We start from the raw sequence: 71,404 nt of genomic DNA, 5'->3' as shown, positions 1-71,404 counted from the left end.
GTGGAAATACTGGATTCAGGGCGTAGGTTTAAGATCACATGGCCTGGTGACTGAATCAGTAATTCCGGGAAGCCGTCAGCATTTACAGTTCTGAATAGTGAAACGAATAACAATTATACACGAGAGCACCAACTTGTTGTCTGCGCTTTCTCTGCAACTGCCACGCTTTAACACTGCACTCTCGTATTTTCCCCGTTGCATTAACTGTTGCACGGCTGGATTGTACTCGTGTAGAATATGATTTCCATGGGGAGCAGCAACATTTTTCACCGCGTCTCGCTACACGTGACAACAGCAAGCTAATACCATCACACGCCAGTATAATAACGAGTCTGAAGAATAGTGTTTTATTGCCATTTGCCCCAGATGGAATAATGGAATTGTTACTTGCAGCAGCACAACAGAATATGTAAATATAGCACACTGTAAACAATATAATAACGAGAGAGAAAAAGTGTCAGTACACATACAAATACACACACATATCTATAGAGATAGATCATTTATGTATATATATATACACTCACACACGCACACATGCCTACACACAAAAAAACAACCAACAACAACAAACAAACAATAATAGTGCAAACAATATTAATTTTGCCGATCCATTTCCCCACATAGATACTGCCTGACCCGCTGAGTTACTCCAGCACTTTGTGTTTCAATCAAGATTCCCGACTCTGCTGTTCCTTTCGCACCCAACGCCAGCAGGTACGCCTCTCGTCTGATCCTAACATCCAGCTTTGTATCTAAGAACTGTTGCAAAAGACTGTGGTCCAAATAAGCTTCTTTTTTTTTAACACTCCCTTGGACGATTTGAGCAATTGCAAATGGAAGGAGGTGTAACCGAGTTTTTAAGTTTCGTAATTACAATTGGTGCGGGTGAAAAGGTTGCTGCCTCACAGTGCCAGAGACCCGGGTTCGACCCTGACCTCGGGTGCTGTCTGTCCGGCGTTTGTACCTTCTCCGTCACTTCGTGGTGATCAAAGATCATAGAATCAAAAATCATACTCCAGTATCTTTGTTGGTGGTGATAGTTGTTTTTCCGGCTGCTCAGTTTTCTTCCTACATTCCAAAGACGTGCAGCATTTTCTAGGTTAATTGAATTCTGCGCATTGTCCCTGATATTGTAGGATAGAATCGTGTGATGGTGATTGCTGGCCGGTCTGCAACTGCCACGCTTTAACACTGCACTCTGGTATTTTCTGAAGGCCGAAGGGCCTATTCACTATAGGCCGAAGGGCCTATTTCCATGCTGTATCTCTGAACTAAACTAATTCTGGATTTGAGCGGAAATCCAGTAATCCAATTCTGGCTTAAGTCTTCCCTCCACCACCTCCAGTTTAAATTCCATTTGGAATATTTTGTGAGGACCAAGAAACCAACCTACTAGGAATAATTATTTAATATTCACATGATACCATATATAACCATATAACAATTACAGCACGGAAACAGGCCATCTCGGCCCTACATCCAGGCCAAAGGCTCCCAACCTGGGGTAGTTTTAACTCTAGGGGGTAAATTTTGCCCACCCAGAGGGTACATTTCGGCTACCCAGGGGGTACATTTGTAGATTCTGAAACATATATAACATATAACAATTACAGCACGGAAACAGGCCATCTCGGCCCTACAAGTCCGTGCCGAACAAATTTTTTTTTTCCCCTTAGTCCCACCTGCCTGCACTCATACCATAACCCTCCATTCCCTTCTCATCCATATGCCTATCCAATTTATTTTTAAATGATACCAATGAACCTGCCTCCACCACTTCCACTGGAAGCTCATTTCACACCGCTACCACTCTCTGAGTAAAGAAGTTCCCCCTCATATTACCCCTAAACCTCTGTCCCTTAATTCTGAAGTCATGTCCTCTTGTTTGAATCTTCCCTATTCTCAAAGGGAAAAGCTTGTCCACATCAACTCTGTCTATCCCTCTCATCATTTTAAAGACCTCTATCAAGTCCCCCCTTAACCTTCTGCGCTCCAGAGAATAAAGACCTAACTTATTCAACCTATCTCTGTAACTTAGTTGTTGAAACCCAGGCAACATTCTAGTAAATCTCCTCTGTACTCTCTCTATTTTTTGTTTTATAAAATTGCAGCAATTGATATTGGCGTCTTAAGCAAAACACAAAAATGCTGGATAAACTCAGTGTGGTTGGGCAGCATCTGTGGAGAGAATCGACAAGCGACTTAATATATTTCAGAGTTTTTTTATTGTCATATATCTCCCGATATGGAACATGTATTTTAGCAGTCTGAGGAAGGGTCCCGACCTCAATTTCCCTCCACAAATTCCAGCATTCGCAGTTCCTTGTACAAATGCTGAGTTCCTCCAGTACATTGTTTTGCTCAAGATTACAGCACCTGCAGTTCGTTGTGCCTTATGACTCTTGGTGAGACCACACCTGGAGTATTGCGTACAGTTTTGGTCTCCAAATCTGAGGAAGGACATTATTGCCATAGAGGGAGCGCAGAGACGGTTCACCAGATTGATTCCTGGGATGTCAGGACTGTCTTATGAAGAAAGACTGGATAGACTTGGTTTATACTCTCTGGAATTTAGAAGATTGAGGGGGGATCTTATAGAAACTTACAAAATTCTTAAGGGGTTGGACAGGCTAGATGCAGGAGATTGTTCCCGATGTTAGGGAAGTCCAGGACAAGGGGTCACAGCTTAAGGATAAAGGGGAAATCCTTTAAAACCGAGATGAGAAGAACTTTTTTTTCACACAGAGAGTGGTGAATCTCTGGAACTCTCTGCCACAGAAGGTAGTTGAGGCCAGTTCATTGGCTATATTTAAGAGGGAGTTAGAAGTGGCCCTTGTGGCTAAGGGGATCAGGGGGTATGGAGAGAAGGCAGGTACGGGACACTGAGTTGGATGATCAGCCATGATCATATTGAATGGCGGTGCAGGCTCGAAGGGCCGAATGGCCTACTCCTGCACCTAATTTCTATGTTTCTATGTTTCTATGTTTGTCATATTTCGGCCTGCAACTCCTTCAAGTATTCCTTGCCTCCCCTCTCTCTTCACCCCCCCCCCCCTCTCTCCCAGTTATCCGACGAGTCTGATTGTCCTCTTTTACATGTTTATCTCTGTTTAAATCTTTGTTGCCTTCTCCGAGCTAACAATGATCTATTCCACAGTTTCCTTGAACTTCATCCCCATTATCTCGTTTTCACGCCTTACACGTCCTTATCTTCTTCCGAGGAGGGAAGGAGGGAGAGAGGGGAGGGAAGGAGGGAGAGAGGGAGGGAGGAAGGAAGAAGGAGAGGAGGGAAGGGGGTAAGGAGGGAGGGAAGGAAGGAAGGAAGAAGGAGATGAGGGAAGAAGGGAAGGAGGGAGGAGGGAAGGAAGGAAAGAGGGAGGGAAGGAGGGAGGGAAGGAAAGAGGGAGGGAAGGAGGAGGAAGGAAGGAGGGAGAGGGGGGAAGGAGGGAAGGAAGGAGGGAGGGGGGAGGGAGGGGAAGGAAGGAGGGAGGGAAGGGGGAAGGAGGGAGGGAGGAAGGGGGGAAGGAGGGAGGGAGGGAGGCGGAGGAGGGAGGGAGGGGAGGTGGGGAGGGAGGGAAGGAAAGAGGGAGGATGGAGGGAGGGAAGGAGGGGGAGGAGGGGAAGGGAGAAGGAGGGAAGGAATTGAATTGGTTACATGCTATTAGCCACATATATATCTCTACAAGGAGGAGGAGAAGAAGAAAGAGGGGAGGAGAATGAGGAGGAGAGAGGTGAATGGGGAGATAGGGAGGAGGCAGGTTCGATTTTATCATTTAAAATTAAATTGGATAGGTATATGGACGGGAAAGGAATGGAGGGTTATGGTCTGAGTGCAGGTAGATGGGACTGGGGGGAAATAAGTGTTCGGCACGGACTTGAAGGGCCGAGATGGCCTGTTTCCGTGCTGTAATTGTTATATGGTTATCTCTGTATCTCCCTCTCCCCTGACTCCGTCTGAGGAAGGGTCTCGTCTGAGGAAGGAAATCCCATCCGTTTCTTCTAAAAGAATATGTGTGTTATGATTGTGTTTATAATTTGTTTGGTTGTTTTGTTGTTTGTCTTTTGCACAAAAGTCCGCGAGCATTGCCACTTTCATTTCACTGCACATCTCGTATGTGTGTGTGACAAATAAACTTGACTTGACTTGACTTGACTTGACTATCCTGAGATGCTGAGTTAATCCAGCATTTTGTGTCTATCTTCGATTTAAACCAGATTTAAACTCGAATACAATAACAATGGCGAGGTAGATTTGTAGATAGACTGATCAGTAACCAGTCTGCAAGTTGCCGCGCCCTGTGGTGGCATTGACAGTGTGGGGGAAATCCAAAGTATCAGAGTCCATTGCCCGGGCAGATCTTGCTTCAAGCACACGCCCCCTCTCGCTTGCCGGATCGCAAACTCTACAGAGCTCTTTCACCCGGAGACTGGTGACAAGCCGCTGGTGATCTTTTTGCGATTGCCTCTGCTGGGGCTGATGGGCGGGACGCTTCCGTGCTATTGGTGCCTGGTCGCCGGGTTAGTGCCTTCATTCCGAAGCGGAGGCAGATAGTTGCAGGTTGTCTACCATCGGTACTCCAGCATCTGTAGCTCCTTTCTCAAACAGACCAGTCTGTCCTCTCGACATGATGCGCTCTCTCATCCTGCTCTCGCTGGGGCTGCTCTGCGCGGCGAGTAAGTATATTTTGGCGAAGATTGCAGAAATACAGTGGGTAAACTAATGCCCTTGCCCCGCCGTGCCCGCCCGCTGAAAGTGAAAGTGCTTCTTTTCCAGGATCCCCTCCCAGCTCATCCCAATCCCCCACGTCCCATCTCTCTAGCTAAAGCCTATTTACCGCCAGTCTGCCCTCTCGATACGATGGTTACACAAAAAAGCTGGAGAAACTCAGCGGGTGCAGATGCATCTATGGAGCGAAGGAAATGGGCAACGTTTCGGGCCGAGACCCTTCTTCGCTCCATAGATGCTGCTGCACCCGCTGAGTTTCTCCAGCTTTTTTGTGTAACCTTCGATTCTCCAGCATCTGCAGTTCCCTCTTAAACTCTCGAAACGATCATTTGCTCGAAAACGTCTTGCCCGAAAACGTCTCTCTCTGAAAGTGCTGCCCACCACCAGTCCTAATACCTCGTGCTGGTCAAAAAAATCCCCCCTTGTGTCCCATATCCGCTCCTCAAAATCCCTGAATTCCATATCATCCCCAAAAAAACTCTATTCCCCCTCCCCCCTCCCTCCGAAAACTTTCGAGGTCAACTAATATACTGTCAACTAATATACATCAAAAGACCCCCTCGCTAATACCCCATTCCTTCTTTCAAAAGAACCTTCCCTAATGCCCGAAGATAGACACAAAAAGCTGGAGTAACTCAGCGGGACAGGCAGCATCTATGGAGAGAAGGAATGGGTGACGAGACCCATCTTCATTCGACGCCAGACCTCGCTCTGGCTTCCCTAGTTCCCCATTCCCTCAAAACTAATGCCCTAAACACTCTGAAAGAAAGCCCCTCCCCACTAAACCTAGTCCCCCTTACCCCCTTTTGGAGGGCGCTCACTATTACCCCATAGCCTCTCTCAAAAAGAGCCCCCCTTATTAACCATTGTACCCCATATCCTTCCTCTGAAAGAGCATTCGCTAATACCCCACTCCCTTTCCCAAAAAGTCCTCCTAATTCCCTATATCCCCTCAAAAGAACCCCCTCCAAAGTTTGGTATCCTCTGTCTCAAAAAGAGCCCTCCCCATTTACCCGAATACTCCACAGCCTGTTGCACCAAAATAACTATCCTCATTAACCCTAACTCTTTATGGCCCTTCTATTGGAATGAGACCCCTCCCCAGCCCTTTTAACCCCGATGTCCCGTGTGTGTTCTCTCTTTTGCTTTGGAAGAAGTCCCCTGAAATGTCCCATGTACTGCGTGAAGTGCCGTCCACTCTTAGAAATAGCCCTTCCTCCCCTTGCTCCCATGTCCCTTCTCCCCTCCCCCATTTTGAAACATTGCTGAAAAACCTTTCCCATTACCCCGAATTCTCTCCTCAAAGAGCTGCCCATAAACCCCAACACTGTGTGCCCCCTCCCTCATTCTCTCTCTCTTCAATGCACCCCCACTCCACACCGGATTGGATACCATTCCCGAAGCTGGAGGGGATATTTGGAGAAAATGTGAACGGGGACTGCATTGGGATGATCGGCTTGTTGTGGTCGTGTTGTGATAGAACGTGTTCAAAGGGCTGAATGGCCTCTTGCTCCTCTATTTATTGTGTTCATTTAATTACCTCAGTGATCCTCCCCGCCCCCTCTATCAAGTACCTCCTCCCCATTACCTTCATGTGCTATATCCTCTCTTGGGGAAAGAACCCTTCCCCCAACCCCGTCAACTCTGATGCCTGATGTGCACCCATTTCACTTTCAGAAAGAACCCTCCCACTCTCTGTAATATCTCCCCGTCCCTTCTCTCTGCAAGAGGCACCCGTTAAAACTCCGAGCCCCTTTTCCAAAGAACCGCTCTCCTTTTAGTCCCTCTCTCTCTGTAAGTACTCCCCATTTCCCCTATGCCCCCTTTCCCTTCGAACGAGACCCCAACCCTATTGTCCACAATTCCCTGCGCCCTCCCTCCCTCTCTTTTTGCAAAGGGAGTCCCTCCATTTCCCTCTCTCTGAACGAGCCGCACCCCATTAGTTCCGCTTAAAAGAAAGAGCCTTCAATTATCGCTCCTTGCACACGCATTCCTAAACGTGTTGGAATGACTCAGCGGGTCAAGCAGCATTTGTGGAGGGAATGATTGTGCGCCATTTTGTGTCGAGTTTCTTCAGTCTGAACTGTCCCTGTGTCTCTGCTTTAGATCCACCACAGGAAACTAGAAAGGGTTAATTGACAACCATATTGTTAAGAATCTCAGACGAGATCACGGTGGCGCAGTGGTAGAGTGTTGCCACACAGCGAAACCCGGGTTCGGCACCAATTACGGATGCTGTCTGACCTGTGTGGGTTTTCTCTGAGATCTTTGGTTTCCTCCCACACTCCAAAGACATACAGGCTTGTAGCTTAATTGGCTTGGTAAATGTAACAAAAAAAATTGTTCCTAGAGCATGAAGGGATAGACGTTAATGTGTGGGGATCGCTGGTCGGTGCGGACACAGTGGGCTGAAGGGCCTGTTTCTCCATTATATTTCTTAACGAAACTAAATCACATGATAGAGCCCTGTTAGATTTTAGTGTCGTTCAAACTGAAACCAGCGTTTTCAATGGAAATAAACTAAGGGTCATAGAAACATAGAAACATAGAAATTAGGTGCAGGAGTAGGCCATTTGGCCCTTCGAGCCTGCACCGCCATTTAATATGATCATGGCTGATCATCCAACTCAGTATCCCGTACCTGCCTTCTCTCCATACCCTCTGATCCCCTTGGCCACAAGGGCCACATCTAACTCCCTCTTAAATATAGCCAATGAACTGGCCTCAACTACCCTCTGTGGCAGAGAGTTCCAGAGATTCATCACTCTCTGTGTGGAAAATGTTCTCCTCATCTCGGTTTTAAAGGATTTCCCCCTTATCCTTAAGCTGTGATCCCTTGTCTGGGTCCTGGGTCAAATTTGCTGGGGTTAATTGGGAAAATCTATTAAACGATATAAACATGGTTTATCGTTTATTGCTTTAAACATTTTAAAGAAATAAAATATTACATGCAACACATTATATTCCTTTAAGACGCAAGGACTTGACAGGAAAAGTAATCCAAACAAAGACTACAGGAGCAATAGTTGTACATTTAAAAGCTGATTAAAAGTTGTTAGGAAAAACACCATTAAAGCTGAAGAGAATTAAAAAATTAATGAAGAAAGATGATTGAGGTTTCAAGTTGTAGGGTATTTGTCCATTTGTGGGGCATTTATGAGTTGCTCTATCATCAGATGTTATCGTCCCTCACTGGGAAAGGTGCTGCCGAGCTAATATGGTGTTGGGTGTACTTTGGGGTGTTGTACCTTGAGAAGTTTGAACTGGTTGGTCAGGAGAGTGGAGGGAGGTACAGTGGCACAGCGGTAGAGTTGCTGTCCTACAATGCCAGGGACCCGGGTTCGATCCTGACTATGGGTGCTGTCTGCACAGTTTTTTTACATTCACCCTGTAACTGTGTGCATTATATCCGGGAGCTCCGGTTCCCTCCCACACTCCAAAGACCCACAGCTTTATAGGTTTATTGGCTTATGTAAATTGTCGCTAGTGTGCCAGATAGAACTGGTGTCCAGGTGATTGTTGGTCAGCATAGACTCAGTGAACCGAAGGGCCTGTTTCCATGCTGTAACTCTACACAAACTAAACTAAGATGACGTATCTCAACCAGAAACGTTGACTGTCCCACTTCCCTTCCACAAATCCCCTCTACCTGCGCTTGATCCATATCCATCCATTCCCTGCATATCAATGTGCCTATCTGAAAGCCTTTTAAACATTACCACTGTACCCGTCTCCACCACCACCTCTGGCAGAATGTTACCCATCACTCTCTGTGTAAAATAAAAAACTTGCCTCGCACATGTTCTTTAAAATGTGCCCATCTCACCTTTAAAGCTTTGCCCTCTTTAGTCTTTGACTTTTCCACACTGGGGAATGTTTTTGACAGGATTCCCAATCAGTGTAGAAGACTGGTTACACAAAAAAGCTGGAGAAACTCAGCGGGTGCAGCAGCATCTATGGAGCAAAGGAAATAGGCAACGTTTCGGGCCGAAACCCTTCTTCAGACTGATCGGGGGCGGGGGTGGGCGGGGACAAGAAAGGGAAAAGGAGGAGGAGCCCGAAGGCTGGGGGATGGGAGGAGACAGCAGGGGGGCTGAGGAGGGGGAGGAGACAGCAAGGGCTAACAAAATTGGGAGAATTCGATGTTCATGCCCCCGGGATGCAGACTCCCCAAACGGAATATGAGGTGCTGTTCCTCCAATTTCCGGTGCTGCTCGCTGTGGCCATGGAGGAGACCCAGGACAGAGAGGTCGGAGACGGAGTGGGAGGGGGAGTTGAAGTGCTGAGCCACCGGGAGGTCAGCTTGGTTATTGCGGACCGAGCGGAGGTGTTCGGCGAAACGATCGCCCAACCTCCGCTTGGTCTCACCGATATAGATCTGCTGACATCTAGAGCAGCGGACGCAATAGATGAGGTTGGAAGAGATGCAGGTAAACCTCTGTCGCACCTGGAACGACTGCTTGGGTCCTTGAACGGAGTCGAGGGGGGAGGTAAAGGGACAAGTGTTGCATCTCTTGCGGTTGCAAGGGAAAGTGCCCGGGGAGGGGGTGGTACGAGAGGGAAGGGAAGAATTGACAAGGGAGTTATGGAGGGAGCGGTCTTTGCGGAAGGCAGATATGGGGGGAGATGGGAAGATGTGGCGAGTGGTGGGGTCACGTTGGAGGTGGCGAAACTGACGGAGGATTACTGTTTGTATGTGACAGTGTAGGAGACTGTTGTTTGCACCAGATTCGAATATGTCCTCATTGTGGTCCTCCTGTGCATCCGCAGATCCAAGTCCGCCACAGGTCGTGGTGTACACCTACAAACCCATGGAAAAAGGTGAGACCAACACCCTCCTCTGCCATGCTAAAGAATTCAACCCACCGAACATCGAGCTGCAACTGTATGCGGATGGCAACCCCTTTTCTGACGCAAACCAAACTGATCTCAGCTTTGAGTCAAACTGGAAATTCAAATTGACCACGTTCATCGAATTAATTCCCAGGGAAGATGTGGAGTATTCCTGCCACGTGACACACATGGGTAGAACCAATATCTACAAACTGGGTGAGTAAAGCATAGATATAGATATAGATATGCCATTTATTGTCACTATACATGTACAGTGAAACTGAAAGCTGCTCGTACTCAGTGCATACATACAATTTAGCACACAAAACAAGAAACAGAAAAAACAAAAAACAGAAGGGAGGGGGGGGGGGGAATAGGTGCACAAATTCTACGGCGCTACATACATATATACATATATACAGATGGAAGTCCGTGTTGGGCGGTGTAGTCAGTGCATGTGTGAATTTGAATTTATAGTAGTTATAATTCTCGGAAAGCAACTATTCCTCAGTCTGTTTGTCCTGGATTTGATGCACCTATAGCGCCTTCCAGAGGGCAGCAGGTCGAACAGTCCAAACGCAGGATGGGAGCTGTCTTTGATGATCTTCTTTGCCCTGCTAAGGCAGCGGGAGGTGTAGATGTCCATCAGGGAGGGGAGAGGGCAACCAATGATCCTCTGCGCTGTCCTAGTTACCCTCTGAAGCCTCTCCCTGTCTGCCATGGTGCAGCTGCCATACCATGCTGTAATGCAGTATGTCAGCAGGCTCTCGATGGACGAGCGGTAGAAGGTCAGCAGCAGGTCAGTGTCCAGGTTGTGCTTTCTGAGGACCCTCAGGAAGTGCAGCCGCTGCTGAGCCTTCTTGATGACCGCTGTCGTGTTGTCCGTCCAGGAGATGTCAGCAGCGATATGGACGCCGAGAAACCGGAAGGTGTTGACCCTCTCCACACACTCGCCGTTGATGTGTAGGGGGGCTAAGTCGGTGCTGTGCCTCCTGAAGTCGACAATGAGCTCTTTTGTTTTCCTGGTGTTCAGAGCCAGATTGTTTTCTGAGCACCAGGTTGTCAACTTCAGGACTTCCTCTCTGTACCATTGGTTCCAAATCATATACAGTAAAGCTTTAATCCTACATGCTTGGCACTTTGGTGGTGCTGGACTAGGAGATATTAGAAGCTATTCCCGATTAAATCACCCAAGAAATTCAATTCACTCTTTGATTTGGACGTTACATGGCATGATATACTTTCCAGTGAAGCCAGTAAGTTCAATGACATGGACTTGAGGTGAGAACGGCAAGATTCAAACAAACCTTTTCACTGAGAGGGTGGTAGGTATATTGAATGATTGCCGGTTGAACCAGGTACTATAACAGCATTTTAAAGACACTTGGACGTGTACATGGATAGGAAAGGTTGAGAGGCACATGGACAAATAGTTCAGATAGGGCATCTTGGACGAGTCGGGCTGAAGGACCTGTTTCCCTGCTGTGTGACTCTGAGACCCAGTGAATACCAGAGAAGTCCCGGAATCAAGAACACTGCATGAGAATGCATCTAATTTCACTGACGGATGCTGAACCGTTCAATAGCAGATTATTGGTGCTTTGCTGCACATGAACACGCACTCTTTACCCCATTGTAGTACAGGCCCTTCAGCCCTAAACACAAGTTCCTCAGCAACTGGATCATCCTACCACAACCATAGAGCAGTGCTAATCTACTATAATACCTCATTCATGACTCTCGGATTATCCTCGACCAAACTTTGCTCTTGTTTACCTTGCACTAAATGTTATTCCCTTATCATGGATCAATACACTGTAAGTGGCTCGATTGTAATCATGTATTGTCTTTCTGCTTACTGGTTAGCATGCAACAAAACCTTTTCACTGTACCTCGGTACACGTGACAATAAACTAAACTGAAACCCTCCAACTGGACACCAAATATCAATGCTTAGTTAAATTCTACCTTTGAACATTACCAAGCATCCATTATTATATAAATCACCTGAATGTCTGGGTGAGATTCCTGCCTGATCCTCATTTCCGGGTATCCATTTTCTGTGGATGAATTTCCAAACACTTGAAAAAGCTAAATGTGGGTCTGTCTTTTGGTATAACATCATACTCACGCCATTTACAGTCCTGCACTAAACATGACTCTGTGGTTCTGAACCCAGATTGAATCACATGGACTGTAGGATGGAGATTCAGATAAAGGAAACAAAATAAGGAAGCTAATACTAAGGAAGTTGGTTTGGACAAAGGTAATGACAGACACAAAAACTTGGTTTAACTCAGCGGGTCAGGTAGCATCTCGGAGAAGAAGGATCATGTGATATTACGGGTTGAGACCCGTCTTCAGACTTGGTCACAGACTAATGATGTTTTTGTTCTCTCGTTCACTTACAGAATCCTTCTAAGCCTGCTGCACCACAGGTAAGCAAACTGACATGTCATATGGCTACTGATTAGAATATTCTAACCTCACATTCAGACTACTCACTTGTATTTCTTTGTTTTTGCAGGCATGAACATGGACATGATTTCTGAATGATTACACGCAAAGTTGATCATGTTTAAATTTAGTTTTTAATCAATTTGTAGTTTCAGGATAGAGGCATAATCACCTGCAAGATTGGCTTCAGATCCTTGGAATTGAAGCTACTGGCCCCTTGCTTTTTCCTTCGCGGTGTGATCAATAATGTAGCTTTTAACCGCTCGCTTGTTTGAAATGTAGTTTCCCCTCCCAACTTGTTGCGGAGAATTGGCCTACAAGAAAAAAACAGTCCTTTTCCTCTCTCCAGCATCCCATCCCACGACAACCCCCTCTTCCCCCCCCTCCCACTTCACAACCCTGCTTTGGAATTTGGATACCATTTGGCACATCCTACTTCTTGTCCTGTTTACTCAATCTCCACAAAGGAGGATTCGCTGTACTCCCATCTACACCTTGCAGTCAGAAGCCCAGATGCGATGCTTATTTTTGAGGCAGCAGCTCTACCAGCTGTGCCGTGCATAATCTCGTTATTTTTGTACCTGTAATAATCTTACTTTTGTTAAATAAAAAGTGGAGCTGTTTAAATGATCACAGCAATCAACCTCCATCAGTGAACCCACAAGTACATCCCCAGAAGGACATTGAGCTGAGAACTGTACGTCCAAAGTTATCTCTTCCTCCCATGGTCCACTTGCATGGTGCATCTGAAATTACAGTTATCAGTTACTCCCAACACTTTGTGCCTTTTGTCAACTAGTATCTAAAATTCCTTGTTTCCATCTTATTTTGTAATGCTTCTGGCCAGTCCTCCCTCCGCACCCTTTCTCACAGTTATATTCCTCCCTGGCTATTTGCATGGTTAAGTTCATATTCAGCTGTTGATTTAAATGATAGTTTTTAACAGATTTTCATTTTATGAACATCTAACTTCATTTTTACTGATTTTTGAAATAGAATTGTTGGATTTTAGGGGGGTTATTTTATCAATAATTGACTTGCAGTGTATAAGGATACATGCATAATAAAGTGTGATTAACCTTATCCGCTTGCGTTTTTCATTTGTGAAATTTGGGTACAAGCAACCAGTGTTGACATCAGTATTGGCACTACAACAACAACTTCCAATTATATGGTGCCTTCAACTTGTCGAGCAGGTACATAGAACAGTAAAGCACAGGTGTAGAAACATAGAAACATAGAAAATAGGTGCAGGAGTAGGCCATTCGGCCCTTCGAGCCTGCACCGCCATTCAATATGATCATGGCTGATCATACAACTCAGTATCCCATCCCTACCTTCTCTCCATACCCCCTGATCCCTTTAACCACAAGGACCACATCTAACTCCCTCAAATATAGCCAATGAACTGGCCTCAACTACCTTCTGTGGCAGAGGTTTCCACAGATTCACCACTCCCTGTGTAAAAAATGATTTTCTCATCTCGGTCCTAAAAGATTTCCCTCTTATCCTTAAACTGTGACCCCTTGTTCTGGACTTCCCCAACACCGGGAATAATCTTCCTGCATCTAGCCTGTCCAACCCCTTAAGAATTTTGTAAGTTTCTAGAAGATCCCCCCTCAATCTTCTAAATTCTAGCGAGTACAAGCCGAGTCTATCCAGTCAGTGTAGGAAGGAACGCTAGTATTCCCTCTCCATCCCTCCCCCTTCCCAGTTCTCTGACCAGTCTTTCTGTCTCCAAATGCATTTTATCTGTTTGCTTTGTTGTTACATTCTCCCAGCTAACATCTTCTACATTTTTCTAAACTTATTCTACATTTTCCTTGATCTGCATTCCCTTTAACCTATTTTTATACCTTTCACTTCCTTTATCTATGAACCTCCCTCTCACCTGACACCCCGCCATCCCGGGAATTAACCTTGTAAACCTATGCTGCACTCTCTCATAAACAAGAATGTCCTTCCTCAAATTAGGGGACCAAAACTGCACACAATACACCTGGAGTATTGTGTGCAGTTGTGGTCCCCTAATTTGAGGAAGGACATTATTGTTATTGAGGGAGTGCGGCATAGGTTTACAAGGTTAATTCCCGGGATGGTGGGACTGTCATATGCTCGGAGAATGTAGCAGCTGGGCTTGTGCACTCTGGAGTTTAGAAGGATGAGAGGATATCTCATTGAAACATATTATATTGTTAAGAGCTTGGACACACTAGAGGCAGGAAACATGTTCCCGATATTGGGGGAGTCCAGAACTAGGAGCCACAGTTTAAGAATTAGGAGTGAGCCTTTTAGAGGAAACTCTTTTTCTCACAGAGAATGGTGAGTCTGTGGAATTCTCTGCCTCAGAGGGCAGTGGAGGCAGGTTCCCTGGATGCTTTCAAGAGAGAGCTAGATAGGGCTCTTAAAAATAGCGGAGTCAGGGGATATGGGGAGAAGGCAGGAATGGGATTCTGATTAGGGATGATCAGCCATGATCACATTGAATGGCGGTTCTGGCTCGAAGGGCCAAATGTCCTATTCCTGCACCTATTGTCTATTGTCAGTCTGAAGAATGGTCTTGAACCGAAACGTCACCCATTCCTTCTCTCCAGAGATGCTGCCTGCCCCGCTGAGTTACTCCAGCTTTTTGTGTCTTATCAACAGTAAAGCACAGAAACAGGCCCACAATGTCTGTGCTGAATACGATGCCAAGACCAACTTTTATTTGCCTGCACATAACCCACACCCCTCACTTTCCTGCATATTGCTCAATGCCAAAGTCACTCTGGAGTGAGTTTGAAATTTGAGCAACAGTAGGCAATATTACCAGAACTCTGCATGGAGCCAGAACCAGGAGTCACAGTCTTAGAATAAAGGGGAGGTCATTTAAGACTGAGGTGAGAAAAAAACCTTTTCACCCAGAGTTGTGAATTTATGGAATTCCCTGCCACAGAGGGCAGTGGAGGCCAAACCACTGGATGGATTTAAGAGGGAGTTAGATAGAGCTCTAGGGGCTAGTAGAATCAAGGGATATGGGGAGAAGGCAGGCACAGGTTATGGATAGGGGATGATCAGCCATGATCACAATGAATGGCGGTGCTGGCTCGAAGGGCCAAATGGCCTCCTCCTGCACCTATTTTCTATGTTTCTATTACACAGGTGAGAGGTTCTGAGGAAAGGGAGATCTGAGATTTCCTTACGACAGAGAAGGCCATCAAATGACTTGGGTTTGATCCAGACCTTGTTACTTAGGTGGAGTTTGCACGATTTTCTTGTGACCATATGGTTCTTGATGGTTGGCCTGAATGTGATGGAACAAAGGGCCTGCTTCCATGCTGTATGACTACATAAGTGATCTGCCTGAGGCTGACAGGGGACTAACTCGGAGCCCTACAGCATTGACACAGGCCCTTCAGCCTTATGGTGCTGACTGTAACACATCCATCCACATGGACCTCATCATTTATTGTTCCCAAAATGTCATCAGCTCCCCCAAGATTCTCCCATTCAACCACACACAATTTACAGAAGCCAATTCACCCATTAACCTCACGTCTTTGGGATGTGGTAGGAAATAGGAGACCATATAACCATATAACATATAACCATATAACAATTACAGCACGGAAACAGGCCATCTCGGCCCTACAAGTCCATGCCGAACAAATTATTATTATTTTTTTTTTTTTCCCCTTAGTCCCACCTGCCTGCACTCATACCATAACCCTCCATTCCCTTCTCATCCATATGCCTATCCAATTTATTTTTAAATGATACCAATGAACCTGCCTCCACCACTTCCACTGGGAGCTCATTCCACACCGCCACCACTCTCTGCATAAAGAAGTTCCCCCTCATATTACCCCTAAACTTCTGTCCCTTAATTCTGAAGTCATGTCCTCTTGTTTGAATCTTCCCTATTCTCAAAGGGAAAAGCTTGTCCACATCAACTCTGTCTATCCCTCTCATCATTTAAAGACCTCTATCAGGTCCCCCCTTAACCTTCTGCGCTCCAGAGAATAAAGACCCAACTTATTCAACCTATCTCTGTAACTTAGTTGTTGAAACCCAGGCAACATTCTAGTAAATCTCCTCTGTACTCTCTCCATTTTGTTGACATCCTTCCTATAATTTGGCCACCAAAATTGTACACCATACTCCAGATTTGGTCTCACCAATGCCTTGTACAATTTTAACATTACATCCCAGCTTCTATACTCAAAAGACCCTGCACAAAATCCACGCAGTCACAAGGAGAATGTGTGAACTCCACATAGACAGCACCTGAGGTAGGGATTGATCCTGGATCACTAGAGGTTACCACTTGAACCAGATCACTGCAGCTGGTTTAGTTTGGAGAGAGCGCAGAAGCAGGCCCTTCGGTGGAACCTGAGACGCGCCAAATGGCAGCAGAAGGCTCCTGAGATGTGCTGCTGAGCCAAACGTCACTGCCGATGGGCCGCCGAGAGTGTGGAGGCCAGCCAGGATTAAGTGTGGAGAGTCTACGGAGCTGAGAACTAAAGGGACTCGGCTGGAGGGCGCCAAAAATTAATGGAGGACTCAGCAAGGGTATGCCGATGATGAAAGGGGGCCTGTTGAGGGGCTGCTTGTGGCCACGTGCAGCGGCAGGCCTTATTGTACGTTCTCCCTGTGACCTGCGTGGGTTTTCTCTGGGAGCTCTGGTTTCCTCCCACACTACAAAGTCGCACAGGTAAATTGTGTCCCTGTGTGTGTGGTGTGTGTGTGATAGTGTTAGTGTACGGGATGAACGTTGGATGGGACAAAGGGCCTGTTTCCGTGCTGTATCTCTAAAGTAAACTAAACTCAATGTAGCGGCAAATTTTCATATCTTTCAGGTAATTAGCACCCTAGCCACTATTTGGATGAGCATGGTCTTCTAAACGCATGCCAGCTCACTCACAGAGACCTTCAGAGCTTCTTCTCAGATATGACTTCAAAACACAGTCTTTTCACGAATAAATGCTTTATTGTTGCTGCAAAACAGTGAGATACATCCAATTTTCTTCCGACTCGTTACTGAAATCTTCTTCGAACTCCAGCTTATTACTTTAGACATTAGCAAACTCCTCGTGTCTCCGTAACACTGGCCAGATGTGGCATTTGGCCCGCATGATCTTACATGTTACAGCTTTTCCCACTGAGAGTAGGAAAGATTCAAACAAGGGGACATGACTTGAGAATTAAGGGACTGAAGTTTAGGGGTAACATGATTAGGGGAACTTCTTTACTCAGAGAGTGGTAGCTGTGTGGAATGAGCTTCCAGTGAAGGTGGTGGAGGCAGGTTCGTTTTTATCATTTAAAAATAAATTGGATAGTTATATGGATGGGAAGGGAATGGAGGGTTATGGTCTGAGCGCAGGTATCCTCATGGGACTAGGGGAGATTATGTGTTCGGCACGGACTAGAAGGGTCGAGATGGCCTGTTTCCGTGCTGTAATTGTTATATGGTTATATGGTTATATAGTTCAATAGTCCTTTATTGTCACGTGTACCATGAGGTACAGTGATATTTGATTTTACCATACACTCATATAAAAAAACAGGATACAAGATTACAGACAAATCAAACGTTTTTCCTTCTATTATTTATTATGTAAAATAATATGTGTGTTATGATTGTGTTTATAATTTGTTTGGTTGTTTTGTTGTTCCGCGAGCATTGCCACTTTCATTTCACTGCACATCTCATATGTGTATGTGACAAATAAACTTGACTTGACTTGACTTGACTTGACATAAACAGCCACTACAGCGGCGTGTAAGAATCTATAGGCACACAGCAAAAGCGGAGGCCCACAGCCATCAGTCTAATGTTTGGGCCACACACACGCTCTTCACCGTGATGTGACCAGTTGCACCGACCGCTGTCACTCTCTCTGCAGTCCCTGTCCGCTCAAACAGTCAGAAAGCCGTCCACACTCGCACCAGACCCCAGGGCGCGACATCACCACAAACTCCGAGACCACTGCGCTCACGGCAATCCCTCAGAGTCTCCACCAGCGCAGGCAACATCCATTTTGCTTTTGGTGACCTCACACTCCTCATTGGGATGCAAGGCAAATACTTTTTAACCTTCTGTCTCCCTTACCAGGGTAATTGTTACATCCATATAACAAACCATATAACAATTACAGCCGGAAACAGGCCATCTCGGCCCTACAAGTCCGTGCCAAACAACATTTTTTTCCCTTAGTCCCACCTGCCTGCACTCGTACCAATAACTCATAATTGATTCCACTATCACTCTAATCTTTGACATTTCCACCCTGGGAAAAAGGTTCTGACTGTCTACCTTATCTCAGCCTCTCATAATTGTATACACCTCCACCAGGCCCCCCTCAGCCTCTGACATTCCAGAGAACAATCTCTCCGTATAGCCAATGCCTTCTACTGCAGGCAGCATTCTGGTAAACCTCCTCTGCACTCTGTCCAAAGCTTCCACATCAGCCCAGTGATGGGGTGCCCAGAACTACACACAATACTCCAAACACAGCCTGACAAAAGTCCTGTGACTTCCTGACTCTTATTCTCAGTGCCCTGACCTAGGAAAGCAAGTCTAGCAGACGCATTCTTTACCTGCAATACTCATTAGTGTTCATCCTCACAACAGGCTTGACCTCACTCGAACCAGTCTGTCTGCTGGTGTTCTGCCCAAGTACCCAACTAATCAATGTCTTCCCATTTACTCAGACTGTCCTCCTCACCGTCAATCCTTCCTCCTTTACACTGTATCTAGGTACATGTGACAATAAAGTACGGCTGGGCAGCGCCAGAGACCTGGATTCTGTCTGTACAGAGTTTGTATGTTCTCCCCGAGACTGTGTGGGTTTTCACTGGGAACTCCGGTTTCCTCCCACATCCCAAAGACACACAGGTTTGTAGGTCTGAAGAAGGGTTTCGGCCCGAAACGTTGCCTATTTCCTTCGCTCCATAGATGCTGCTGCACCCGCTGAGTTTCTCCAGCTTTTTTGTGTACCTTCAGGTTTGTAGGTTAATTGGCTTGGTATCATTGTAAATTGTCGCGTGTGTGTGTAGGATAGTGCTAGTATATGGGGCGAATGCTGGTCGTCGTGGACTCGCTGGGCCGAAGGGCCTGTTTCCACGCTGTATCTCGAAACTAATCTCCCATAAGTAATTTTTGTGCATGGGAATAAGATACATTGCTAAGTGCCTACTTAGAAATTAGGGAAAACAAGACGATTTTCCCCCGTGTGAAAACAAGACTATTTTCGCCCAGTGTGAAAATGTCTGTTGTCACTGGAGTTTTGGCGTTACCATTTGAGCCACTGTACTGCAGCCGGTTTAGTTTAGTTAGTGATACTATAGCACAGCATCTCAGGTTCCTTCGGTGGAACCCGAGATGCGCCACGTGGCAGCAGAAGGCTCCTGAGATGTGTCACGGAGACAAACGTTCCTGCCGATGGGCCCCCGAGAGTGAGGAGGCCCACTCTTAATAATCTTATATGTTTCAATAAGATTGCCTCTCATCCTTCTAAATTCCAGTGTATACAAGCCCAGCCGCTCCATTCTATCAACATATGACAGACCCCGCCATCCCGGGAATTAACCTTGTGAACCTACACTGCACTCCCTCAATAGCAAGAATGTCCTTCATATCAAATTTGGAGACCAAACCTGCACACAATATTCCAGGTATAGTCTCATTGTACAACTGCAGCAGGACAGGACCTCTTTGCTCCTATACTCAACTCCTCTTGTTATGAAGGCCAACATGCCATTCGTTTTCTTCACTGCCTTCTGTACCTGCAACCAAGGCAGTTTGTAGTTTAAAGGTTATTAGGAGTTCATAGCACTCAATAGCCCACTGGTTGTTGGGAAGAAGCTATTCCTGAACCTGGATGTTACAGTTTTTAGATTTCTTTACCTTCTTGATGGCAGGAGGAAAATTGAAAGCCAGGCCAAGGTGGTATAGGTCCTTGATGATGCTGGCTGTCTTTGAGAGGCAGTGGTTCCTGTAGAGCACTTCAGTACCTGTAGTAGACATTTAGCTTAAAATCAGTCATTACAGTACCCATGATGGACTGGGCACTATCATTTTTTCTTCCTTGTTCATGGACATGCTGGGAAACGCAGGATCATGTGTGGGCGGAGGAGATAGGTTTATCTTGGCATCATATATGGAATGGTATGTTAGCTTTCATTGCAAAAGGATTTGAGTATAGGAGCAGAGAGGTTCTACTGCAGTTGTACAGGGTCTTGGTGAGACCACACCTGGAGTATTGCGTACAGTTTTGGTCTCCAAATCTGAGGAAGGACATTATTGCCATAGAGGGAGTGCAGAGACGGTTCACCAGACTGATTCCTGGGATGTCAGGACTGTCTTATGAAGAAAGACTGGATAGACTTGGTTTATACTCTCTAGAATTTAGAAGATTGAGAGGGTATCTTATAGAAACGTACAAAATTCTTAAGGGGTTGGACAGGCTAGATGCAGGAAGATTGCTCCCGATGTTAGGGAAGTCCAGGACAAGGGGTCACAGCTTAAGGATAACGGGGAAATCCTTTAAAACCGAGATGAGAAGAACTTTTTTCACACAGAGAGTGGTGAATCTCTGGAACTCTCTGCCACAGAGGGTAGTTGAGGCCAGTTCATTGGCTATATTTAAGAGGGAGTTAGATGTGGCCCTTGTGGCTAAGGGGATCAGGGGGTATGGAGAGCAGGCAGGTACGGGATACTGAGTTGGATGATCAGCCATGATCATATTGAATGGCGGTGCAGGCTCGAAGGGCCGAATGGCCTACTCCTGCACCTAATTTCTATGTTTCTATGTTTCTATATTCGATGTGGACAATGTGGGTCTAAGGGCCTGTTCCTGTGCTGTACACTTCTATGTAAAAGTCAGCAATGACCGAGATAGCCACACCCCATGGAAGAGAATTAAACGGGACTGCCAGAGAAAATGGAAAATTGTTTAATTGACAAGATACGTTTGCAAAAGAGGAAATGTTGTCAAAGCTAAGAAGGGCCTCGACCCGAAACGTCACCCATTCCTTCCATCCAGAGAGGCTGCCTGTTCCTCTGAGTTACTCCAGCATTTTGTGAGGTACTCCAGCATCCAAGCTATAAAATGTAGGTTCTGCACAGATTCAACTTGGGCTGAAAGATATCGTACACTTAAATATTTTGTAGCTTACAAATGCTGGATTCTCAAGTCAAGTCAAGTCATATTTTATTCGTCACTTGCACATAAAGTGCAAGTGAAATGAATTTGCTGAGTTCCTAGATGATGATTAACACATCATAAGCATCCTTTGGAGTGGGGTTCATTTTCAGACCTTCTCCCTCTCGTATGACACATTTGTTTCAGCCTCCAAGGCAACAAAAAGGTCACATCACTTCTGTCCTGTTCCTTCCTTATTTAAGGGTCTGGTGAAGGAAGGAGCATCATCAATTAATCAATTAGAATTTAGAAGATTGAGGGGGGATCTTATAGAAACTTACAAAATACTTAAGGGACAAGCTAAATACAGGAAGATTATTCCCGATGTTGGGGAAGTCCAGAACTAGGGGTCACAGTTTAAGGATAAGAGGGAAGTCTTTTAGGACCGAGATGAGAAAATCATTTTTTACACAGAGAGTGGTGAATCTGTAGAATTTTCTGCCACAGAAGGTAGTTGAGGCCACAGTTCATTGGCTATATTTAAGAGGGATTTGGATGTGGCCCTTGTGGCTAAAGGGATCAGGGGGTATTGAGAGAAGGCAGGAATGGCATACTGAGTTGGATGATCAGCCATGATCATATCGAATGGCGGTGCAGGTTCGAAGGGCCGAATGGCCTACTCCTGCACGTATTTTCTATGTTTTCTATGTCTATGTTTCTATCATCAGTGCATGCCTCACACTCACATAGAAAATAGATGCAGGAGTAGGCGATTCGGCCCTTCGAGTCAACACCGCCATTCAAAATGATCATGGCTGAGCATCCAAAATCAGCACCCCCGATTCCTGCTTTCCCCCCATATCCCTTGATTCCGTTAGCCCTATGAGTTAAATCTAACTCTCTCGTGAAAACATCCAGTGAATTGGCCTCCACTGCCTTCTGTGGCAGAGAATTCCAGAGTCACAACTCTCTGGGTGAAAATGTTTTTCCTCATCTTAGGCGTCAGTCCCCTTATTCTTAAACTGTGACCCCTGGTTCTGGACTCCCCCAACATTGGGAATTTATTTCCTGCATCTAGCCTGTCCAATCCCTTAAGAATTCTATATGTTTTTTTTTTCACACAGAGAGTGGTGAATCTCTGGAACTCTCTGCCACAGAGGGTAGTTGAGGCCAGTTCATTGGCTATATTTAAGAGGGAGTTAGATGTGGCCCTTGTGGCTAAGGGGATCAGGGGGTATGGAGAGAAGGCAGGTACGGGATACTGAGTTGGATGATCAGCCATGATCATATTAAATGGCGGTGCAGGCTCGAAGGGCCGAATGGCCTACTCCTGCACCTAATTTCTATGTTTCTATAAGATGACCTCTCATCCGTCTGAATTCCAGTGAATAAGAGCCCAGTCGACCCATTCTTTCATCATAAGTCCAGTCGACCCATACTTTCATCATCACCGATTGGATTACATGAATGAGTAGTCAGTCCCAATATAGTCCGCATGGATAAGATGGACTGAAGGGCCTATTTCCGTGCTGTACCTATGACTCTTGTGGATCTCCATTGGTTCTTTTGCCAATCTAAGTCCAATCTCCATTTTCTTGAAGACACAAGACTTTCTAACATAGAAACATAGAAAATAGGTGCAGGAGTAGGCCATTCGACCCTTCGAGCCTGCACCGCCATTCAATATGATCATGGCTGATCATCCAACTCAGTATCCTGTACCTGCCTTATCTCCATACCCCCTGATCCCTTTAGCCACAAGGGACACACATCTAACTCCCTCTTAAATATAGCCAATGAACTGCCCTCGACTACCTTCTGTGGCAGAGAGTTCCACAGATTCACCACTCTCTGTGTGAAAAATGTTTTTCTCATCTCGGTCCTAAAAGATTTCCCCTTTATCCTTAAACTGTGACCCCTTGTCCTGGACTTACCCAACATCGGGAACAATCTTCCTGCATCTAGCCTGGCCAACCCCTTAAGAATTTTGTAAGTTTCTATAAGATCCCCCCTCAGTCTTCTAAATTCTAGCGAGTACAAGCCGAGTCTAACCTCTCACCTCTCCTCATGGGTTCTGTTGTTACCTAACTTTCTTATTAGGTTCCAGTATGGGAGTCTTTGTGTTCCTGGTCATCACCTTCCAGCAACCGTCTCCAACTTCACCTTGCTCCATCTGCCTTTTCTTCCTCCTCTGTCTACCTCCATCCATCATCTACCTGCCTCTCAACGCCATGCCTCCCCATCCCCTACCTGTCTCCATGTGTCACGGAGAGATGCAGCAAGGAAACGGGCCATTCAGCCCATCAGGTCTGTGCTGACCAGCAACCATCCATCTACACTATTCCTTCGTTAATCCCATTTTTATTCTCTTCACGTTCCTATCAACTCCCACCCCCCCCCCCTCCCCCCCCCACATTCTACCACAAGGGGTGATCATTACAGGGATGTAATGCTATGGTGCTATATGCTGCTGGTAAGGCCGCATTTGGAATATTGTGAGCAATTTTGGGCAACACATTCATAACAAGAGGATTTCAGTATAGGAGTAAAGAGGTTCTACTGCAGTTGTATAGGTTCTGGTGAGACCACATCTAGAGTATTGTGTACAGTTTTGATCTCCTAATTTGAGGAAGGACATCCTTGTGATTGAGGCAGTGCAGCGTAGGTTCACGAGATTGATTCCTGGGATGTCGGGACTGTCATATGAGGAAAGATTGAAAAGACTAGGCTTGTATTCACTGGAGTTTAGAAGGAAGAGGGGGAATCTTATAGAAACATATAAAATTATAAAAGTACTGGACAAGCTAGATGCAGGAAAAATGTTCCCAATGTTGGGTGAGTCCAGAACCAGGGGGCCACAGTCTTAGAATAAAGGGGAGGTCATTTAAGACTGAGGTGAGAAAAAACGTTTTTACCCAGAGTTGTGAATTTATGGAATTCCCTGCCACAGAGGACAGTGGAGGCCAAATCACTGGATAGATTTAAGAGAGAGTTAGATAGAGCTCTAGGGGCTAGTGGAGTCAAGGGATATGGGGAGAAGGCAGGCACGGGTTATTGATAGGGGACGATCAGCCATAATCACAATGAATGGCGGTGCTGGCTCGAAGTGCCGAATGACCTCCTCCTGCACCTATTTTCTATGTTTCTATATCGGAGGATGGATGTGCTGGCTCTGGGGAGGGTTCAGAGGAGGTTTACAAGAATGATCACACGAATCAGTGGGTTAACCTATGATGAGCGTTTGTCGGCACTGGGCATGTATTCGCTGGAGTTTAGAAGAATGAGGGTGGGAGGACCTCATTGAAACATACAGAAGAGTGAAAGGCTTAGATATAGAGCGGATGTGGAGTGAATGTTTCCAATAGTGGGAGAGTCTAGGACTAGAGGTCATAGCCTCAGAATTAAAGGACGTTATTTTAGGAAGGGGATGAGGAGAAATTTCTTTAGTCAGTGAGTAGTGAATCTGTGGAATTTTTTGACACAGCATGCTGCAGAGGCCAAGTCAGTGGATATTTTTCAGGCAGAGATAGATTCTTGATTAGTACAGTGTCAGAGGCTATGGGGAAGGGCAGGAGAATCGGGTTAGGAGGGAGAGATAGATCAGCCATGATTAAATGGTGGAGCAGACTTGATAGACCAAATGGCCTAATACTACTCCTATCACTTATGACCTTATCTGGACAATTAACCTATCAATCAACACGTCTTTCAAATGTGAGAGGAAATGGGAGCTCTTTGTTTTCGCCAAAAAAGCACACCAATGCCTTTATTTCCTCAGAAAGCTGAGGAAATTCAGCAAGTCGCCAATGACATTTAACAATGTCTGGAGATGCACCATAGAACACATCTTATCAACTCCATCAACACTCCACGCTGCCTCGGGTAAGCAGCAAACATAATCGGCGTACGGGATCTCCAGGTTCCCATTCTCATTTCCATATTGACCTTTCTGTCCTGGGCCACCTCCATTGTCAGAATTAGGCCAAATGTAAATTAGAAACATAGAAGCATAGAAATTAGGTGCAGGAGTAGGCCATTCGGCCCTTCGAGCCTGCACCGCCATTCAATATGATCACGGCTGATCATCCAACTCAGTATCCCGTACCTGCCTTCTCTCCATACCCCCTGATCCCCTTAGCCAGAAGGGCCACATCTAACTCCCTCTTAAATATAGCCAATGAACTGGCCTCAACTACCCTCTGTGGCAGAGAGTTCCAGAGATTTACCACTCTCTGCGTGAAAAAAGTGGAAGAATGGCACCTCATATTTTGCTTGGGCAGCTTACAACTCAGCGGTATTAATATTGATTTCTCTAACTTCAAATAACCCTAGGATCCCCTCTCTCTCCATCTCTCCCCGACCCATGGTCATACTAGTTTCACTGTCATCCTGTTGAGTCTCCTGATGGTTATACTGTCTGTATAACTCGTTATCATCTATCCAACAGCCGGCAATGGACCATTGTGGGCTCCACCTTTCCTTGATTTTCATTGCTTTCTGCATATCTTCCATTAATTTGTCCTATGTACCGTTTATATCTCTTGTTTCCCTTCCCCTGATTCTGTCTGAAGATGGGTCTCGACCCGACATGTCACCCATTCCTTTTCTCCAGAGATGCTGCCTGACCCGCTGAGTTAATCCAACTTGTTGCGTTTGACTTCAACATAATCAAAGACTGCTCGCACCCGGGACATTCATTCGTCTCCCCCCTCCCGTCAGGCAGAAAGTAGAAAAGATTGAAAGTACATCTTAGTAAATTCAAGAACAGCTTCTTCTCCACTGCGATCATCCTTTAACTGACCTCTTATATACTGAGGATGAATTCCCAATCTTCTAATCTAGCTCATTGCACCCATTGCATTATGTTTTAATCTGTACTTTCGCTGCAGCTATAACATTATATTCTGTTAATATAACCATATAACCCTATAACAATTACAGCACGGAAACAGGCCATCTCGACCCTTCTAGTCCGTGCCGAACACATAATCTCCCCTAGTCCCATATACCTGCGCTCAGACCATAACCCTCCATTCCCTTCCCATCCATATAACTATCCAATTTATTTTTAAATGATAAAAAACGAACCTGCCTCCACCACCTTCACTGGAAGCTCATTCCACACAGCTACCACTCTCTGAGTAAAGAAGTTCCCCCTCATGTTACCCCCCTAAACTTCAGTCCCTTAATTCTCATGTCATGTCCCCTTGTTTGAATCTTCCCTACTCTCAGTGGGAAAAGCTTTTCCACGTCAACTCTGTCTATCCCTCTCATCATTTTAAAAAACCTCTATCAAGTCCCCCCTTAACCTTCTGCGCTCCAAAGAATAAAGCCCTAACTTGTTCAACCTTTCTCTGTAACTTAGTTGCTGTAACTTAGTTGCTGAAACCCAGGCAACATTCCAGTAAATGTCCTCTGTACTCTCTCTATTTTGTTGACATCCTTCCTATAATTAGGCGACCAAAATTGTACACCATACTCCAGAATTGGCCTCACCAATGCCTTGTACAATTTTAACATTACATCCCAACTTCTATACTCAGAAGGTGTTCTGTTTATTTTCTCTTTTGTCCAACCTGTTGTACTCATGTACAGTATGATTTGCCTGGATAGTATGCATTGTGTGTTGGTACACCAAACAATAATAAACCATTACATCCTCCATATTTGACTTTGGATTCCAGTTGCCATGTATTGCATTGACTGTTGCTTAGTGACTGAATTGTAATCTATTTGTGTTTCATGCACTGGGTTTAAATGCTCACAGTGTGGTGTACATTTACGGTAGCTTAGAGGCACCAACCTCACAAAGGTATGGTAGTTTTGCTGTTGTTTGGTGAGTTTTGATCTTGTGACATTTAGTTACTGATTGGCCTGGGTGTTTACTATGAGTTTATAACCTGAATGTTACTGAGGCGGTTTACATTTGAGGTAAATATTCATTTTCACTACCACAAATGCAACGGTATGCTGCCCGATCTGAGAGACACCAGCACATGGTAACTGACCCAAACTCCTTCCCTGGAAGCCACACTGCTTCCCCAGAAACCACACTGCTTTGAAGGCTGAAACTCTGACTGCAGTCTGTGCAACCACACTTCACACTCTATATAAACCGCTCACATCTAACCCTGGGCAAGCCATTGTTTTCTATTCCATCTCTACGCTCAAAACTAATTTCCGTTTTTATCATTTAAAAATAAATTGGATAGTTATATGGATGGGAAGGGAATGGAGGGTTATGGTCTGAGCGCAGGTATATGGGACTAGGGGAGATTATGTGTTCGGCACGGACTAGAAGGGTCGAGATGGCCTGTTTCCGTGCTGTAATTGTTATATGGTTATATGGTTATATATGGGGGGGCATATGTTTACACCTGAGATAGCTCTGGCTGGATGATAAAGAGTGGAAAAGCTTGTGTAGCTTTTGGTATGAACATTAATTTCTCTCATTTTAGGCATCCTCTATCACCCCCTCCCCCCTTCAAAGTCCAATGTCCGCAATGAGGTAGGTTATATTGACACGGTACCCGAGGAATTGTTCAGAAGTCTGATAACTTTAAGTCTGAGGGGAAGAAGCTGTCCCTGAGTCTGGTGCTATGTGCTTTCAAGCTTCTGTATCTTCTGCAGGTAGAAGAAGGATTGTCCGGGATCAAAAGGTTTTTGGTGATGCTAGCAGCTTTCACGAGACAGTGTGAAATGTCGTGGTCTGGGCTGCATCCACAACTCTCTGTAATTTCTTGCAGAGCTGTTCCCAAACCAAGCTGTGGTGCAACCTGATAGTATGCTTTTTCACCATGCATCTGTAGAAGTTTGTAAGAGTCATTGGAGACCTGCCAAATTTCCTTAGTCTCCTGAGAAAGTAATTTTTTTGCTGTTGTTTCAATATATTTAGTCCATGACAGATTGTGGTAATTTATAGATATAGATATGCCATTTATTGTCACTATACATGTACAGTGAAACTGAAAGCTGCTCGTACTCAGTGCATACATACAATTAGCACAAAAAACAAGAAACAGGAAAAAAAAAAAACAGAAGGGAGATGGGGGGGGGGGGGGAATGGGTGCACATGGTTCTGCAGTCATTGAAGGTAGGCATATACAGGTATACAGGCAGTAAAGTCCGTGTTGGGCGGTGTATGTTAGCTTTCATTGTGTGTGAATTTGATTTATAGTAGTTTATAATTCTACGCAGAAAGCAAGGGTATTGGTGAGTCTGTTTGTCCTGGATTTGATGCGTACTATAGCAGTCTCCAGATCTGAGGCAGGACATTATCGAACAGTAGAAACGCAGAGACGGTTCACCAGACTGATGATCTGGGATTTGCCCTGTCTTATGAAGGCAGACTGGGACTTGGTGTATACTGTCCATTAGGGAGAGGGGATCTTATAGGCAGCCAATGATCCTCTGCGCTGTCCTGGTTACCCTCTGAAGCCTCTCCCTGTCTGCCATGGTGCAGCTGCCGTACCATGCTGTAATGCAGTATGTCAGCAGGCTCTCGATGGACGAGCGGTAGAAGGTCAGCAGCAGGTTAGAGTATGCTGAGAAATTTGAAGCTCCTAATCATTTTCACTTCGCACCACTGTTGCAAATTGGGGCACATACTCCACCATGCTTCCTGAAGTCGATAACTTGCTGACATTCAGGGAAAGGATGTTATTCTGACACCTGAAACCAAGTTCTCTAACTCCTTCCTGTCCTCTGCCTCATCATTGATTGTGAATTGGCCCACCATAGTGGAGTCATCTGCAAACGTGTAGATGTAGTTGAAGCAATTTGTCCTCTCAGTTGTGAGTGTGTGGGGAATGTAGTCAGCGACTGAGAATGCAGCCTTGCACATCTTTCCTTACGTATCGAATTCCATAATCAATTTGGTGTCTCCACCTATCACTTCCAACCTCTGTCATTACCTCCACCCCTCCCTCCACCTGCCCATCTTTGCTCTCATAGAAACATAATTAGGTGCAGGAGTAGGCCATTCGACCCTTCAAGCCTGCACCGCCATTCAATATGATCATGGCTGATCATCCAACTCAGTATCCCGTACCTGCCTTCTCTCCATACCCCCAGATCCCCTTAGCCACATCTAACTCCCTCTTAAATATAGCCAATGAACTGGCCTCAACTACCCTCTGTGGCAGAGAGTTCCAGAGATTCACCACTCTCTGTGTGAAAAAAGTTCTTCTCATCTCGGTTTTAAAGGATTTCCCCTTTATCCTTAAGCTGTGACCCCTTGTCCTGGACTTCCCTAACATCGGGAACAATCTTCCTGCATCTAGCCTGTCCAACCCCTTAAGAATTTTGTAAGTTTCTATAAGATCCCCTCTCAATCTTCTAAATTCTAGAGAGTATAAACCAAGTCTATCCAGTCTTTCTTCATAAGACAGTCCTGACATCCCAGGAATCAGTCTGGTGAACCGTCTCTGCACTCCCTCTATGGCAATAATGTCCTTCCTCAGATTTGGAGACCAAAACTGTACGCAATACTCCAGGTGTGGTCTCACCTCATCTGATTCCACCTATCGCTTGCCAGCTCCAGTTAAACTACTCCATCACACTTCTTTATACTTGCTACCTCACTTCTACACGCCAAGTCGTGATGCAGAGTCACCACCCAAAAAGTTGACCGTCCCTCTGCCTCCACATATGCTGCCTGACCTGCCGCCTTCCTCCATCATCACGCTGTTTACTCCAGATCCCAGCATCTTTACTCTTGTCTCTCCACCATAACTACCAGAGGTTCCACTTGGTCACATAGTGGCATCGCTGGTAAATCCGTTACCTCACAGAGACCCTGGTTTGATGCCGAGACCAATGCTGTCTGTGTGGCGTTTGCCTGTTCTCCCTGTGACCACATAGATTTCCTCAGTTTTCTTTCAACATCACAAAAACGTGCAATTGGTAGGCAAACCGAACGCTGTAAATTGCCTGTAAATTGCCAGTCAGTGGTAGAATCTGGGGACAGTTCGTAAGAATGAGAGGAAAATATTACAATGGGATCAATTTAGCATTAGTGTAACATAGAAACATAGAAATTAGGTGCAGGAGTAGGCCATTCTGCCCTTCGAGCCTGCACCGCCATTCAATATGATCATGGCTGATCATCCAACTTAGTATCCCGTACCTGCCTTCTCTCCATACCCCCTGATCCCCTTAGCCACATCTAACTCCCTCTTAAATATAGCCAATGAACTGGCCTCAACTACCCTCTGTGGCAGAGAGTTCCTTCAATAATGACAGGTCTAAGTACTTTGTAATTTCTATATCTATTAGGGTGGCACAGTGGTGCAGTGGTAGAGTTGCTGCCTTACAGCACTTACAGCGGCAAAGACCTGGATTCGATCCCGACTACGGGTGCTGTCTGTACGGAGTTTGTACTTTCATAGAAACATAGAAATTAGGTGCAGGAGTAGGCCATTCGGCCCTTCGAGCCTGCACCGCCATTCAATATGATCATGGCTGATCATCCAACTCAGTATCTCGTACCTGCCTTCTCTCCATACCCCCTGATCCCCTTAGCCACAAGGGCCACATCTAACCCCCTCTTAAATATAGCCAATGAACTGGCCTCAACTACCCTCTGTGGCAGAGAGTTCCAGAGATTTACCACTCTCTGTGTGAAAAAAGTTCTCCTCATCTCGGTTTTAAAGGATTTTCCCCCTTATCCTTAAGCTGTGACCCCTTGTCCTGGACTTCCCCAACATCGGGAACAATCTTCCTGCATCTAGCCTGTCCAACCCCTTAAGAATTTTGTAAGTTTCTATAAGATCCCCTCTCAATCTTCTAAATTCTAGAGAGTATAAACCAAGTCTATCCAGTCTTTCTTCATAAGACAGTCCTGACATCCCAGGAATCAGTCTGGTGAACCGTCTCTGCACTCCCTCTATGGCAATAATGTCCTTCCTCAGATTTGGATGTGTAAAAGGGTGGTTGATGGTCAGCATGGCCTATGTGAGCTGAAGGGTCTGTTTCCGATGCTGTATCTCTCTGTGACTTCAAGTTAGGTTTGACGGGAGTGAAGGAGAGAGGGCCATATTTTGTGTATGTGTTGGAGGGAGAGGCAGCAGCAGAGTTTGTGTACCGATGATCCAGAGGTTGCTGATGCAACATATAGGGTTGGTGGACTCACCCATTCAATAATAAACAGCCCATTGATGTCCAATTTGTGTTCTAGATCAGATTAGAACCTCAGTCGAATAAAATTTCTCCATCACAAGATCAGTTTGGGGCGCTTGCTTTCACGCCCTTCATTTCCATTTGCAACTCCCAAGATAATTAAGTGGTCCAAACCTGCATATGGAAAAACGTGAGGAACATTCATGTACGACTCAAAGTAACTCCAGCGCTCCATCACAAGTGGCAAGAAACATTTTCACTTATCCAACAAGAGGAGTATTAACAATTTCTCTAAACATGCAATATACTCCATAGTATAGCTGCCTAAAACTTGACTTTAGTTCAAAGATATAGCATGGAAATATCCCATCGGCACACCCTGTTCACTCTGACGATCGATTACCAGTTCACGCTAGTTCGGGGGTGAATTTGCAATAGATTCTGAAGAAGGGTCCCAATCTGAAACATCATCTATCCATGTCCTCCAGAGATGCTGCCTGACCCATCGTGTTAGTCCAGCACTTTTAATTTTTTTCGTAAACCATCTGCAGTTCCTTGTGTCTGGGTGTTCTATGTTATCTATTTCTATGTTAACTATTGGGCTGAAAACCTGTAAGCAAGGGTCAACATCATCAGGAAATTTGCTATTCTATGCTATTCCATTTTCTCATCCACTACCCATACCATATAACCATATAACAATTACAGCACGGAAACAGGCCATCTCGACCCTTCTAGTCCGTGCCGAACACATAATCTCCCCTAGTCCCATATACCTGCGCTCAGACCATAACTCTCCATTCCCTTCCCATCCATATAACTATTCAATTTATTTTTAAATGATAAAAACAAACCTGCCTCCACCACCTTCACTGGAAGCTCATTCCACACAGCTACCACTCTCTGAGTAAAGAAGTTCCCCCTCATGTTACCCCTAAACTTCAGTCCCTTAATTCTCATGTCATGTCCCCTTGTTTGAATCTTCCCTACTCTCAGTGGGAAAAGCTTTTCCACGTCAACTCTGTCTATCCCTCTCATCATTTTAAAAACCTCTATCAAGTCCCCCCTTAACCTTCTGCGCTCCAAAGAATAAAGCCCTAACTTGTTCAACCTTTCTCTGTAACTTAGTTGCTGAAACCCAGGCAACATTCTAGTAAATCTCCTCTGTACTCTCTCTATTTTGTTGACATCCTTCCTATAATTAGGCGACCAAAATTGTACACCATACTCCAGAATTGGCCTCACCAATGCCTTGTACAATTTTAACATTACATCCCAACTTCTATACTCAATGCTCTGATTTATAAAGGCCAGCACACCAAAAGCTTTCTTTACCACCCTATCTACATGAGATTCCATTTTCAGGGAACTGTGCACAGTTATTCCCAGATCCCTCTGTTCACCTACATTCTTCAATTCCCTACCATTTACCATGTACGTCCTATTTTGATTTGTCCTGCCAAGATGTAGCACCTCACACTTATCAGCATTAAACTCCATCTGCCATCTTTCAGCCCACTCTTCCAACTGGCATAAATCTCTCTGTAGACTTTGAAACTCTACTTCATTACCCGCAACCCCACCTATCTTAGTATCATCTGCATACTTACTAATCCAATTTACCACACCATCATCCAGATCATTGATGTACATGACAAACAACAGTGGACCCAACACAGATCCCTGTGGCACCCCACTCGTCACTGGCCTCCAACCTGACAAACAACCATCCACCATTACTCTCTGGCATCTCCCATTCAGCCACTGTTGAATCCATCTTGCTACTCCACCATTAATACCCAACCATTGAACCTTCTTAACCAACCTTCCATGAGGAACCTTGTCAAAGGCCTTACTGAAGTCCATATACACAACATCCACTGCTTTACCCTCATCAATTTCCTGAGTAACATCTTCAAAAAATTCAAGAAGATTAGTTAAACATGACCTTCCAGGCACAAATCCATGTTGACTGTTCCTAATCAGACCCTGTTTATCCAGATGCTTATATATATTATGTTAGGGCAGGTTTACAGAGACCAATTAACTTACAAATCCTCATATCTTTGGGACGAGGGAGTAAATCAGTGTACCCAGGGGAATTTCCACACATTCACATGGAGAATGTGCAAACTCCACATTGACAGCACCCAAGATCAGAATCGAAACTGGGTCTTTGGCACTGTGAGGTAACGGCTGTACCAGCTCTGCCATTCTTCCCCCGCACAATTAAATCATGGAATAATCTCCACCCAACCATAGTTACCCAACCAGATGCATCTAAATTTAAAGTAGCTCTTTCTTCCCAATAACCCTTTCTGGCTTAAGCCCTCCTTTCACCACTTCCAGTTTGAATTCCATTTGGAATATTTTGGAGGACCAAGAAACCAAGCACGAAGAATTGTGCTGCCCTGTAATGATGTGTGTAGTTGGAAAGACATGATTGCACTGGAGAGAGTGCAGATGAGATTTACCAGGATGTCTATACATTTGTGACAGTGATATCCCCAATCCTCACAGTAGCAATGAAGATGTGATTGGAGCAAGATTCTTCAAGAACACAGAAATCATGTAGGTAGTAACTCAAGTAAGTAGCAATGCTGCATTTTTGGTGGCATACAGCAGCAACAAGCTACTCTTCAACATTTATGTGAGTGACATGCCAATTACCTCGTCCAAGAAGTTTGCATACGCAGATGACCTTGCCCTCGCCTACCAGGGAGCTGCCCTTGAGGATATCAGCAGAGTGCTAACCCAAGACTTGAAGGGGATGGAGGAATACATCACCTTCTGGCGACTTCGCCCCAACCCATCTAAGACAACTGTCACTGCCTTTCACCTCAGCAATCAGCTCGCCAATGCAAAGCTCCGAGTGTCTTTTTGTGGTAAGCCGGTGAAGAATGAAGAATTCCCCAAGTACCTCAGAGTCACCCTGGATCGCACCCTCACCTATCGTGAATACCTGAAGTGGGTGGCTGAAAACCTGAAAGCAAGGGTCAACATCATCAGGAAACTTGCAGATGTGGGAGGAAAACGGAACACCTGGAGGAAACGGGTCTAACTCTGATCTCTGGAGCTCTGTCGAGACCTGTCTTCAGACCAGGTGTCCATCCAAAATATCACCCGTTCCTTCCCTCCAGAAATGCTGCCCGTCCCACTGAGTTATTCCAGCATTTTGTGTCTATCTCACACAACCCTATGAGTTAGCTCCACCATGCATGATTATATTTGATCTTCTACCTCAGCGCCATTTTTCTAAACTACCCATTTGGAATGCAAGGTCATTCATTTCAATGCACTGTGGTATCGGGGGATGATGCCGGGTTCAGCAGTGACCACACTGTCACTCGCAGTTGGGTGAACTTACATGATATATTTTATTTACAGTGGTAAAAAAGTCCAGGACCGCAGATGGATGCTGTCCCTCACCATTAGAGCGCATGTACAACGATGCTGGCATATCTCGGTCTTGTCCCAACAGCTTACTGGTCAGAAGGAGGTGGCATGACGATCTCAGGCTTCTTCTTGCAGTTCACCCTTGCCTCATGAGGAGGCGCTGGCAGACTCAGGTTTCTTCCTGGCAGCTCAGCTATGAGCTTGAAGAGGCAACTCAGACGGACTCTGTAGTAAGTGTGTGTTCGTGGGCAGATAGAGGTTCTGATGTCTCAGCATTGCTCGGGCCACTTATCCTTTGCCTCAGTACAGGTGCTGAGTGTCTAGGATTTCTTCCCGGCAAACTAGTCTTCATCACATAGTTGCGCTCATGGTCTTGGGTTTGTCTCAGTACCTTGGGACAGAGGGTGCAAAGAGATCAAAAACATGTAAAATCATGAAGGGTGTAGACAGCTAGATATTAGCTGGGTAGAAGGGTGTAGACAGCTAGAATTAAGGGACAGAAGTTTAGGGGTAATATGAGGGGGAACTTCTTTACGCAGAGAGTGGTGGTGGTGTGGAATGAGCTCCCAGTGGAAGTGGTGGAGGCAGGTTCATTGGTATCATTTAAAAATAAATTGGATAGGCATATGGATGAGAAGGGAATGGAGGGTTATGGTATGAGTGCAGGCAGGTGGGACTAAGGGGAAAAAAAAAAATTTGTTCGGCATGGACTTGTAGGGCCGAGATGGCCTGTTTCCGTGCTGTAATTGTTATATGGTTATATAGAGAAACTGGTGGAAGGCAATAGAATGAGGGTTTAGTTTAGTTTATTGTTATTGTCACATGTAACGAGATACAGGGAAAAGCTTTTGTTTGTGTGCGATCCAGTCCAAAAAAAGTAGATCCAGGCACTCTCTGATTTATGCAAGTGTCATGATCCGAGAACCCTTACGTAAATTGGATTTTATGTAAGTCGGGTTCACCGTTGTGCTGAAGGGGAACTCACTGTGGCGCGCAGCCTTCTGGGTAAATACTGCCGCCATTGCCGGCTTGTGGTCTGTCTCGCCCTTGGGGCACTTCCTGCGGCGCGTGGCCTTCTGGGTAAGCACCACCACCATTGCTGGCTTGTTTCCGATGCAAACTTGAGTGATTGTGCAGTGTTGTGGAAATGACCATCTGCGATAATGACTAAGTACAGATTGGTTACATAAGAGCGATCTTATGCAAGTCATCCATTGTGTAAGTTGGTGAGTGTCTGTACATAAATACAATCAGACCGTCCACAGTGAAAAAGATAAAGGGTAAAGAGTACAACATTTAGTGTACTCAATTTAACCGGGCATATAACTTTTGGATAGTTATATGGATGGGAAGGGAATGGAGGGTTATGGTCTGAGCGCAGGTATATGGGACTAGGGGAGATTATGTGTTCGGCACGGACTAGAAGGGTCGAGATGGCCTGTTTCCATGCTGTAATTGTTATATGGTTATTATATGGTAAAGGTATAACATTGAATATAGACATCAGTCACTGAAAGTAAGCATGCAGGTACAGCAGGGAAAAACCCGGGAAGAAACTGTCCTTGAATCTGGAGGTTTTTGCGTTTTCAAACTTTGGTATCACCTGTCTGATGGAAGAGGGGAGAAGAGGGAGTGTCCGGGATGAGGCTGGTCCTTGATTATGCTGGTGGTCTTGCTGAGCAATATGGTGCAGATGGAGTCGATGGAAGGGAAGCTGGTTTGTGTGCTATATCCACACGTCTCTGCAATTTCTGGTATGTTGGATGGAACTGTTCCAAAAACAGGCCGCGAGGCATCTCAATAACATGCTTTCTGTGGCGCATCTGTACAAGTTGGTGAGGGTTCATAGAAACATAGAAAATAGGTGCAGGAGTAGGCCATTCGGCCCATCGAGCCTGCACCGCCATTCAAAATAATCACGGCTGATCATCCAACTCAGTATCCTGTAACTGCTTTCTCTCCGTACCCCCTGATCCCTTTAGACACAAGGGCCACATCTGACTCCCTCTTAAATATACCAAATGAACTGGCCTCAACAACCTTCTGTGGCAGAGAATTCCAGAGATTCACCACTCATCTCTGTTTTAAAAAGCCTTTTTCTCATCTCAGTCTCTGAAGATCTGTGTTATCCTTAAACTGTGACCCCTTGTTCTGGAAACCCCAACATTGGGCCGCAATCTTCCTGATTCTAGTTTGGTTAACCCCTTAAGAATTTTGGAGATTTCTGTGGAAACATCCCGCCTCAATCTTCCAAATTCTAGCGAGTACCTGCGATCTTTTCTTTGAGATCTCCGGTTTCCTCCCATACAAAGACGTGCAAGTTTGTAGGCTAATTGGCTTGATATAGTTGTAACATTTTCCCTAATGTATATAGGATAGCGCTAGTGTGTGGAGATCGCTGGTCGGCGTGGACTCAGTGGGCTAAAGGCCATGTTTCCACATCATATCTCCAAACTAAACTAAACCAAACTAAACAATGGGTGCATGGGGCCATGTACTAGTTTCCAGTACACAAAAGCATAGGGTGATACTCCAACACAATAGTCAGAGTTGTACAGCAAGGAAACAGGCTCTTTAAACAAAATTTGTCATGCCATGCCAACCAAGATGCCTTCTTGAGCATGTTCCGTTTGCTCACATCCATCTCATCCTTTCCTATCCATAATGAAGGAGTGTTGCACTTTTATATGCCCGGTTAAATTGAGGGCTCATTATGAAAGATTGTATTCCACTCCATGTGGGGCCTGTGGCAAGTTGGTGAAACATAGAAACATAGAAATAGGTGCAGGAGTAGGCCATTCGGCCCTTCGAGCCTGCACCGCCATTCAATATGATCATGGCTGATCATCCAACTCAGTATCCCGTACCTGCCTTCTCTCCGTACCCCCTGATCCCCTTAGCCACAAGGGCCACATCTAACTCCCTCTTAAATATACCCAATGAACTGGCCTCAACTACCCTCTGTGGCAGAGAGTTCCAGAGATTCACCACTCTCTGTGTGAAAAAAGTTCTTCTCATCTCAGTTTTAAAAGATTTCCCCTTTATCCTTAAGCTGTGACCCCTTGTTCTGGACTTCCCTAACATCGGGAACAATCTTCCTGCATCTAGCCTGTCCAACCCCTTAAGAATTTTGTAAGTTTCTATAAAATCCCCTCTCAATCTTCTAAATTCTAGAGAATATAAACCAAGTCTATCCAGTCTTTCTTCATGTGACAGTCCTGACATCCCAGGAATCAGTCTGGTGAACCGTCTCTGCACTCCCTCTATGGCAATAATGTCCTTCCTCAGATTTGGAGACCAAAACTTTACGCAATACTCCAGGTGTGGTCTCACCAAGACCCTGTACAACTGCAGTAGAACCTCTGCTCCTATACTCAAATCCTTTTGCAATGAAAGCTAACATACCATTCACTTTCTTTACTGCCTGCTGCACCTTCATGCCTACCTTCAATGACTGGTGTACCATGACACCCAGGTCTCGCTGCATCTCCCCCTTGCCCAATCGGCCACCATTTAGATAATAGTCTGCTTTCCCGCTTTTGCCACCAAAATGGATAACCTCACATTTATCCACATTTACTGCATTGCCAAACATTTGCCCCCAGTCACCCAGCCTATCCAAGTCACCCTGCAGTCTCCTAGGGAGCCACATCTAAACTGCCCCCCAGCTTAAGCTCATCTGCAAACTTGGGATATTGCCTTCAATTAGTCATCCAGATCATTAATATATATTGTCAGCAGCTGGGGTCCCAGTACTGAGCCTGGGGTACCCACTGTGCCTGCCTGCCATGTGTGAAAATGGGCCGTTTACTCCTACTCTTTGCTTCCTGTTTGCCAGCCAGTTCTCTATCCACATCAATACTGAACCCCCAATGCCTGTGCTTTAAGTTTGTATACTAATCTCTTATGTGGGACCTTGTCGAAAGCCTTCTGGAAGTGATACCAACCTCTGGTTCTCCCATATCTCACGCTACTAGTTCTCCTCGAAAACCACTATAAGATTCGTCAGACATGATTTACCTTTCATAAATCCATGCTGACTTTGTCCAATGATTTCACCACTTTCCAAATGTGCTGCTATCCCATCTTTAATAACTGACTCTAGCTTTCCCCACTACCGATGTAGACTAACTGGTCTGGAATTTGTGCTTTCTCCCTCCCTTCTTAAAAAGTGGAGTTACGTTTGCTACCCGCCAATCTTCAGGAACTACTCCAGAATCTAAAGAGTTTTGAGGCTAAAAAGTTTGTAGGCTAATTGGCTTGATATAGTTGTAAAATTTTCCCTAATGTATGTAGGATAGCGCTAGTGTGTGGAGATCGCTGGTCGGCGTGGACTCAGTGGGCTAAAGGCCATGTTTCCACATCATATCTCCAAACTAAACTAAACCAAACTAAACAATGGGTGCATGGGGCCATGTACTAGTTTCCAGTACACAAAAGCATAGGGTGATACTCCAACACAATAGTCAGAGTTGTACAGCAAGGAAACAGACTCTTTAAACAAAATTTGCCATGCCATGCCAACCAAGATGCCTTCTTGAGCATGTCCCGTTTGCTCTCATCCATCTCATCCTTTCCTATCCATAATGAAGGAGTGTTGCACTTTTATATGCCCGGTTAAATTGAGGGCTCATTATGAAAGATTGTATTCCACTCCATGTGGACCTGTGGCAATTTAGAAACATAGAAATTAGGTGCAGGAGTACGCCATTCGGCCCTTCGAGCCTGCACCACCATTCAATGTGATCATGGCTGATCATCCAACTCAGTATCCCGTACCTGCCTTCTCTCCATACCCTCTGCTCCCCTTAGCCACAAGGGCCACATCTAACTCCCTCTTAAATATAGCCAATAAACTGGCCTCGACTACCCTCTGCGGCAGAGAGTTCCAGAGATTCACCACTCTCTGTGTGAAAAAAGTTCTTCTCATCTCGGTTTTAAAGGATTTCCCCCTTATCCTTAAGCTGTGACCCCTTGTCCTGGACTTCCCCAACATCGGGAGCAATCTTCCTGCATCTAGCCTGTCCAACCCCTTAAGAATTTTGTAAGTTTCTATAAGATCCCCTCTCAATCTCCTAAATTCTAGAGAGTATAAACCAAGTCTATCCAGTCTTTCTTCATAAGACAGTCCTGACATCCCAGGAATCAGTCTGGCGAACCTTCTCTGCACTCCCTCTATGGCAATAATGTCCTTCCTCAGATTTGGAGACCAAAACTGTACGCAATACTCCAGGTGTGGTCTCACCAAGACCCTGTACAACTGCAGTAGAACCTCCCTGCTCCTATACTCAAAACAGTGGCAATTTACCCCTGGAGTTCCAGCCAACATCAACCCTCACACAGTATATCTGAGGAAACATATTATCTGATTATTGTATGCAAGACTGGCAAGTGTAAGAACCTTTAGCAAAATAGCTGCTGGGTTTATATTTATATTTATAAACCCAGCAGCTATTTTGTGTACTTGGGGACTTGCCGAACTTCCTAAGTCTTCTAAGAAAGAAGAGGTGATGGTGTGCTTTCTTAGTTTCGATGAGGCTAGTCTAGTAAGATTCTGGGGATATTTATTCCTGGGAACTTGAAACTTTCGACCATCTCCATTTTTGGCACCATCAATGTAGACTGGGATGTGTGTACTGCTTCCCTTCCTGAGGTTAATCACTATTTCCTTTGTCTTGCAGACATTGATGGAGAGGTTATTCTTTGGGCACCAAGTAACTTGGTTCTCAATCTCCACTGTCATTATGCGATATCCGGCCCACTACTTGTAAATTGAGGTGGTTTGGAATTTGGCTGCACAAGTGTGTGTGTGTGTATAAGGAATATGGTAGAGGGCTAAGAAATCATCCTTACATTCACCAGTGTTGAATGTCACTGCAGTGCCATACTCATTCAAGCTGGCCGAAGATTCTCTATGGACCAGTCCACTGACTCCCATCAGTCGCATAGGATGTCATCCATTTCCCCACTGGCATGAAACGACTTTCTCTACCGGATCCTCCCATTTCAGTTCCTATTTGTAGACAGGGAGTAGAAGCACAGTTAGATGATCAAATTTCCTGCAATTTGGTCATGGAATGGAACGGTAGGTGCTTTTTATGGATGTGTACCAATGGTCGAGGGTGTTCTGGGATTCTGAGAGTATTTTGGTAGTACATTTGAGGTTGGAATGATTAAATAACTGGCGGTGTTTTGGCTCAAGACTATTTTTTAACGGAGTACAGTTCATTCAGAACAAGCTTGACATCAGCATAGGAAGGAATATAGACTACTGTCAGGATAGCTGAGATGGATCTTGCCCACAGCAAGTAGTAGGAGTGGCACTTTACTGTTATATATTGCAGGTCCGGGGAGCATGAGCTCGCCAGGACAGCCACGAGGTGTTGATTAGGAAGCAGACCCCTCTGCCTCTAACCTTGCCTGAAGACGCTGTGTGTTCCATCTGGTGAAGGGAGAAACTCTTGGGACAAATGGCACAATCAAGCATTCAGGGGTGAGCAATGACTCTGTGAAAGAGCATGTAGCAGTCTCTCAATTCTCCAACATAGGTTAGTCTGGCTTTAAGGGGCAAGAGAGAGTTAGATTTAGCTCTTAGGGCTAAAGGAATCAATGGATATGGGGGGAAAACAGGAACGGGGTACTGATTTTATAAAGATGATCAGCCATGTTCATATTGAATAGTGGTGCTAGCTCAAAGGGCCAAATGGCCTACTCCTGCACCTTTGTTTCTATATTTAAGTTCATCCAGCTTGTTATCTATAGCCTCACATTAGCAAGTAGTATGCTGGGGAAGGAGAGACTTGATTGACAAAAGAACCAAAAATACCTAAAGATTTTTTTAGAAGCACATTTGAGTGGTTTGGAATCTAAAATGTACTGCACTGCACTGCAGATTTAAACTGGAGCTGGATATGCTGCTGAAAGAATTTGCAGGGTAACAAAAAAACCCCCACAAAGTGCTGGAGTAACTCAGCTGGTCGGGTAGCATCACTGGAGGTGTCACCTTTCCTTGTACTCCACAGATGCTGCCTGAGCTGCTGAGTTACTGCAGCACTCTGTTTTTTTTTTGTCAGTGCCCAGAGATGATGGGCGAAATGGCCTCCCTCCATGCTGCAACCAATTTGAGGTTCTAACTCTCATTAGAGTCCATCAATTTGAGTACTCTGAAGATAGGCGCAAAGTGCATATACCAAAATAACTCAGCGGGGCTGGCAGCTTCTCTGGAGCGTTTTAATGAGTGATGTTTCGGGTCGAGTCTGAAGATCTCACCCCGAAACATCACCCATACACCCATCTAGGGCAGCACGGTGGCGCAGCAGTAGAGTTGTTGCCTTACAGCATCAGAGATACAGGTTGATCCTGAATATGGGTGCCGTCTGTACGGAGTTTGTACATTCTCCCCATGACCAGGTGTGTTTCCTCCAACATTCCGAAGAAGTGTTGGTTTGTAAGTTAATTGGCTTCTGTAAATTACAAATTGTCCCTAGTGTGTAGGATAGTTAGTGAGCTGGGATTGCTGGTCAGTGCAGACTTGGTGGGCCGAAGGACCTATTTCCGCACTGTATCTTCTAAACAAAACAATTTGAGTGCTCCGTGTTTTTATTCACATAACTAATGAAGAGGAAGATTCACCAGCAACCATGTCCACTGCTCTCAATCCACATGTACTCTTAATTGTTTTTACATTTAAAAAATAGCACTGGATAGTGATTCTCCCAGTGACTTTAGATCCTAACTTGGTCCCTCAACATGTTTTCAGCTGCAGTTTGTGTGGAGTCGCTGAATGACTTTGGGAAATGAGAAATGGAGGTCTCAAACCATGTGTATATCCTATGCTCGCTGTTATTGATTCATTCAGCAGATGTTAAATGTTAAGCTTGCATATTCTAGGTCATTACAATTTTTTGAAATTTTTACTTACTTTACACTTAATTAATCATGCATTAGATTTGACGTTCAGCATATCATTTTCAGTTTGTGTTCTCCTTGGTGGAAAATGTACCTTTTCAGTCCTATCTTTGCTAAAGAGTTTTGTTTTGTCAGACATTTTTAGTGCAATATCTTTGGCACTGCGGGTGTTGAATGAGCCATTTTCTGCCTGTGTACAGCGTTTGCAAATTGCGCTCAGCTCCACACTGAACGTGTTTTGTGCCTAGCTCTTAACTTTGCAGCAAAAAGGTTGCTATCATAGAAACATAGAAACAAAGGTGTGAGAGCAAGTCCATGAGGACAAGGGGAAGGGGGCGAGTGCGCGTGCGCACAGCCCTGCCCGCTCCCTTCCTCCTCTCTCTGCACATGCGCAGTGCGACGCCGAGCGGGACCACGCCGACATTAACCCGAAGCCGCCATCACAGTCGAGACACCCGAGAGGGTTAAAGAACGTGTAAACGCCGCCGCTGCAGACCCGATACTCACGGGAGTCGATGCATCGCGATGTCACTGTTGCATTTCGAGGGAGGAAAGCCGGAAAAAAGCCGACGGGGGAGAAGAAAAAAGTGTTTAAACGACGGGAGCGCGTCACGTGACGCGCGGCGGCCAATGGGCGGGCGCCTGCGGGGCGAGCGCTGACGTAGCCGGAGATTTTCTTTGTTAACATTTTGTGGAAAATGGAGGAAAAAATGCGGTTAAAATCGAGCTGCCGGAGCCGGGCGCGACGCAGGGGACGGGAGAGAAGGCGGCCGAGGCGCAGGCGGCGTCTCCGTCGCGGCGAAGGTGAGGCAATGGTTTGATTTCGGGGCGAAATTGTCGGCGAGGGGAGGCTGCGGGGGTCATGTGACCGGCGGCAGCCAATCAGCCGTCGAGTTGGCGGCTGCGGCGGCCGTTAGGAAATGGAAGCTCGAGCTGGATTTTAAACTAAATTCAAAATTAATCGCCGTTTAACCGTCCTCTGGCAGACCCCGTCCTAAAAACCTCTCCTTTATTTAAAAACAAAATCGATGCATACAACGGGGTTGGGGCAAAAAAAAAAAATCCCTTCAGGATATTTCAATCTCTAATTTTAAAACAATCTCTCTTTTTGGCGAGGCTTTAAAGTGAAGGGGGCCGTCGTTAAAACGGCGTTGTTTGTACAGAGGGGAGGCTGGTTGTCTGGTTTTAATGGGATATATGAGGGGGGGGAAGGGAGAGACAATCCCCTTCCCCCGCCTTTTGTGACATGGCGGCCGCCCTTGCCCTTGTTGTTTTGTTTTAAAGGGGAGAGTGAGAGGCAAGGGAGCACCATTGCTGAGTTGACCGGTCGGTTCCCAAACTGCTTCTTTCTCCACCTCCCCCGGGGGTGAGAGTGTGGGCGGGTCGATGACTTTCATCTCCCCCCTCGCCTCTTTATATTTTGCTGTGTAATGGTGCCCAAGATGGCGGGCGGGAGGGGGAGCCCGGTGGAAAACCCCGGGTTGGCCGCGGGGAGAGTGTTTCATACCCTCTATCACTCACTCTCCCTCTCTCCGGCCTTTTATCTTTCACCCCGACGTGTTATCATCGCCCCTTTGCCTTCCCCACGGAACAAACTACCCCCCCCCCAACACCACACACACACACACGCTGAGTTTCACCTCTATACAAGAAGCACATGGTACCCCAGTCATTGAAGGTAGGCATGCAGGTGCAGCAGGCAGTAAAGAAAGCGAATGGTATGTTGGCTTTCATTGCAAAAGGATTTGAGTATAGGAGCAGAGAGGTTCCACTGCAGTTGTACAGGGTCTTGGTGAGACCACACCTGGAGTATTGCGTACAGTTTTGGTCTCCAAATCTGAGGAAGGACATTATTGCCATAGAGGGAGTGCAGAGACGGTTCACCAGACTGATTCCTGGGATGTCAGGACTGTCTTATGAAGAAAGACTGGATAGACTCGGTTTATACTCTCTAGAATTTAGGAGATTGAGAGGGGATCTTATAGAAAATTACAAAATTCTTAAGGGGTTGGACAGGCTAGATGCAGGAAGATTGTTCCCGATGTTGGGGAAGTCCAGGACAAGGGGTCACAGCTTAAGGATAAGGGGGAAATACTTTAAAACCGAGATGAGAAGAACTTTTTTCACACAGAGAGTGGTGAATCTCTGGAACTCTGCCACAGAGGGTAGTCGAGACCAGTTCATTGGCTATATTTAAGAGGGAGTTAGATGTGGCCCTTGTGGCTAAGGGGATCAGAGGGTATGGAGAGAAGGCAGGTACGGGATACTGAGTTGGATGATCAGCCATGATCATATTGAATGGCGAATGGTGCAGGCTCGAAGGGCCGAATGGTCTACTCCTGCACCTAATTTCTATGTTTCTATCATGTCCTCCATTCCCCTCACAGATGGATCTCGCTTGTGTGTTTTGAGTGGGACGGTGGCGGCTACTAATAATCCTCTCTGGTATTATATTTCTCTCCCCGGCCTGCCTATGCTTTTGCAGCTTTTGCAGCCACCGCCTGGAGAGGCCTGCGTGTTTTATTTCCCCCACCACTGCCCCTGTTGTGTAATGGCCGACTTGTCCTTTCTTCGCCCCCGCCAGCGGCCCGACCGCGTGACTCGGCCGCTCGCTCTTTCCAATGGCAGCCGGCTGCGCCCTGGGCCCCGCGCTCACGTGACATTTGGCGGCCAATGGCGACGCGCGGCGTGGGCCGGGCGGGCGGGCCGGCCGCCGAGCTCGGCCAATCAGGCGCGGCCGCCGGGCAGCGCCGGCTATAAAAAGGCGGGGTTGAGCGCTGCGGCGCCATTTGCTTTTTGCCGAAACCGGGAGAGGTGGAGAGACGTGGAGAGAAGCGAGTGGACGCGCAATCAGGCGGCATCTGATGGAAACGGCCACTCATCCGGGGCTCGACAGGTACGGCAGAGCAGTGCAGACCCTCGGCCGTGTAACGGAAGGAGTATTGAAGAGAATTGCAAGGGCAGACGGGCAGAAAACCCCAGACGCGGAGAGCGTACCCAGGGAGCTGAAGCAGGCCCGGCAGCCGGGGCCGCCATTTTCTGCCATTCACAAACAGTATACATACAGTACATATCCGGGCTGGGATGCAGGGGAGTGCGGTGACTGAACCAGGGCCGATACCACAATCAATAAATTTGTAGGCTTTATTTCGAACACTATTTCTATTTATCTGAAAGGAACCGCCTGTCCAAAAGCATAATATTTATCCGTTCTGCATGTGTAGTTTTATCAGGTTTTTGTAACCACATTTCCAAACGCTGGGGCTTTGAGTTATGAATTTTTCTGTTCTGCATATTTTATTTACAAAAATGACTGCCTGTTTTTTCGGTCATTTTCCTTATTATGCAATTCTCGGAATATATTGTATTACAGAAGTTCTCAGCTCTAGAAGTTCTGTCCCGCGTTTAATAGTGTTTTCCAGTTTGAAAGCTGACTTGAAAATAGCCAAAGTTGGGGCAATTCAAATTATTTAATTTAACATTTAATGTTGTCTCCATTCTGCTAGTCCAGTATATGCATTTGTTTAATATTAATCTTGATACAAGGCTTTGTGGATTTATTCTAACAACACATGGGTTCATGTACACAAATTACAGTGATGGGATCAATGAAAGGCAATCTAGTGTGGTGCTGTATCATTGTTCAACTATTTGCACTGTACTGATTATATATTTGTTAAATTAAAAATGATCAAACTGTCATGTCATCCCTTGTTTTTCTTTGGATTTCTTTCAAATTTCAGTACTGTTTAAATTGATTATTTATTTGTATTGGCTGATGCAGTCTTATGTAGAGTGTAGTTATAAAGCATTTTCCCCCTGGAGATCAAACTAGATGTTTTTATTGAAGGGAAGAGGGAGGGGCTCCAGGACAAGTAGCCATGTGGAAATGTCTAGTGTCATTGTAGCATAGTGGGCGTGTGCTGGCACATCAAATGTCCTGCTGTGGATACTGTCTCTCAAGTCTGGACTGCATATATGTCTTGACTGGGGATGTTTTCGTCTTAAAGTCCATATTCGTGGAACTACTTTTTAAACTGGGTTCAAACATAATGTCAGCATGCTATTTTTTAGAGTAAATAGTTTTCAAAGGCTTTCACCTTTGCTCATCCCCAAAAATAATGGATGCAAACATATCCTTAACATTAGGATTCCACACCGCCTTGACCTGTATATTATTTTTCCTGAATTTACAATTTCTGTGACTGTCCGGTATGATTTTAGCCTGAGATTGGAGTTTCATTCTGCCAGTTTAATTGATTTAATTAAAAAAATCCCATTTTACTGCTGCTTATGTGTGTTCATATGCCAAGTTCAGTAAATTTGTTTTGAACGATACTGGGGATTAGCTATAGCATTTTGTGGGAAGTAGGAAATGCATAGTCTGTGACATGGATTACTGAGACTTTGGTTTTGGTGAAAAATAGCTCCTTAGCTTAAGTGGCGGTTGGAAGAAGTTTTGTACTGTACTAAGTCAGTGGGAATTAGTTGGTTGCTCCACATGTTCCTTCCTTGCTGGAGGATATGATCATTGTTGCTGTATGTTACAATCAACTGAATTGATTTGACCCATGGACATAACAAAGTGTAGAAGATGGTCTGATTATTCTGTTGATTTGGCAAACCTTGTTCCTGCATGTGGGTGTGTTTGTATATATTTTTTAAATCTTGCAACTGTGCAAATGAGCTATGCTTTTGCTGTTTCCTAGTTTTTCAGTGTTGAAGTGTTCCTATTGGTGTTTCTATATTTTCAGGCTGCTCAGCGACCACTGCATTCATTGGACACTAACTGTTCTCTGCTAACTGCAAACAATTGTTTTCTGATCTGGATGTGTTGCTCCTGTCCTGATCCTGGAGTGCTGGTACGGTTGGTTAGTTGCTGATATTATTGGCTGATAGTGATTGGATAATTTGGAAACGTGATTGTACACTTGCCACTGCACTTAAATGCTGTTGTACTGTTCATACAAGGTGCACCTACTGAATTGTTCATTGAGAAGGGAATATTAAAAAATTTAAATGACCCTTTTACTGCAGCTGAATCATCCTGGCATATTAATATAAAGGTGCTTGGCAAATGGGCTCTTTTGTAGTATTAGACAATTTATACCCATTTTACACGATAATTTACACATGTCCTTAAGTAGTTCTAAACCTAATTGTGTATATACTTGCAATATTTGGCAGTGACCATATAGAGATAGAATTTATCAAATGGTAAGAGTTCAGTTTATTGAATACAATGAGACAATGGTCTACATGTACTGTAGAAATCTGCAGCATAGGAGAGGCGAGAAACTTGTATAGAGCTTATTTGAAAAAGACATTGCTGTAACTCAGCAGGTCAGACAGCATCCCTGGAAAACATGGATAGGAGATGTTTCGGGGCATGGTCATGCTGGAATATAGTTGTATGCTTTCTGTCTGGGATTAAATAATGATCATGTGATACTAATTTAGATTCCTGTGTACAGTTTTTGATTTTATAATTTGCATCTTGAGTAGCATATCTATTTTCCCTCTGAATTCGATTACTGGCCTGGTCATGTCCTGTGTTGACTTCATAATAGTACTTACAGCATCCCTTTGGCCAATGTTTAGAAAGTTTATTGTAGTTTTGGAAATGGATTGTTTCTGGGTGTAAGTGACAAATGAAATGCTGTTTTTTTTTTTTTAAAGCACTTGAACTTCTATATATTTTTTGCTTTGTTTTGTTTCTTATAGCAAAATTTCCCATGACGAACTTAGAATTATCAGGACTGAAAAGTACTGACGGCAGAGAAGACGATCTACAGCCAGGCCTTTAAGTAGTTGCCTCTGTAGGGGATCCTCAGCAAACAAGCAACTGTTAGCCTGGTTTCCTCGTGGTTGGTATTTTTTGTTTTATTTTATTATTTTTGTAAATTACATGATGCAAAGAGCAAGTTTGGAGTGGTGATCACCATCAGGATAAAGCAGTTAATTGTGATGGGAGGGCATGCGTTGGAATTCTTTATGATTATGGGTCTCAAATATTTCTGCATCGTCCTGCAATATGCAAATTAAATTTGCCACTTAAGCATAGTGAACAGGAATGGTCTCTAAGAAACCATCCGAACACGATGCTCAGTGGATTAAATGTACTGTTGAACCCATGTGTTGTATAAATATAATTGTGAAGTTTGTAAAGATTTTAGTGCTGCATTGAGGTATTCAATGTAGCAATTATTGAGTCCCTTCTCTTGTGTTTTGATCCAAGGTTGCAGGGGGTCGCTGGTAATGGGATAACTGGCGTGTCTGGCGATCCAGGGTCCGGGAAGCGCATCCGCAAACCATCTATGCTATATGAAGATTTTGAGAGTCCTACAGTGGCCATGTCTACATCTGTTCATTCTCAGAACAATTTTGTTGTTAGTCCTCCTCCACCCGAGGTATCAAACCCTAAGAAACCCAGCCGAATGACTAACCAGGTGCAGTACATGCAGAAAGTGCTAATGAAAGCCCTTTGGAAGCATCAGTTTGCATGGCCGTTCTACCAGCCTGTGGATGCAATGAAACTCGGTCTCCCGGTGAGTGAGAAGTCTATGCAAGTTGTGTGTCTGTTTGTAACGTACCATAAATTCCTATGCAGTTTATCAAGTAATGCTGTATATATGCTACTATAAGTGCCTGGGGAGGCAAAAGCGTACAGAGTTGTTGTGGGTAGCCAGTTTGCTGTATGTAATGGCTATGTTGACATGGGCTTGATTTTGTACTCCATCTTGTTCATTGCATCTTGTTCAAGACCTGAGATTTCTCTTTCATTAGAATAGTTGAAAAGGCATTAGAAAATTTGTCCTGGAGAGGCTATCTAGCTCATCAATTTCATACCAGCTCTTGGGATTCCACCATTTCATTACCAAGACTTAACTCTCACTTGAAGGCCATGCGTGTTGAAAAAGGGCTGAACAGACTAAAGGTACACAAAAATGCTGGAGAAACTCAGCGGGTGCAGCAGCATCTATGGAGCGAAGGAAATAGGCAGCGTTTCGTGCCGAGACTAATCCTGGCTTGCAGCATTTGAGCCTTGGTCTTGCAGTTGTAACATTTTAATACTTTATAAATGGCAGGACTTCTCTCCGAACTCGGCTTCATAGGAATTTTGACCTTCCTACTACATCTGAGCCACCTTTGTCTCTGATGGGGTTAGGGTTAGAAACTGGAGTGAGGTGGGTGAATACCAATAGAGGATGTGATATGCATAAGAAGGAACTGCAGATGCTGATTTAAACCGAAAATGGCCACAAATGGCTGGAGTGACTCAGCGGGACAGGCAGCATCTCCGGGGAGTTAGAAAGGGTGATGTTTAGGGTCGAGACCCATGTTCAGACATGTAGATTTCTGAGCTACTTCCCTGCTCTTTTTGTTTGTTTGGTAGACACAAAGTCATTCCCATCCCACACTTGATATTGTAGAATGTGCTCTCTCTATATGTTGTATTTTTAATCAGCCAGATTTATAAAACTATTTCTGTTCTAATTAACTACATGGAGAATAAAGTGATTTTGGGGATTGATTTCCTCGCTCAAATAATGCGGGGGTATATTTTGCATATACAATATGAAAAGGTTTATTTTCCTTGTAGTATGTTTCTTGCCATTGGGTTGGGTAGCTGCACTGTTTCATGATCACATGTTGTGTCAACTGATCCCAAAGCTCATCAGGTGACACGTTGTTAGTGATGTTTGTTCGTGGAGCATTTTGGGAGTGTGGTCATGCTGTCTTCTGAAAACACTTCCTGCCAACACGATACAATGTTCAGTTAGAATGGTGCCACACATTGTATTGCTGTGGCTCTCATATGTGAAAGCGGCTGGATGCCTTTGAAATTGACTCTGCTAATACAAAGTTCGCATCAGATTTTCTCTTGGTTTTCCACCATTTTTTTTTTTTTAATGTTAACATTGTGTTTAAACTTGAATCAACTTAGAATACCGCCCGCTTCTATTTGCATTTCTATTAGGAATTACTGAGGTCCTGCAATTCTTAAGTTTTATTTATTTTTGCTTGCATATCTGCACACTGTGTACTCTTGACAGGAAACAAATGCCTCTCTGCATAGTGTGTTTATTATATTCAAATTAGCAGGCAATTTGAGTTTTTTATAAATGTGGCGTCTTTTTCAAGTAGTTAGGAGGAAATTTCAAAATTGGTAATGTTGTGGACAGCAATATTAGTTAGTTTAAATCCTATAGAAACGGTTGAGATTCGTTGTTTATCAATGGTTTGGCCAAATGACTATGATTTGGAACATGGAGATACAAGTGCTGTTGCAATTTCACACACTCACTTGGGCAGTATGTTCAATACTGCACTCAGTAAGTGCATTGCAATGACTGCATGGGGACTGTTTTCAAAGACATGGAGGCATGCCCAAAGTAAGGGTGCTACCACAGAGTACGGTTGAGGTCAACTTTCTGTGAAACCTATGATTTCCGCAGCTATAGCTTTTGAGATTTGGATGCCAATCAGTTGTGGACTGTGATGTAATTGTCTGAACCATAGAAGCAAGTTTAACTGCTAAAATTTATATTAAATTAATAAATTCCGGTAATTATGAAGCTTCTGGGTTATCATAAAATCCTACCAGGTTTACTGATGAGTTTTGGAGACAGGAAATCCTGCTAATCGCATCCAGCATGAATCTGGCGCCCAACTACCTCTTTATTTAATGGTTCAATGGTGTTCTTATTGTCATATATGTGCAAATGCACAGTGAAATCATTTTCTTGCACACAGTCCAGTAAAGGGAGCTTTCATAGAAAATACTAATATTGGCAAGAGTGTATGTGCATAGTGGCAAATTGAAAACGCCGGTTGGTGCTTGATACTATGCAATATTTGCGAAGCGTCATCTAAAAGTTTTACTTTTCTGTTGCAGGATTACCACAAAATAATCAAACAACCAATGGACATGGGTACTATCAAGAAGCGTTTAGAGAATAATTACTACTGGAGTGCCAGTGAGTGCATGCAAGACTTCAACACAATGTTTACTAACTGTTACATTTACAACAAGGTAAACACACCTATTCACGTAAGATCTTTAATTCTGCTTCTGTTATTAATGCGAGATGAATGTATTAAATTTAGTTTGGTTGCATTCCAATTATGGTGTGATGTTTGTTAATGAAGAGATTTCCTGGAAGGTGAAACTCTGTTTCTTATTGTTCACAGCCTACAGATGATATTGTGCTGATGGCTCAGACTCTGGAGAAGCTTTTTCTGCAGAAGGTGGCACAGATGCCCCAGGAGGAGGTGGAGCTAGCGCCAGCGCCAAAAGCAAAACATTCAAAAGGCCGCAAAACAGGGGGTAAGGAATTGGAATGGGCGGTATTTTTTTTTTTGATTATGTGCTTAAACCAGGTGATCATCTTCAACTTGATACGTTCAGTTTCTCTTTTCATAGATGCTGACTGATCTGAGTGTTTCCCGCATTTTTTGTTTTTATCTGCACATCAGATCATTTTATTAGTCAGCTCTCCCCTTAAACATCTGAATCATAGAATGTTTTCCTGATTTGTGTAACTTTCCTTTGTACTTTAACCATTTGAGTTAGTGTGTCATTCTGATAAATCTTTTGCACTTCCCTTCAAGGCCTATATGTCCATCTTAAAGTGTGGTGCCCAGAACTACTCGCAGTACTCCAGGTGTGGTGTAGCCAGGGATTTGCGTAGCTTCTACCTGCTTGTGTTCCAGTCCTGTAAGGCCAGCCTTCTATTGGCTTATTTGATTATTTTCTGGTCCTGTAACATTTTAATCTGTACATTGACCCACTGAGTCTTTTTTGACCTCGGTTGAATCCAGCATCTCGCTATGTAGAAACTGATGTTCTCTCCTTTCTTATTCCAATGTGAGAGAGTTTAATTTAGGCTCCATATCATTTGGCAAGTTTTATCAATTTGTATAATAATTCTCTTTGCTGTGAACCATTTCATCTGCGCTGCTTAAAATAGTACTTTGTTTGGAATCAACAAAACCGTTGTTAGTGGCTTCTCATTCCACCTGCTAAGTATTTTATTAACAAGATTTACAGTTGGGAGTCCTTGCCCACCTGTACTCACCTATCACTTATAGGCTTTGTCCTGCACCTCCTCTCATCCAGCATTCTTATCTTTCCCACCCACCACCACCCAGTCTGTCGAAAGTCCTGTACTGAAACAGTCACCTATTCCTGTTCTCCAGAGATGCTACCCGAGTTACTCCAGCACTTTGTTGGGATGACTGGAGGCTTTAGTTTTAAAATATTGACAAAACCTTGTTTTTATTTGCATCATCGGTTCTATTCTTAGGGATTTATTTTAACGTTCCCAATACACACACAGACTTTTTGTGCTAAGTGTGATTTCCTTGCAAGTTTCATATCATTATTACTTTACCTTTTTATACTTTTGCCAATAGTCAGGACTGGTGCTGCCCTTTGATTTACAATTCATGATGTTCCATGCCAATTTGTTGGGATCAATAGTAACTTGTTTGTAATCACTTTGTTTCATACTATACTGGTCTATGTAAATGTTTTGCTTCCCTATTGAAACCATGTGGCCTGCAGATTTAATCGATGCATCTGTAGAGCCCTCCATTTTACAGCTGCCACTAGGGGAGCTCTGTATTTCCCACTAGTGTCTGAAATCATTTTCTGCCGATTATGTTTTCATTACATGATATTTCATTGTATGAAATTCATTTAGAGAATACAATCTAATTCAAAGGTGACATCAATACTTATTTCCCACTACCTTCCTCAGTCACAGTTTCCCTATTTTTCTCGGTTAGCAGTCAACATGCCTTTCAAATGTTGTCGCTTTATATGCATTTACCCCAGCCTCTGGTATTGTATTCATTTTAACCATCAACCCTCTTTATAAATAAATAAACAAACAGACTTACCCCTCAGCTCATTTAAATTGCTTCTCTATTCTCACCTTGAGACTATGCCCTCTAGTTCTAAATTCTCTGACCAGGGGAAAATCTATCTTATCTGTGCTCCTTATAATTTTATAAACTACTATGACATCCCACATTTTCCAGTGAGCATAAACCCATCCTTCCAATCTCTTTGCCTGGTATTGAGTGCAGTAGTTACAATGTCGTGGCGAATCACTCCCGCACTCTATTGCTGCCACATCTTGTAGTGTGGCGACCAGAACTATATATTTTACCAGTCCCAGCGTGGTATTTGATATCTTGGTATTTGAACCCAATGCCTCGCCCTATGGGGGCAAGCTTACCAAATGCTGCCTTCACTGCCCTTTCAACCTTTAATGCTACTTCCACCAAACTATACACTTGCACCCATATATCCCAATGTACATTAACACACAAGGCCCTTGCAATTAACTCTGTATGTCCTAGGATTTGACTTTCCAAAATACATTAGCTCATACCTGCCTGCATTAAATTCCATTTACCACCATTCCATCCAACTTTCCAGCTGATCAATGTCCTGTTGCATCCTAGTTGTGTTGGTAATGGCTGCCCCATCATTTTCTACGAGTCAAAGTCAAATCGGCACTGGTTATTTGTCCAGTTTATTTCTTGAACTCTGTTTAAGGAGCTTTCAACACTTGGGGCGCATTTTATATTTTTGGCTTTTTCTCTTGTTGATAAGTTGCAGGAGTAGAATTAGGCCATTCGGCCCTAGTCCACTCTGCCACTCAATCTTTCCCTCTCAGCCCTAATCCCCTGCCTTCTCCCCATAACCCCTGACACCCGTAAAGATAAATAGCGTTTATCGCTACATCAATTTGCTCGTAGCCCAGAGATAGAATCTTGGCCCTAATCTTTATTTTAGCTCATCGTTCCCTTAAGCTCCTTAAGCATGACTTCTTGCCTATTGGTTTACATTTTGAGGGGCACATCAATTGGATCTTCCCTCTAACATTTTCAAGCTGTGTTAGGAGAGGCATTCCCTGCTTGAGTGCTTTGTACATATGGGTCCTGTTATGTGGTTCATATTCCTTTTATCTCAATTATATTCCCCTTGATGCATATACTTTCTGCACATGTCAGCCCTGTCATACCACAGTCTTGAGGGCAGATTGATGTACTGAATAAATTGTCTGCATCTTTGTATTGGAGCGTCCATTCCAATTCAGTGATTGTTTCTACTATTTTTGCACAATATTAATTTTAGACTTCATTAGGCACCGAAACACTGCAAATGTTTTAATTGCACCTTAAGCCCGCATGCACTTTGCTTGCACAATCTTCTCTTGGCCATATTTTCAGTTTGGTCTATTTAGAGGTCACTAAGTTTTTAACAGTCTAGAATTTACATTAGGGTTTCTAGATTGGCATTGGTAGTAGGTAGAATACTATGTTGAGTGGAGAACTAAAGTAGGTAGGTGCATTTTTCTAGTTTCTTATGTGGATAAGGCAGCATTACAATAATTCATTCTTTGCTACCTGCAATTTAAAAATCCATGTATTTCAAATGTGATCAGTACAGTTTTACTATCCACTTTCATGCCCAGGTTTTGCATTTAATCCAGTATAGAAATCCTACTTGGACTGAAAGTGAGATGTGAATCTGTTGCACTGTACCATTTTATGATGAACACATGCGTGTCAACTGATCTCAGAGTTTCTGTCTTGTGCCTGGCTCCTTGCTGATGTTTTGTCACCAAGTGATGCTGGTTTACTGGATGATTCTGGGAACATGATCATGCTTTGAATTCTGAAAATGGATAATTGCCCGTTTAAATGTAGAGACAAGGTCCAAAGTAATTTATTTTGTGTGGAGCGGGTGACATTACTTTGAAACAAGCCCAATAAATAGTTGCAGTGAGTTATGTCAGTACTAATGGCTTCTTTTCCACAGGGGTGCCTTCTGTCCCAGGAGGGGTGACCGTATCTCAGGTCCCAATGATATCATCAGTGTCTCAACCGACTGCCTACTCTCCTCCAACGCCAGAAGTCCCCACACCGATCCTTGAAGTTTCTCAGACTTCAGTCATCTCTGCACCGATCATGCATAAGTCTTCACATTCGCCTCCCCAGTCTGCCTTAGCAGTATCTCCCCCTGTGCAGCCTGTCACTAAGGTAAGCAGCACTATGTTGAGAGCTCAGAATATTTGGCGAGCAGGGAAGAATCTGGTTTAGTTTGGCGATACGGAAACAGGCCCTTCATCTTACCAAGTCCGCACCAACCAGCTATCCCTGCACATTAACACTCCTACACGCACACAAGGGACAATTTATATATACCAGGCCAATTGACCTACAAACCTGTATGTCTTTGGAGTGCGGGAAGTTACAGATCATCTTGGAGAGAACCCCACGCAGGTCACGTGGTTTTCCCGTGACCCCTGTAGGGTTTTCTCCAAGATCTTCGGTACAACACCCCTTCTATGATTGAACTCGGGGTCTCTGGCACTGTAAGGCAGCAATTCTACTGCAGCGCCACAGTACCGCACAGATCTGCCAGCTTTCAAAAAAGATGGGTGTTAGAAGGTCAGCAGTCAGTAATATTTTGACACTTTTCCCCAAAAAATATTGGGACCAATGTTGGTTATCATAGTGTTTAAGAGTCGGAAATGGTCCAGGTGTATTTGAGGGCCGGTTATCGTAGTGTATATTCCAAATAAATTAGTTGTCCTGATGTGGAAATTTGAAACCAAATGAATGCTATTGTGATTTACAGCAAAAGCGTGCTTGACCTCATAATTGCCCGTCAGTTTCAGTGTTTTCCAAATCCTTTATAAATAGTAAATTAACCTGTTAAAGAAGTATATTGCATTCTTTAAATGGTTAGCTTTATCTTTTGTTTGAACCAGACTTGGATGGAAGTGTGTAAGTGGATTCCTTGTAAATTTGTGTCTGTTTTATGGACTTTGTCAGCCCATGCCTGGCTAGGACTTTGAAAATTTCTGTGAGTGGCTAGACAGCTTGCTTCTTCATTCTTAGTGCCCAGCTTTCTATGACTTGAGCAACTTTGGCTGCTTGTTGATTGTGGGAGGTAATACAATAACAATGAATCACAGATCTGTTTTATTTACAGAAGAAAGGAGTGAAGAGGAAAGCAGATACAACAACTCCAACCACTTCAGTTGTCACCACAAGTGGCGAGTCATCTCCGTCAGTACCTGAAAGCAAGGCTGCAAAGATTCCACTTCGGCGAGAGAGTGGCAGACCAATCAAACCACCAAAGAAGGATTTGCCAGATTCCCAGCAGCACCAGAGTTCAAAGAAAGGCAAATTGAGTGAACAGCTGAAGTACTGCAATGGCATCTTGAAAGAGCTGCTGTCAAAAAAACATGCCGCATATGCCTGGCCCTTTTATAAACCCGTGGATGCCAACGCTCTTGGGCTTCATGACTACCATGACCTAATCAAACATCCCATGGACCTAAGTACAATTAAAGTATGTGGCACGCAAGCAACGCATTCTCTTATCGCAATACTATACTCGAATACAGTGAAACCTGTACATTAAATTGGTTCCTGTCTTCATGGTGCTGTTTCTCAGCCAAGGGCTCTTCTCACTGAATTAATTGTCTAGTTCCAACTCTAAGCAACTCTGCCAGTGAGGCAACATTAGTTTAAGAAAAATAAACTACCATATTTCCTGGCGTCGAAGGCGCTATTTTTTTACCCATAAATTTACCTGCACCGTTACCTAGCCAAGAAAGAGTTGGCCGAGCAATGCGACTGCTCTGCGGAACCTGCCACGCCTTCGACCCTGGAACTGTGTGAAGTTGTAAGCGGCTGTAAAAGGACAACACCCGGGGAGGGGGGCAGGCAAAAGTGGAGGGGGTCCTCGTTGCCTCTTTGAAGGAGTTTCACATCTTCCTTTATACTGATTAAACCAAACCCTTGATCCTGTTCTGCCAGCCGGGAAATACGGTAGTAATTTTAAGCGAGGGAACTATTTTAATATAAATGAATTAACCTGTGCAAAAATACAGAAACATTTCAAATACTTATGCAGGTCCTCTTTCCGGCTTTCCCGACTGAATAGACAATATGTGCAGGAGTAGGCCATTCGGCTCTTCTAGCCAGTACCGCCATTCAATGTGATCATGGCTGATCATCCCCATCAGTTCCTGCCTTCTCCTCGTATCCCTATCTTTAAGAGCCCGATCTAGCTTTTTCTTGAAAGTAACCAGAGAACAGCCCTCTGCGGCAGAGAATTCCACAGACTCACTATGTGAGAAAAAGTGTTCACTGGAGATTTCTCATCTCCATTCTAAATGGCTTACCCCGTATTCTTAAACTATGTCCCCTGGTTCTGGACTCCTCCCAACATCGGGAACATGTTTCCTGCCTCTAGCGTGTCCAAACCCTTAACAATCGATTTCAATAGATTCCCTCTCATCCTTCTAAACTGCAGTATATAAGCCCAGCCGCTTCATTCTCTCAGCCCACCCCGGGAATTAACCTTGTAAACCTACCCTGCACTCCCTCAATAGCAAGAATGTCCTTCCTCAAATTAGGGAACCGAAACTGCACACAATGCTGCAGGTGTGGTCTCACTATGGCCCTGTACAACTGCAGAAGGACCTCTTTGCTCCTATACTCGACGACTCTTGATATAAAGGCCAACATGCCATTTGATTTCTTCACTGCCGGCTGTACCTGCCCACTCCCCCAACCTGTCCAAGTCGCCCTACATTCTCATAGCATCCTCCTCACAGTTCATACTGCCACCCAGCTTTGTGTCATCTGCAAATTTGCTAATGTTACTTTGAATCCCTTCACCCAAATCATTGATAGCTGCTGTCCCAGCATCGAGCCTAGCGATACCCCACTACCTACTCTTCGTTTCCTGTCTGCCAACTAATTTTCTATCCATGTCAGCACTCCACCCCAATAGCATATGCCCTAATTTTGTCCACTAATCTATGAATGAACCACTAATAACAATTGCAGAAATAGAAAAGTCCATGATCCATTGATATTGAGATCAGGTAGCATTATTAGGAGTTGCATACATTCTGATTTCCTTTTGAAACTCAAATATTTCCTCTGATCTTTTTATTCAATAAAATAAATCTGCAGAAAACATTGAAGTTTTAGATAGGAATAATTAAAGTGTGCACTTAACAGACAAATTGATTCACCCACTGGGTATATAAAACAAGTGGCTGCTGTTTGACATTGTGAAATCGCAGCACCATGGGTCAGTCCAGGAGTTCCTTAAAACACCCTCTATCTTTCCCCTTATTCCTGTGCTATTTCACATTGCAGTGAAGGACTGACAACCCGGTTCTCGGCCATCTCTATATACCAACACATTTTGTTTGTTGTCTTAGTGCTTTTCTCCCATTCAGTGCCCTGGATAATTGCCAAACTAATTGTGGATTTTTCTGTAAGCTGGTTGAATGCTATGTTCATATGTCATTGGGGTAGAAATAGCCTATCGAATAATTCTCGTAAACCTCTGAACCCTCTCAATGCCAGCAAATCTCAGATATGGGGCCCAAACCTGTTCATAGTATTGCAAATGTGGTCTGACAAGTGCCTTGTAAAGACTCAGCATTACATCCCTATAGAAACATAGAAATTAGGTGCAGGAGTAGGCCATTCGGCCCTTCGAGCCTGCACCGCCATTCAATATGATCATGGCTGATCATCCAACTCGGTATCCCGTACCTGCCTTCTCTCCATACCCCCTGATCCCCTTAGCCACAAGGGCCACATCCAACTCCCTCTTAAATATAGCCAATGAACTGGCCTCAACTACCCTCTGTGGCAGAGAGTTCCAGAGATTCACCACTCTCTGCGTGAAAACTATATTTATGTACTAGTCCTTTTGAAATTAATGATAATGTTGCATTTGCCTTCCTTACTACTGATTCAACTTGTAAATTAATTTTTTGGGAATTCTGCATCAGCACCCCCAAGTCCCTTTGCTACTCCACTTTCTAAATTCTTTACCCATTTAGAAAACAGTCTATGCCTTTATTCCTACTACCAAAGTTTATGACTGCATAATTTGCCATGTGATACGCCAGAGCTGTTAAAATGTGACTTTTCTATGCAAGATGATCTAACCGTCACTTGTATACGCTGATGAGCTATACCCAGGCATTATAAACTGCTTTTTATTGTGGGTTTTAATGGAAAATGCATTAATCATGGGAAAGTGGCAATATGATGTCTCCACTATTAATGTAGATGTATTAAATATAGCAAATTTTACTTTTGATGCATGTTGGGTGGGGAGTGCATGGAGGAATTAGGTGCCACTTTTATCCTGCCTTGAAATTGAAGTGCAGAAACAACTTGTTAATTATATTGAGGGTCCAATACAATTCTTGGGTATGAATGCAGATATCCAGTCAGTTTTAAATTAATGCACTGGTGGCAGATAAAGCTGCACTTTCTTGCTGTGGTGCAGCTTGTTAAATGTCTTTTATATCTTTCCTCTTAGAGGAAGATGGATGAACGTGAATACCAGGATGCACAGGAATTTGCAGCTGATGTGAGATTAATGTTCTCGAATTGTTACAAGTATAACCCACCTGATCATGATGTGGTTGCCATGGCCAGGAAGTTGCAGGTACCTTCACCTTTAGTGTGATAGGGATGTGTGCTTCAATAAGCCCGATGGCCTGATTCGCTGTCACTGAATCCACAGATTGCCTGCATTTATGTTATGGGGGAAAAAAGCCAAGGTTTTATGAAACAAAATTAACACACTTCAGCACAGAAGCAAATAACGGCAGATGTTCGAAGGCCAAAATGAAAATTGCTGGAAATGCTCAGCTGGCCTGTTGCAAGTAACATGTTCAGCATTGACAATGTGACGTTTTGCATCCGGGTCTTACCCAGCCTTTACCATCTAGCTTAGGGTTTGAAGAATTCTATGGCACTACTAAACAGACTTTCATATTTATTCACGACCATATATATATATTTCATCCCTCTGCAGTGTCGTCTAGTGTATTAGCCAGCTTGTCTCTGGGGTGACCTCAAATCAGTTTTGCTGCTGGCTTGCGTCACTTCAAAGATGTATTGGAAGTTTCCCATTTTAGCAATGGATCTGCTCCCTCGCCTTTTCCTTTGGACCTTTTCTTGCAGAGCTTTAACCTCACAGGCTTTTTGCACAAATCCTCTTTAGAGCTGTCATTTATAGACCAAATGCTGTCTCATATTTGGTTACACCATCTGAGATTATTTAATTTCCCCCATCCCAATGTAGACTCATTTCTCCCACTACCCAGCCCCCTTTCCCCTCCCTCTGGCTTTACATTTTGCTCCTTATCTGACATCTGCCAATCAAATTGCATCTTCTCTAAGTCACCTATAACTTGCCAGGCTTTGTCCCATCCATAGCGCTTCCAGCTTTCTCTGAGTCTGAAGAAGGGTCCCCACTCAATGTCTCCTATCCATGTCCTGAGATTTCCCCCCGTCTATTACTCCAGCACTTGGTGTTTTAGCATTCTAGCATCTGCAGTTCCTAGCATCTCCTCGAATTGTTGTTGCACTCCAGTGTTTTGTTTTTTATAAAGACCCTTTGATTGTTTCAGGATGTCTTTGAATTCCGTTTTGCCAAGATGCCGGATGAGCCTTTGGAATTTGCATCTCCGCCTGCACCAACCAGTCTCCCTCCCGCTGCGTCTAAATCCTCATCTGATTCATCCAGCAACAGCAGTAGCGGGAGCTCATCGGACACTGAGACTTCTGATGATTCAGAGGAAGAGCGAGCTAATCGTTTGGCTGAGCTGCAGGAGCAGGTACAGACTAATACTGTTGATTAACTTTGCAGGGCTTGTCTTGCCACTGGATGTTAAAATAAAATTATTCGTCCATGCGCAAGTAGTTTGGAAAGCCATGCAATGTTTTGATAGCTATCAGACTTCTTGCTAATAATATAGTGGGTCTAACATCTTGCTGTAAAAAATGACAAAGTTGTAACTGAAAAAATGCACACTCATTATCCCACATGCCCAACTTTGCAAATTAATGGGATTCATTTGAATAATATTTTGCAAACATTACTGTCTGGCTCAATTTTCTTAATGAATGTAATTTCCAATTTCTGTTTCCTCTTGGTGATTGTTGCCTTGTCTAATCACCATAACATACAGTGCCCTCCATAATATTTGGGACAGATCCATCAATTATTTATTTGCCTCTGTACTCCACAATTTGAGATTTGTAATAAAAATAAATCACATGTGTCAGATTTTATTAAAGGGTATTTTTATTTTTTATACATTTTGGTTTCACCATGTAGGAATTACAGCTGTGTTTATATGCAGTCGCTCCCCCCCCCCCCCCCCCCCCCCCCCCCCCCCCCCCCCCCCCCATTTCAGGGCACCATGATGTTTGGGACACATGGCTTCACGGGTGTTTGTAATTGCTCAGGTGTGTTTAATTGCCTCCATAATGCAGGTATAAAAGAGCTTTCAGCACATAGTCTTTCCTCCGGTCTTTCCATCACCTTTGGAAACTTTTATTGCTGTTTATCAACACGAGGACCAGAGTTGTGCCAATGAAGTCAAAGAAGCCATTATGAGACCGAAATGAAAATAAAACCGTTAATAAAGACGTCAGCCAAACCTTAGACTTACCAAAATCAACTGTTTGGAACATCATTAAGAAGGAGAGCACTTAGTGAGCTTACTAATCGCAAAGGGACTGGCAGGCCAAGGAATACTTCCACAGCTGATGACAGAAGAATTCTCTCTATAATAAAGAAAAAAAACCCAAATACCTGTCCGACAGATCAGAAACACTCTTCAGGAATCAGGTGTGGGTTTGTCACAGACCTCTGTCTGCAAAAGACTTCATGAACAGAAATACAGAGGCTACACTGCAAGATGCAAACCTTTGGTTCGTCGCAAAGATAGGATGGCCAGGTTACAGTTTGCCAAGAAGTACTTAAAAGAACAACCACATCTGTGGTCAGATGAGACAAAGATTAACTTATATCAGAGTGATGGCAAGAGCAAAGTATGGAGAAGAGAAGGAACTGCCCAAGATCCAAAGCATAACACCTCATCTGTGGAACATGGTGGTGGGGGTGTTGAGGCCTGGGCATGTATGGCTGCTGAAGGTACTGGCTCACTTATCTTCATTGATGATACAACTGCAACAAAATACTAAACATGACTACTTTCATTTACATGACATTGCTGTCACAAACATTATGGTTCCCTGAAATGGGGGGACTGTCTAAACACTGCTGTAATTACTACATGGTGAAACCAAAATGTATAAAAATGGCCTTCTTAAACACTTTGTATAAAAATGGCCTTTATTACAACCTGACAATGTGCACTTTTCTGTTAAATGATGGGTGTTTGTCCCAAACATCATGGAGGGCACTGTACGTTGCATAATTCCGCGTTCTAAGCACGTCCAAATCATTTGATACCAGTGAGATGGAGTTCTGTTTTAGGATGGACTCATGGAATGATATTTCTTCTTGCAGCTGAGGGCTGTTCATGAGCAGTTGGCAGCCCTCTCTCAGGCTCCCATGTCAAAACCAAAGAGAAGGCGAGACAAGAAAGAAAAGAGAGACAAAAAGAAAAAGAAGGAGAGGCACAAAGTGAAAGATGAAGAGGACAAGCTGCTTAAACCATCCAAGTCAAAAGCGGCACCCAAAAAGCAATCCAAAAAAGCATCTGGAGGCAGCAGTTCGGGTGGTAACAATAAGTGAGTGTTACATGACCAGAGTGCTATTATTAATACTTTTGTTGCAATTTGAATGGCTTGCATGTCTAGAAAATCTTACAAACATAATGTTAATGTTGGATTACTAGATCCATAGAAATAGTACACATTTGCAAGAAGGCACTGTGGCGCAGCAGTAGAGTTGCTGCCTTACAGCACCAGAGACCCAGCCGGGATTGCAGGGACTGTCTGTACGGAGTTTGTATGATCTCCCCATGACTGGGTTTTCCCCAGGTGCTCTGGTTTTCTCCCACACTCCACAGACCTACAGATTTGTAGATTAATTGATGGGTAAAGATTGTGAATTGTCCCTAGTGTGTAGGATAGTGTGAGTGCACGGGAGTCGGTGGGGCCGGGTGGACTGAAGGGGCTGTTTCCGTGGTGTATCTCTAAGCGATAACATCGTTTGGTGATTGGGCTGTGGCCCCTTGGGCATCGCTGTGGTATATATTGGTGCCAGCTTCAGAATTGCCCTTAATTCTCTGGTAGCCGGTGAAAATCATGAATTGTGCACACTTACCTGGTAGAGCATTTGGTCACATTTTTATTTTGGTTTCTTTATAGGCAATCCAAAAAGGCGAAGCAGCCTCCCCCTCCACCGCCGCCTCCCCCTCCTGGTTATGACTCTGAAGAGGAGGACAACTGCAGGCCCATGACATACGATGAGAAGAGGCAGTTGAGCTTGGACATTAACAAACTGCCAGGTGACAAACTTGGCCGTGTGGTGCACATCATCCAGTCCAGGGAGCCGTCGCTGCGAGACTCCAACCCTGATGAGATTGAGATAGACTTTGAAACACTTAAACCATCCACTCTTCGGGAGCTGGAACGCTATGTAATGTCCTGTTTACGGAAAAAACCTCGGAAACCTTACTGTAAGTTTAAAGCATGTGCATTTCAGGTATTCCCCGGCCAGTACTTGTTGAGCTTATCATTGTGTTATTGAACATTACAAGTGTGTAAAATTAGTTGCAGGTCGTGCCCGGTCAAGTTCTGGGTAGGTGGTGAGGTTTGAATTCCTAAATAAACAATCCGTAGCAGAGCTGCACCTGACTCAAGAAAGGAGTTTTTAAAAGTTAAAATATACTGTCTCACGATTGCCATGAGCAAGTTTTATTCAGCGCCTCAACTTTTTGGCTTGTGACATCCATAAAGGTGAATTTCCGTTACCTGTGTGGCCATATGAGTGGTTTGCCTCTTTGGTAGCAGCATTAGAAGTTGTGTTGCGGGTCTCTGAGGGAGCTTCTGAGCGATTGCCCGATCTAATGAGGGAATGGAAAAGTTCCTGAGTCGAACTGTTAGCAGGAATTATTCTTATTTCATGCTCTAAATTTGCGACGATGTGTCTCGGATGTCTTGGGAGCGACAAAAAATTAAGAACAAGCGAATTAATGGGTTGGGATGAGAGGATTCTTGTCTGGTACATTTTAGCACAACTGGGCTGGATTGACAAACAGGGTTGCAAAGCTGTTTATTCTTCAGCTCGTACATCTGAAAATCTCCCATATGATGAAGCTCTTTCTGTTAACCAGTTGCCCATTTTTTCATCTGGCTGAAGATAAGAAACTGAATTCCCAGTGCCCACGTGGAATATCATGATTGTGATTAACTTGCTTGGTAGTGCACAGCTTCAATAGCTTTGATCACAATGTCATCCAGGACAAAGCAACCACCTGATATGGCTAACTTAGAATATGGGGGAGTCCAGAACCAGGGGCCACAGTTTATGAGTAAGGGGAAAGCCATTTAGAACGGAGATGAGGACACACTTTTTCACACAGAGTTGTGAGTGTGGAATTGTCTGCCTCAGAGGACAGTGGAGGCTGGTTCTCTGGATACTTTCAAGAGGGCTAGATAGGGCTCTTAAAGATAGTGGAGTCGGGGGGATATGGGGAGAAGGCAGGAACGGGGTACTGATTTTGGATGATCACATTGAATGGCTGTGCTGGCTCGAAGGGCCGAATGGCCTACCCCCTGAACCTTTTGTCTATTGTCTCCCCCATTGCATATACAATGAGTCCCTGTTGCACAGTTGGGGGCTACAATGCAGGCCATCTGCAGGCGCAGCAACTGTTGGACTTCCTTGCCAAGTGCTTGCCAGACAAATGGCATGGTTTGTCTCCTCCGTTGAGTGCAATGTGTGTTTTTTCTTGCAAGCTGTCTTGTTCTGTGAATTGGGTAAGTCTATATCTGGTCGTTATATTTCAACTGTTGCATTCATCGATATTCCAGCCAAAAAACAAGCAGGGAAGACCAAGGAAGAACTTGCTATGGAGAAGAAGAAAGAGTTGGAAAAACGCTTGCAGGATGTGAGTGGCCAGCTGAATCCCAGTAAAAAACCTCCGAAGAAAGGTATGTCAGTAATTCGAGAACTCATCTTTTCTATGCATCCTATTCTTGATGGGTAATCTACAATAATGTGATGTTGGGATTTAATTATGATGTGGGTGGCAAACAGTCTGCAGTGGATGGACTGTAATGTAAATCCAGTGGAATTAATCCAAGCGTGACCTTGAAATTTGTTTGAAAGTCTCGTAGTACATGACTGCTCAAAGTTAAGTTCACTGTTGGGAGGCTGGGTGGCACTGACGAGGTCTTTAATATCATAATCACATGGTCTTGCAGTGTGGAAACGGGCCTTTTGGCACAACTTGCCTACACTGGCCAACATGTTCCATCCGGACTAGTCCCACCCGCCTGCATTTGGCCCATCTATATTGCTAAAACTATCATTGTTTCTGTTTGTGTGGATGTCTGCGTATGTGATCCTGAAGCTACTCCCAAACGGTACATGTAAGCACTACCACTTTTTGGACCACCTTACTCGCAATTGTCCTGTGGTGTTTCAAGTTTCGCTCGGATTGATCTTATATTTTACAAGTTATTCACATTTTAAACTTTACAAAATCCAATTTGAAAAAAATCACTTGAAGTTGCAGTGGCAGTTAGCAGCTATAATGTCACAATGGGATCTCATTTACATAAACTGCCGACTTAACTTTTCACTGTACAAAATCGAATTGCACTTTCTGGCCCTGCCTGTTAAAAATGTTGCAAATCACAGGTCACTGAGTTGCTAGTGCAATTGGATTTTAAGTGAAAAGTCAATTTTTTAAAGTTTGAAAAGAGGGAGGATGAAGAGGAGGGGGAGGGAGTGCTGGGGATAAGGGGAAATGAGCCGCCCCTTGCACAGTTGGGGGCTATGTGTGGGTGGTGGAATATTGCGTTAGGGGAATGGGTGCGCGGTGGAATATTGCGTTGGGGAACGGGTTACGTTGGGGGACCCGTTGAGTTTTTTTTTTAATCTATACCTGCAAGAACCTCCTCCAGATTCTTGGTGTGGAGTTGTGTATTTTAGTTGTTTAATGTTGCTTTAATTAAGTTTTTCTCTTTGCAGCGACTGAGAAGCCAGATCCTATTCAGCCAGCGGGTCCATCGCGCCTCAGTGCCAGCAGCAGCAGTTCTTCGGGATCTGACACTAGTAGCACTTCAAGCGGATCAAGTTCATCAGACACTAGTGATTCTGACTCTGGTTAGAGTTGGCAGATGCTTTGGTTTCTTGTTGAGGAAATTTGGTGCCGGATTGGTTCGAACTAATCTGCAGGGTCGGAAGAAGTATGAACCAGACTGCGGGGAGGTATCCTGTCCGCATGTGCCCATCGTTACTGACTGCAGTGTACATGGTTTGATGTGATTTTAATTTTACAAAAAAGGAAAAAACTACAAGCGCTGCATCGCAAGGACAGACCCGGTAGAAGATTATCCACTCTAACACGTCAGCTAGATCTCATAATCCGTCTGTCTCAAAAATGTGTGCTGTATTTGGGGCCAAGTGGGGACTAGGGTGGGTGGGACGGTACTATGGGGTGCTTGAGGCTGTTGCTTGGTTCCTCCTCTCTTCAGTGGAGGCGACTGGGCCAGGTCAAAAGTGACCGCAGCCTCTAAACCTAGAGTCCTCCTCTTGCTTAAAATCATGTGGAGAATCCAATGTGAGGGGCACACAGTTTTGAACTCGCCTGTAGAGTCGCTGTACGCAGTTTTATTTTGTTTTGAAAGGTATTTTTCCATTTTGAAAACATTTTAAGCTGTTGGTCTCTGAGCTGTCACCCTGAAACCCATGTACTGTGACGATCTTCCGTGGAGGTGTTGAGATGTTTTAGAGACTTAAGTTATAGTTCTTTGCATCTTTTAAGATGGTTCGAGAGGATTGGATGGCCACTGTCCAGAGGCCACTTAGCTTTCACTGTGTTTACTGGTTTGGTTGATAACTATTTTCAGAGAAAGAACAACATTAATCCAACTGAATAAGTAGAAGAGCTTGAGCTCTAACCATTTTTTCCCCACATCCAGTACTTGAATGCAGAGCACTAACGCTGTACCAAGGTGGTGTTGGTCAGTGCACAGTTTGTAAGCAATTGCATTGTGCCTATCTTATTTCCCCTCCTCTTTTGGTTTGGACTAGGCTGTTTGGATAGTCTTGCTGGTTATCCTACTTGGTGCTGTCTTACTGAGTTGCACGACTTAGTTTGGAGGGGCGTATTTGTTTTTAATGTGTACAGTTTAGTTGTAGTCTTCATTTCTGCAAAGGTTACAGGAAAAGCTGACAGCTAAATTTAATCTTTTTTCATCCAGTTATGTGGTGTTTTATTTATTTTGTTACAAAATAATTATGTTTTATATTGTAAAGACTGAACCAATGTGCCTGTTGATGCAGGTCACAAGAGTGTAGAGTGAGATTTTAACAAGTATTGTATATATAAAGATGCACAATTGAGAAGCATGTTTCTTAATGTAAAGGTGATTTTTATTTTTTATCTTAATCTGTAAAGTTTTTTTTCTACAGTCCGTTCTTGTTTTTTTTTGTTAATTGTAGAATTGGACCTCATGTAGCAGTTAACAACTTGTATGTGACAATGTATTTGTTAAACCTTGAGTTCTCAACGCTGTACAGTAAAAATGTTCTTTAAAGCCGCATCAATTTATTAAATTGTTAGATTCATTGCTTATCGAGGGGTGAAAGATGAAACCTGATAATTAAGATGGTATTGCTTGCATAGATGAAGTATTTGGTCTCCAAATCTGAGGAAGGACATTATTGCCATAGAGGGAGTGCAGAGACGGTTCACCAGACTGATTCCTGGGATGTCAGGACTGTCTTATGAAGAAAGACTGGATAGACTTGGTTTATACTCTCTAGAATTTAGAAGATTGAGAGGGGATCTTATAGAAACTTACAAAATTCTTAAGGGGTTGGACAGGCTAGATGCAGGAAGATTGTTCCCGATGTTAGGGAAGTCCAGGACAAGGGGTCACAGCTTAAGGATAAAGGGGAAATCCTTTAAAACCGAGATGAGAAGAACTTTTTTCACACAGAGAGTGGTGAATCTCTGGAACTCTCTGCCACAGAGGGTAGTTGAGGCCAGTTCATTGGCTATATTTAAGAGGGAGTTAGATGTGGCCCTTGTGGCTAAGGGGATCAGGGGGTATGGAGAGAAGGCGGGTACGGGATACTGAGTTGGATGATCAGCCATGATCATATTGAATGGCGGTGCGGGCTCGAAGGGCCGAATGGCCTACTCCTGCACCTAATTTCTATGTTTCTATTACACATAAGGAGTCGGTAAGTGAGAAGAGATATAATATATATGACGTGGAATCCAGCCCCCCCTTCCAGACTGACCATCGATCACCTGTTCACACTAGTCCAATTATCCCACTTATCTGCTTCCTACACACTCTGGGCAATTTTATAGTGATCAACTAAACTTCAGACGTGGGAGTAAACTTGAGAACCAAGGAGAAACTTGTGGTCGCACGGAGAACATGCAATCTCCGCACAGACAGTACCTGAGGGCAGGAGGTGCAATGAGGCAGCAGGCTACCATCTCTGCCTGCCGCTTCAGTGCAGATGGGGGCATAATTCTTGAGGTGTCCAGTAGAGCAACTGAGGGAAGGAGCCTTACTGGACCATGGAAATGTAGCTGGCCAAGTGGACAGTCTCAATTGGCGATCCTATCATTTTTGGAGATGGCAATGTGATAAAGATCTTAAAGCAAGATAAATGTCACCACAAAGGGATGATGTTGCAAAGATTAGGAGCATCCACTTGCAGGTAAGTATGCTTAAAACTATGCAGTAAAAGAAGTATAAAGGGGGTAACTGAGTGTACTAAAATAAGGAGCCGCTTAAGGAAATTAGGGAGGCCAAGTCTAACGAAAGACCACATGATGGCAGGATCAAGGCAAATCTGAGATCTGAAAATGAATAATAAAGTAGGTCCATCTGGGGCAGTCTGGAGTAAGAGGGTATAAGTGAGGTACTAAATGAAGAACTCATAAGTATTTGCAAAGGAAGCAGACTCACTGGCGATTTCACTGGAGAGGTAGGTGGAAGTCTGGTGCAGCACATTCATATATGAACAAAATGAAGGGATTTTATTGCCTGGGTTTCAGCAACTAAGTTACAGGAAGGTTGAACAAGGGGTTGCTTGGAAGTAAGGGGGGCTGAGAGGTTTTTTGCGAGAGGGATCTTTGATTCCCACTGAGACTATTCAAAAGGGGACCTGATGAGAATTAGGGACTGAGTTTAGGGGTAACTAGGGGGAACTTCTTTCCTCTGTGTGGAAGTTTCCAGTGGTGGAGGCAGGTTTCGTTTTAGCATGGATATGGTGGGCCGATTGGGACATGGGGGATTTTTCGGCCGGATAGAAGGGCTAGATGCCTGTTTCCCATGACTGAATATGCCACTGGTGCTGTGCAGTGTGAAGTTTGCTCCATCTTTCTGTGACCCCATGGGTTCCCTCGATGTTCTGCATCCAAAGATGCGTCTAGGTTAATTGGCCTCTAAATTTCCCCTAGTGTGTAAGGAAGAGAGCAGGATAACTACTGGCGGATCGACTGGGTTGGGTTTTGTTGAAGGGCCTGTTTATCTTCCTTTCAATCAAATGAACAAGCCGTGGGGGGGGGGGTCCTAATTCCCTGGGAGTGATGGTTTGGAATCTAAAATCTAGCGGGCAATGGGTTGCAAGGTGAGGACATTAGTGATAACTTTAAACATTCCCTAGGTTTCTGGGCAGCACCAACAGTATGGCAACTGATTATAATGCAAAGAGCAAGAGAACTAACACAAGAAACTGATGCAAATGGCAACACTGGGCTCTTTAGCCGGGCCTCCGGGTGAACTTTACTACGTTCTTTTCCATCTCACCTGACCCCTGTGCTACCTTTTGACTTGTTTTCACTGTAGATGCTGCAAGGTATTATAAACTTTGTCAAAAAAAAAAAGTGTAGCAATGCTAGAACTCTGTCCAAGTGGTTCCAAAGTTCAAAGCATAGAGGGTTATCAGAATTTTATTGCAACTGGGATTTGTGAAAGTTACTGCACAGAACTTAGAATATGGATAGGGAATCGTTCAAAGGATAATTCAACAGTCTGTGTCCCTCTAACATGTTCTTCTTACATACTTGGCTAATAAATTTCCTTTTAATCCTTGTAATCTATTGATATATATTGCCTTTCAAGTTTATTTTAGTGATTGTTCAGATGCTTGACTTGCAGTTTGCATGCACCTTCCCTTTAGAGATTGCATTTAAAGCTGCAACATTCTTGCCATGCATCCTATGTTCTTTTCCCGCTCAACCTGGGATGTATGTCATGTTGGTTTAAGTTCATCCACATTTAAAGCTGCTAGATCTGTGGGTATTGATGCCTTTTGGTTTAAAGCGAGATGGCTGGCGAAATATGTATTCCAAAGTAGGAATGCTGTCTTTTCCTTTCAAAATATTAAGTATAATTCAAGTGCCTCCTTGAATCATTCCACATACCTGAAAATAAGGTCATATGGAATAGTAGAATTGGGCCATTCGGTCCATCGAGTCTACTCCACTATTCAATTATGACTGATCTATCTTCCAATCTCTCCCCATCTAACTCCATTTTCCTGCCTTATCCCCTGACTCCTGTACTAATCCAGAATCTATCTCTGCCTTAAATATCTACTGACTTGGCATTTATAACCTGTGGCAACGAATTCCACAGATCCCTCTGACTAAATAAATTCTCCTCATCTCCCTAAACTCTAAACTAAACTAAAAGGACGTCCTATAAGCCTGAGAAATCGCCCCATGATAAATCTTGGGAGTTGAGTGGACTGGGATTGGGCATGTGGTTATCAGCCTGCCCAACAGGGTGG

At 44.3% G+C, this 71,404-nt stretch overlaps 2 protein-coding genes, 1 long non-coding RNA gene and 1 other non-coding gene across 13 annotated transcripts; 3 read left to right on the top strand and 1 right to left on the bottom strand.

Moving 5' to 3' along the window:
- Positions 1-4,518: 4,518 nt before the first annotated feature.
- Positions 4,519-13,102, top strand: LOC129716227 (beta-2-microglobulin-like). The gene is made up of 4 exons (XM_055666098.1): positions 4,519-4,677; positions 9,500-9,778; positions 11,974-12,000; positions 12,090-13,102. Exons 1-3 carry the CDS (start codon positions 4,629-4,631, stop codon positions 11,982-11,984), a joined length of 339 nt encoding a protein of 112 aa, XP_055522073.1. The 5' UTR covers positions 4,519-4,628; the 3' UTR covers positions 11,985-12,000; positions 12,090-13,102.
- A 7,845-nt stretch (positions 13,103-20,947) lies between these two features.
- LOC129716233 (uncharacterized) lies at positions 20,948-43,211 on the bottom strand. 2 transcript variants are annotated; one of them, XR_008726612.1, is made up of 5 exons: positions 43,075-43,211; positions 40,513-40,672; positions 34,631-35,050; positions 31,277-31,437; positions 20,948-21,410 (listed from the first exon to the last, which is right to left on the bottom strand). It is a non-coding gene; the product is annotated as an uncharacterized LOC129716233 (long non-coding RNA). The 2 variants fall into 2 exon arrangements; XR_008726613.1 differs by lacking the exons at positions 20,948-21,410; positions 31,277-31,437 and having other exon boundaries at positions 34,625-35,050.
- Positions 43,212-43,229: 18 nt separating this feature from the next.
- LOC129716231 (bromodomain-containing protein 2-like) lies at positions 43,230-68,187 on the top strand. 9 transcript variants are annotated; one of them, XM_055666106.1, is made up of 14 exons: positions 43,232-43,371; positions 47,322-47,429; positions 48,292-48,434; positions 48,806-49,115; positions 51,467-51,622; positions 51,763-51,898; positions 55,409-55,629; positions 56,588-56,950; positions 59,963-60,091; positions 61,062-61,268; positions 62,972-63,195; positions 63,778-64,088; positions 65,446-65,565; positions 66,611-68,187. In XM_055666106.1, the coding sequence occupies exons 4-14, from the start codon at positions 48,885-48,887 to the stop codon at positions 66,748-66,750; spliced, it is 2,238 nt and encodes a 745-aa protein (XP_055522081.1). In that variant the 5' UTR covers positions 43,232-43,371; positions 47,322-47,429; positions 48,292-48,434; positions 48,806-48,884; the 3' UTR covers positions 66,751-68,187. The 9 variants fall into 9 exon arrangements, with proteins under 9 accessions (XP_055522083.1, XP_055522081.1, XP_055522085.1 ...); XM_055666107.1 differs by lacking the exon at positions 43,232-43,371 and adding an exon at positions 45,349-45,463; XM_055666108.1 differs by lacking the exon at positions 47,322-47,429 and having other exon boundaries at positions 43,230-43,371.
- On the top strand, positions 55,132-55,273 carry LOC129716235 (small nucleolar RNA SNORD10). Its single transcript, XR_008726615.1, has one exon. It is a non-coding gene; the product is annotated as a small nucleolar RNA SNORD10 (small nucleolar RNA).
- Positions 68,188-71,404: the final 3,217 nt, after the last annotated feature.

This window comes from Leucoraja erinacea, unplaced genomic scaffold (genome assembly GCF_028641065.1).
Source record: "Leucoraja erinacea ecotype New England unplaced genomic scaffold, Leri_hhj_1 Leri_191S, whole genome shotgun sequence".
In the NCBI taxonomy this organism is placed as follows: domain Eukaryota; kingdom Metazoa; phylum Chordata; class Chondrichthyes; order Rajiformes; family Rajidae; genus Leucoraja; species Leucoraja erinaceus.
This window is presented reverse-complemented; position numbering and strand designations above follow the sequence as displayed.

Coding starts and splice junctions, on each gene's coding strand:
- LOC129716227 (XM_055666098.1), top strand. CDS start 4,629: ATGATGCGCTCTCTCATCCTGCTCTCGCTGGGGCTGCTCTGCGCGGCG. Junction 4,678..9,499: donor GGGGCTGCTCTGCGCGGCGA/GTAAGTATATTT, acceptor GTGCATCCGCAG/ATCCAAGTCCGCCACAGGTC.
- LOC129716231 (XM_055666103.1), top strand. CDS start 45,432: ATGGAAACGGCCACTCATCCGGGGCTCGACAG. Junction 61,269..62,971: donor TGGCTGAGCTGCAGGAGCAG/GTACAGACTAAT, acceptor TTCTTCTTGCAG/CTGAGGGCTGTTCATGAGCA. Junction 65,566..66,610: donor TAAAAAACCTCCGAAGAAAG/GTATGTCAGTAA, acceptor TTCTCTTTGCAG/CGACTGAGAAGCCAGATCCT.